Source organism: Salvelinus alpinus, chromosome 28, assembly GCF_045679555.1.
Source record: "Salvelinus alpinus chromosome 28, SLU_Salpinus.1, whole genome shotgun sequence".
NCBI classification, from domain to species: Eukaryota; Metazoa; Chordata; class Actinopteri; order Salmoniformes; family Salmonidae; genus Salvelinus; species Salvelinus alpinus.
In genome coordinates, this window is record NC_092113.1 from 35,912,979 (window position 1) to 35,984,632 (window position 71,654).

General features: G+C 45.3%; 3 protein-coding genes across 5 annotated transcripts; 1 reads left to right on the forward strand and 2 right to left on the reverse strand.

The window, feature by feature from the left end:
- The first annotated feature begins 11,584 nt into the window (after nt 1-11,584).
- Nucleotides 11,585-17,921, forward strand: fance (FA complementation group E). 3 transcript variants are annotated; one of them, XM_071372946.1, is made up of 10 exons: nt 11,601-11,981; nt 12,165-12,792; nt 12,893-12,937; nt 13,026-13,082; nt 13,172-13,315; nt 14,254-14,377; nt 16,097-16,172; nt 16,296-16,362; nt 17,169-17,294; nt 17,505-17,921. In XM_071372946.1, exons 1-10 carry the CDS (start codon nt 11,773-11,775, stop codon nt 17,607-17,609), a joined length of 1,581 nt encoding a protein of 526 aa, XP_071229047.1. In that variant the 5' UTR covers nt 11,601-11,772; the 3' UTR covers nt 17,610-17,921. The 3 variants fall into 3 exon arrangements, 1 of the variants encoding a protein (XP_071229047.1); XR_011671460.1 differs by lacking the exon at nt 17,505-17,921 and having other exon boundaries at nt 11,597-11,981; nt 16,097-16,190; nt 17,169-17,214; XR_011671459.1 differs by lacking the exons at nt 16,296-16,362; nt 17,169-17,294; nt 17,505-17,921 and having other exon boundaries at nt 11,585-11,981; nt 13,172-14,377; nt 16,097-16,121.
- A 971-nt stretch (nt 17,922-18,892) lies between these two features.
- Nucleotides 18,893-46,798, reverse strand: LOC139557771 (innate immunity activator protein-like). The gene is made up of 10 exons (XM_071372945.1): nt 46,508-46,798; nt 31,101-31,188; nt 30,685-30,818; nt 28,401-28,523; nt 27,896-28,136; nt 26,772-26,825; nt 26,377-26,668; nt 26,008-26,169; nt 23,622-24,417; nt 18,893-20,667 (listed from the first exon to the last, which is right to left on the reverse strand). Exons 2-10 carry the CDS (start codon nt 31,153-31,155, stop codon nt 20,572-20,574), a joined length of 1,953 nt encoding a protein of 650 aa, XP_071229046.1. The 5' UTR covers nt 31,156-31,188; nt 46,508-46,798; the 3' UTR covers nt 18,893-20,571.
- A 737-nt stretch (nt 46,799-47,535) lies between these two features.
- Nucleotides 47,536-54,565, reverse strand: LOC139557775 (protein FAM107B-like). The gene is made up of 5 exons (XM_071372947.1): nt 54,357-54,565; nt 51,759-51,798; nt 51,280-51,448; nt 50,447-50,591; nt 47,536-49,941 (listed from the first exon to the last, which is right to left on the reverse strand). The coding sequence occupies exons 1-5, from the start codon at nt 54,381-54,383 to the stop codon at nt 49,837-49,839; spliced, it is 486 nt and encodes a 161-aa protein (XP_071229048.1). The 5' UTR covers nt 54,384-54,565; the 3' UTR covers nt 47,536-49,836.
- Between the last annotated feature and the right edge of the window lie 17,089 nt (nt 54,566-71,654).

Genomic DNA, 71,654 nt, shown 5'->3' on the forward strand with positions numbered 1-71,654 from the left:
TGGTGTTTTGTGGTGGAAAACTGAGCGGGTAGAGCATAATACGTCAATCCTGTTACCCAAAGATGGACAGGCTAGACATGTTTTAACAATTTCATTTTTTTGTGTGAAGCTTTTATTCAATTTCCACTCTGTTGCTCACAACAAGCTTCCATTCCCTGTCACAAAGGGATTTATGGCTGATTTTAAGAAGAAAGACACAAACCCTGTTACTTTTATTTTGTACTTTAATAGGTACTTACTCTAGCCTTTTCTTTTTTTTTTTTACCTTTTGGGATGGGAAAACATGTTTGTTTGTTTTTTATGAAGATGATCATGTGCTCTTTTATAACAATGTTAAAAAACAACAAAATCTGATGTTATTTTTGACCAAGTTACACTTCTCCAAAGGCACTGAATTGGGTGGAACGACCCAGTAACACTAATGGAGACAGGAGAATATTCATATAGAGCTCATCTTCCAAAGTAATGTCATGAATGGGTACTACTGCCCCAAATCAAATTCTGGTTTCACTTCATATTAGGAGTAAAATGGAGAACATGAGTGCATTAGCAGGTTTGCTATTTATCAGGGATTTGCGTCAATTCAAATCTGGTATCAGGACAAAATGCGATTGAGTCACCGAATATACTTTAAGTATTTTTATTAAACTCAAACGATAAATGGTAAATGCAATTTTCATATATACGGGTTCACTGTAACACCTCGCAGGGTAGAACAGGGAACTGGCAGGATGTAAGTAAACCGCTGTTCTTATACTGTGATAGACGTAGTTCCAACCCGTCTGTTGGCCTATCACAGTAGAGGCTGAGCGTGGTTTAAACTTGCTCAGCCTGTCGCCAGCGCTCAGGCTGTTCCCAGCCTCTTGGCGCTCCTTGGTGTCCGGCGCTGTTGCTGTGTAGATTACGCTCCCACACCCTAGAGACTGGGGCCAGACAGCTCTGCAACATTGTTTGAGCTATTTGCACCTGCATAGAAAGCATACTGTTCTCGCTCAAGGTTAACCACAGCTTCTCAGCACACTATCTGGGGCAAAATGTTACTTTCAGCACAGACACCCAGGCGCCCAGGCCAACAGTTGCTAATATTCAATCACGTGATGTAGTATTGGGTTATAGTGCAATAAACACAGATCCTCACATATTAAGGAAATGACTTATGTTAAAGTATTTTTATGTTCTAAAGAGAGAAGATGGAAGTTGCTTAACGACAAATGGTTTGGGTCAAAAGGAAAACGGATGTTGATTTTTATATGGATAGTGTTCATAAAAAAAGAAGTTATTTCTCTAACACATGAGCATATAGTCTACACTTCCTTGGTTGTACTGTATTCAGCTGAATATTGTACTGTTGATTTTCACCTTTAACTCCTACTTCTATCTCAGAATCGTTTCACACACTACCTTTGATCTATTGGTACTGCTAGCAGTAGAGCTATCTAATAATAGTTCATTTTGTGCAATATTTTACTATTCTACCCTATTGTCATTGTTGAGCAGAATCGGTTGAATCTACTTGTCTGACTCATATCATGTAAGCTGTTAATTTGACTCCTTGAGGTGTCTTATAAGCACCCATTTTGTGCTTGTTTTTAAGGGAATGTAAGTGTAGTTCGGGAATGAACCAGTTAGTGAATTAAATTGTTCACAAGAATAATGGTGTTATTTTTGTTACATTGTACAGATGTGTGCTATCCAGTGTACATGTGAGTAGTTGTATTAAGATACCTGGGTACACATGATAAATGTATAGATTATTATGACCACTAATAACACTGACACATTTTTTAGGCTCTCACCATAGAAGTAGAATGAATAGCACGGGCGCCTAACCCTGGCAAGTTGACTGGTAAACTCATGGGTACACTTGCAATGACTGCCCGGTATTGTGATGCAATCATTTCCATGGTATTTTGGAATGTTCTATTACTGATGCTGGATTGCCATGGTAATGTAGAATGTTCATTCAAATTCTATTGAAAAGAGGTCAATGGAACTCAACCAAAACAATGGAAATGTCTTGCAAACCCATGAGGGAAAGATCCCCAAACACCTCATGGCCCCCCAGCAAAATTATCCTACATTTAGGCTATTGTTTATATGTGTATTTCACACTATGTTGAGGAATAAAATCTGAGTATAATGCTTGTATGGATGTCAACCTCAATACATGTTCATGTTATTGTCACCAACTGCATTAGAGTTAAATGACTGACTGGCAGAACCAATTTCTCTATGCTAGCTATGCTACCAGTTAATACAAATGGGAGTTATCATTTAGCTGTCACATTTTGATTTGAAGAAGTATTGGTCACAAAAAAAATTGATTTGAAGAAGTGAACCTGGAAATGGACTTCTTCTAAAACAGCCAAATATATCCAAATCGGACTTTATTAACCACATTGTGGGCGAGTTACAATACATCAATCATTGTTATATCAGTTTTGTTGAATGTGCACTAATCTGCCGTACTTCGATTCCTCCACCGTCTGTGTTCCATTGACTTCTTTACCACATGTGGTTCATGCAATGGAATGTATTTTTTATTTTTTTTGGTAATGTCAGTTGACTCAACAAACAGCACAGATTGAAGGGTACACTTCCTGATGGCATGAGTTCACTCAAAATGGCTGCCAGTCCACCTATTATGCCATCATTGACTTGAATGGAGATGCCCTTTCTATTTCTGTTCTCTCACCTTTTCAGTGATCATTGGTTATGGACAGGTACCATTGTGAAATGTGACTACCCAAGCATGTATTGCCATTTGTTTTGTAAAAATACTGATGGTGAAATCATATTTTCTAGATGAGTTCACTTTGAGAAGTGTGACTCTATTTCTAATTTAGATGAATGGAGAAACAGCAAAGGATCAGTCCTTTAAACCTTAGTGTGAATTGCTTTCATTACTGGTTCATGTAATGTAGTGGTGTCTGCATGGCTTACCATGACTCAGTACAGACAACGGAGCTGCCTTGTGGATGAAAGCAATATCTGGCATAATACATTTGAATGCTGCAGATTTAATATGAAGCCTCTACCAAAATCACAAAGCCTTTGAACTTTACAACCACTTATCAAGGATCGTATGTGATTTGTTAGTTGTTCTTGCTACAATGTAATTGTTCTTTCTAGGTCTGCACTCTTAACTTTACATTATCTGGGGTTGGGACTATATTGCATGGCATATAAAAAGTGTTTATTATGTTGTGGGTCTCAACTACCTCATTCATAGGGCCATGGTAAATTAATTTACTACTTATAACACCTATCAAGGCACTGCACAACTGGAAGTCCATTGGAAATGTAAAGTGAGAAATGTAATATCTTGTAGGTTTTAGAAGTCTGTGTCCTTGTGGGGCCAGGGAAATGTTTCTAGACTATTCTGTTGTTCCCAGTTTATCGCTTGGCCACAATGCTCGACCTGAGCTGCCCTGTTCTCATATGCCTCCCTCTCTCCAGGTAGGCTAGAACATGGACACAGGGATCGGTCAAACTTTGTCTGTCTGTAGTGGCGTAACTAGGCATCCCATGATTTAACTTGTAACATATGGTCTTGAATGCAATTTATTTTAAAGCAATTTGTGTGACAAAATGCATTTCATTTGTGTGCACTACAAGGCCTACAATTTTTATGTTTTCTTCAGAAAATGTCTTACTCCACAGGTCTCTTGACTCATGTTTGCAAACTTGTTACAAGAATGTTGAAAAACATGACCGAAGTTGGACTGACTGATGCTTGAGCATGAGATGCCCTGGTTTGTTCAGACATGGTGGAATGTGCACCAGTAGGTTCACCTCGTGTGCCATTTGAAGTCTGTTCTTGAAAAACATACTTTTTTGACGAACAATAATGGAACGATGTGGGTTTCTGCACGATGACCACTGAATGTTCTTTAATGAAGAGAGGGATTTGCAGGTGGGATAATTTTTTTTTGAACTGGGTGAGGTTTCTTACATTTATATTTGTATATATATATATAGTTCAGTCTTTGATCTGCTGCAATGTTCAACATTTCATCTGGTTGTAGAGCACAAGTTGTTTTGATCAACTTGTGCGACTAAAACAACTGATTTTTGTTATTGATTTAACTTGTAGTTGAAAATTGGTATCACTTAATAACTTCATTCAAACTTTGAATTTGAAATGCCATTGCTATGGAATTTACTGCCTCCAGTTGCTATAGCTAGTGGTAGAGCCGACTCCAAACTAATTGATTCCTCGATTCCCATTCTCCTATGATTCAGTATTTTTGCAACGAAGGAGACTGAGTGGTTGCCGTGGTTACTTTAATTATGCCTATACTGTTCAGCAGCTCAAATCAGCAGGATGGGGAGCGGGGGAATTTCTATTAAGAGGTTTACCATGGATTTCTGAAATAATGATTATAATCACATTTCCTCAATGTAAATATTATGGGGACACCTGTACATTTGGCAGCCAAGCATGAGTTATCAGTGTAGCCTTGTCTAGACATGACTTTGAAAAACTGTATCTTCCCGTCTTTAAAAAAATAAATAATAATAAATAAATCCACTCCAGGCTTCCGTTAATTGAATGAAATATAATTACAGGGCAGTTTGTAAAAACTAAACTTTTGTGAATCGTCCACTGGAATAACGCACATGCTTGGATAATAATTACATAAAAATCTCAAGTAATACTATCCCCATCTGGAAAGGGCTGTGTAACACTGCAAAGGATGGGTTTATCAGCATAGTGCACCGCATAATCCCATGTGATCTGTCAAGGCTGTGCACAGCAGAATTATGACTGAAATATTCTACTTCCTACACACCACCTTCTATATTCATACAAAATAGGCCTTGTTATAAGTTGATAAGCATCATGCTAATGCCAGTTCTCTCTAGAATGCAAAATGTCTTCTTAGTAGACTCTGCAATATTGAGTTGTGTAAGCTATGCGTAGAGGTTTCAGCTTGTTTTGGGAGTCGAGGAAGAATCGACTCCAACCACAGGAGTCTGAGTCGACTCCAAAAAGCATTGAGTCGTTCACACCTAGCTTTAACTAGCTAAAGTGTTAAGTTCAATGTTCGGTTAAAAAAAAGGTTTGAACCCCGGTGACACCACACCCAGACCCATATTTAGTTACGCCAACTTTTAGAATTCTAGACATTCACTGTCACACGACATTGTTTAAATATTCCCCATGTAATGTTAATGAGGTAACATGGCTGCCATAGAATGTTGAGGTGTCATGTACAGGGCTGTGAAAAAGTATTTGCCCTCTTTCAAATTCTCTACTTTTGCATATTTTTGATAGTGAATGTTATCAGATCTTCAACCAAAACCTAATATTAGATAAAGGGAACCTAAGTGAACAAATAACACCAATGACATTTATTTCATAAACAAAGTATACAACACCCAATGCCCCTGTGGTACAAAGTGCCACCTTTAAGCTGCAATGATTCCAACCAAATGCTTCCTGTAGTTGATCAGTCTCATGTCACTATGGAGGAATTTTGACCCTCTCTTCCATGCAGAACTGCTGTAACTCAGCGGCCATTTGTGGGTTTCAAGTATGAACTGCTAATTTCAAGTCCTGCCCCATCTCAGTTGGAATTAGCTCTGGACTTTGACTAGGCCATTCCAAAACTTCAAATGTGTTGCTTTTCAACCATTTTCATGTAGACTTGATTGTGTGTTTTGGATCATTGTCTTGCTGCATGACACAGCTGCGCTTCTCCTTCAGCTCACAGATGGATGGCCTGACATTCTCCTGTAGAATTCTCTGATACAGAGTAGAATTCATGGTTCCTTCTATTAAATCAAGTAGGTCCTAAGGCAACTAAGCACAGCGGTAATTGAGTGTACAGAGTGTACACACTGGGGAATTGGGTGTTGCAAAACTTTGTTAAATAAGTATAAAAATATATATTTGTAAACTCAGGTTCCCTTTATCTAATATTAGGTTTTGGTTGAAGATCTGATAACATTCAGTACCAAAAATAGAGAAAATTAGGAAGGGGGCAATGTAAATGCATGATAATGCAGAAACCTCATTGGCCCAACTCTTTAAATACATGTCTCTGACCAGGAAGGAGACGCGTTCTGTCTCCTAGAGTCGAACGAACTTTGGTGCGGAAAGTGCAAATCGATCCCAGAACAACAGCAAAGGACCTTGTGAAGATGCTGGAGGAAACGGGTACAAAAGTATCAATATCCACAGTAAAACAAGTCTTTTATCGACATAACCTGAAAGGCCGCTCAGCAAGAAAGAAGCCACTGCTCCAAAATCGCCATAAAAAAGCCAGACTACAGTTTGCAACTGCACATGGGGACAAAGATTGTACTTTTTGGAGAAATGTCTTCTGGTCTGATGAAACAAATAGAACTGTTTGGCCATAATGACTATCCTTATGTTTGGAGGAAAAAGGGGGACGCTTGCAAGCCGAAGAACACCATCCGAACTGTGAAGCACGGGGGTGGCAGCATCATGTTGTGGGGGTGCTTTGCTGCAGGAGGGACTGGTGCATTTCACAAAATAGATGGCATCATGAGGGAGGGAAATTATGTGGATATATAGAAGCAACATCTCAAGAAATCAGTCAGGAAGTTAAAGCTTGGTCGCAAATGGTTCTTTTAAATGGACACTGTCCGAAGCACACTTCCAAAGTTGTGGCAAAATGGCTTAAGGACACTAAAGTCAAGGTATTGGAGTGGCCATCACAAAGCCCTGACCTCAATCCTATAGATAATTTGTGGGCAGAACTGAAAAAGCGTGTGCCAGCAAGGAGGCCTACAAACCTTACACCAGCTCTGTCAGGAGGAATGGGCCAAAATTCACCCAACTTATTGTGGGAAGCTTGTGGAAGGCTACCCGAAACGTTTGACTCAAGTTAAACAATTTAAAGGCAATGCTACCAAATACTAATTGAGTGTTTGTAAACTTCTGACCCACTGGGAATGTGATGAAATAAGTAAATCATTCTCTCTACTATTATTCTGACATTTCACATTCTTAAAATAAAGTGGTGATCCTAACTGACCTAAGACAGGGCATTTTTACAAGGATTAAATGTCAGGAATTGTGAAACTGAGTTTAAATGTATTTGTCTAAGGTGTATGTAAACTTCTGACTTCAACTGTACATAAAGTTCATTCTGGAAAGCATTCAGACCACTTTACATTTCCACATTTTGTTACGACAGTCTTATTCTAAAATGTATTAAATAGTATTTTTTCCTCATCAATCTACACACAATACCCCTTAATGACAAAGCAAAAACAGCTTTTGAGAAATGTTTACAAATGTGTTAAAGAAACTAAAATATCATCAATAGTATTCTCTAATGGCACAAGGAAATATTTATTGAGCCTTTTGGGTTTTGTTATGTTCTTTGTGTAACAGAGTCAAAGATTGTCCTGTAAGTTTTCCCAAAAGCTTGACATTTCTCTACTGGCGCTGCCGAATTGGATCTTTTTTGGAGGCGCAGCTGGTTAGTATGTTGTCAAACAGGGTGGTCGCGTGTTGGCGAAGCGGAGGTCGCAATATCAACTACCGTTAAGGATGATGAGTGCGGAAGCAATACTGACTGCTAAGCAGCACTGAAGCCTGTTACATTTGTTCCCAGCAGGAGCCTTCCTCCCAGGAGGCAGCGATGGCGGCGCCAGCAGAGTGTGGTGCCTCCTCTTTCTCCCCTTGCCCTCCAGACAGACCAGGACAATCTTCAACCTGAGTAAAGATGTGACCTGTGGCATCTGCATTGGCATCTGTTTGGAGGAAAAAGGGGGACGCTTGCAAGCCGAAGAACACCATCCGAACTGTGAAGCACGGGGGTGGCAGCATCATGTTGTGGGGGTGCTTTGCTGCAGGAGGGACTGGTGCATTTCACAAAATAGATGGCATCATGAGGGAGGGAAATTATGTGGATATATAGAAGCAACATCTCAAGAAATCAGTCAGGAAGTTAAAGCTTGGTCGCAAATGGTTCTTTTAAATGGACACTGTCCGAAGCACACTTCCAAAGTTGTGGCAAAATGGCTTAAGGACACTAAAGTCAAGGTATTGGAGTGGCCATCACAAAGCCCTGACCTCAATCCTATAGATAATTTGTGGGCAGAACTGAAAAAGCGTGTGCCAGCAAGGAGGCCTACAAACCTTACACCAGCTCTGTCAGGAGGAATGGGCCAAAATTCACCCAACTTATTGTGGGAAGCTTGTGGAAGGCTACCCGAAACGTTTGACTCAAGTTAAACAATTTAAAGGCAATGCTACCAAATACTAATTGAGTGTTTGTAAACTTCTGACCCACTGGGAATGTGATGAAATAAGTAAATCATTCTCTCTACTATTATTCTGACATTTCACATTCTTAAAATAAAGTGGTGATCCTAACTGACCTAAGACAGGGCATTTTTACAAGGATTAAATGTCAGGAATTGTGAAACTGAGTTTAAATGTATTTGTCTAAGGTGTATGTAAACTTCTGACTTCAACTGTACATAAAGTTCATTCTGGAAAGCATTCAGACCACTTTACATTTCCACATTTTGTTACGACAGTCTTATTCTAAAATGTATTAAATAGTATTTTTTCCTCATCAATCTACACACAATACCCCTTAATGACAAAGCAAAAACAGCTTTTGAGAAATGTTTACAAATGTGTTAAAGAAACTAAAATATCATCAATAGTATTCTCTAATGGCACAAGGAAATATTTATTGAGCCTTTTGGGTTTTGTTATGTTCTTTGTGTAACAGAGTCAAAGATTGTCCTGTAAGTTTTCCCAAAAGCTTGACATTTCTCTACTGGCGCTGCCGAATTGGATCTTTTTTGGAGGCGCAGCTGGTTAGTATGTTGTCAAACAGGGTGGTCGCGTGTTGGCGAAGCGGAGGTCGCAATATCAACTACCGTTAAGGATGATGAGTGCGGAAGCAATACTGACTGCTAAGCAGCACTGAAGCCTGTTACATTTGTTCCCAGCAGGAGCCTTCCTCCCAGGAGGCAGCGATGGCGGCGCCAGCAGAGTGTGGTGCCTCCTCTTTCTCCCCTTGCCCTCCAGACAGACCAGGACAATCTTCAACCTGAGTAAAGATGTGACCTGTGGCATCTGCATGAAGACGGTGTACGAGAAGACCAGCGCTGGGGATAGGCGCTTCGGCATCCTGCCAATCCTTCTGCCTGAGCTACAGTGTCACCTGGAGAAAAAATAAACTTCCTGGAAGAAGTTATAAAGTAAGCAAATGGGGAGAAATGTTAGTTTTTTGTGGCTTGTTTTAGTTTTTGATCATCTACTGTCGGCAGTGTCCCATCTTTTTTTTGAGTTGTCGAAGGAACCAACAACTTTGCCTCTCTTCCCAAGGGGTTGACAAAAGTGCAGAGTCAGGTCGGCGTTTTACATCCCCAACAAGTACTGGGTGGAAGGGCAACCAAAGGAAACCCTTATCCGTAACTTTAAAGATAAATGCAGGTCAGCTTTTACCATTCTCTCGACCAGATGTCATTGTGGATTTCTGGGGTTCTGGCGTCCTAGTTTCATTGTGGTAAACCTATGCTCTGTTTCAATTCCAGAAAATAAGATGTAGTTTCTTCATGTGTCATGGATGCTGTCCCTTCTAGATGGAGTGTCTCTGTTGGTATTAGCTGCCTCAAGGCTACAGACCCCATCGGCGCCACGATCATCTTGTGGTATTTCAATGATCATATTAATGTCACACACACACACAGTTCAACATAGATAAATGTAAACTGAAACAGATATTTGTGATATTGTTGTGACCACTCAATGCATTTCTAAATTGTAAAAAGCTTCTTTTTTTTTTGTTCTCACCCAACAGCACCATGCCATGAGTCTGGATGACTTGCACAGCTTCTTGACTATGTCATTGTTCTGACTCTTCTGGATGACTTGGACAGCTTCTTGACTATGTCATTGTTCTGACTCTTCTGGATGACTTGGACAGCTTCTTGACTATGTCATTGTTCTGACTCTTCTGGATGACTTTCTAGATGATGTTCCCGCTGTACCTGAGTATGACCTATTCTAAGCATCGCCACCCTGCCCCATGGGTTTGGACTGCAATGGGTTGAATAGGGCCTTTACTCTGGCCCCGTTTTTAGAAGACTATTTGTTAACTCACTGCCCTTAAATAGTCTCTCTGAACTGTTAGTACCTATAGATGCTGGTACAAATAATCTTTCCTGGTGGGGAAAAACTAATTTGAGGTTATAAGACTAGCACTTGCAGACCTGTTGCTTCAAGATCTGTACCGAAGGCTAGAACGACCACTGACTCCCTTACTACCATCTACTAACCTTTTGATTGGATCCCAGGGGTGTGTTGGTTGTTGCTTGGAGTCATCCTCTTAGACCTGTGATTGGCTGTTCTCTTGCTGTTGATGGGTTTTGGTTCTATGCAAGTTGATGGGTTAATTAATTAGTTGGCTAATTGATGTGATGGGCTCCGACCCATTGGTTTGCCATCTGTTGTTCCATTGGTTGGTCCTGTTGTGCCAATATTGTCATTTGCACCATTTAGTAAATTAGTGAGATTTGAATAATGCTGTGATGTGTAGTGTATATATTTTATGTAAGTCTAGATTGAAATTATATTTTGCATTGCCCTGAGATATGGCTAGACTCCTATAGTGCCATTATAATCTAGCCATGCCTCCTGGCAATACCTTGCCCTGCTATTTTTCACTTGTCTGACATATTTGAGATGCTTATTTAAAAAATATACATTTATATTTTTTAACCTATATTGAACTAGGCAAGTCGGTTAAGAACAAATTCTTATTTTACAATGACGGCCTACCCCGGCCAAACCCTCCCTTAACCCGGACTACGCTGGGCCAATTGTTCGCGCCGCCCTATGGGACTCCCGATCACTGCCGGTTGTGATGCAGCGCCTTAGCCCAGATTCGGCTTCATGCTTACCTTTACTGTTGACAGGGAACTCTTGTCGCGGTGTTGACATGCTGATTGAAGACCTAATGTTAGATTTTATTTATTCTATTATGTTTTCTATTTTCACACAGAAAAGGGAATCAAATATTGTTTGACAGTTTGCTGCTTATTTTTTGTCCTGCTGCAGGCATTGGCGATGTCTAATGTTAGTGAATTCCCACATATGCACAAGTGGTACAGTGCATTCGTAAATTCAGACCCCTTCCCTTTTTCCACATTTTGTTACTTTAGTCTTATTCTAAAATGTATTAAATTTGTTTTTTCTCATCAATCTATGCACAATACCCCATAATGACAAAGCGAAAACAGGTTTTTAGAAATGTTAGCAAATTTATAAATAAAAAAATAACAGAAATACCTTATTTGCCTAAATATTGCGACCCCTGTATGTCTTAGTTGGCTTCAAGTTAAATTTGAGTACTGGTTTGTCTTTGTTGAACCTTTTTATACTGAAGCCAAAACTGTACACAGTGGTTGTGATAAAGACTGCTTGGTATGGATGACTTAAACACACGTTTTCAGTATAGCCCCAAAAAAGTGAAAAACCATTTATTGAAATGTTTTAACGTACTGTATGTCCAGGACTCCAGTCAGCCAACAAGAGCTACGTCACCAGGAACCAGCAGTTATCGATCTTACCACTCCAGCTCAGTAGGCGGCGCCAGACCCTCATGTTACAAGTTCACGTCAGGAAGAGGGAAATCTCAAAGTTTGGTGAAAACGTAAACAAAGCATGACATTTTGTATCGCTGGTTAGTTGGAGGCAAAAACCAGAGGTCCAAATCAACAACATATTACGCTTATTTTAGGCCGTTTCTTGTTAGCCTTAAGACGACCATGGACACAAATACTTTGTTGCTCCGGTTTGATGGACGCTCCCGGTTGCTGCTCCGTTCTTTACTCTCGGGAGCTACCGGTGCCCGTCGAGGTCTGTGGGTGTTCCAGCGGCAGCGACGGTTAGACCCGGACCGCTGCCTACACACCTGTCTCGAGACTCTTTGCCAGCAGGAAATATGCCTGAACAGTGATGCTCAGACCCTGACAACGTGAGAAGATAGTCCAAACTCATTTATTCCACTAAAGTTAAATCCACTAAAGTTAAACAGTTAGGCTTTTTGGCCTCGTTTGACTTCTCTATACTGACCAGACTAGTGATGTGTATTTTAAATGTTAAAAAAAATGCATACAATATACGTTTCTGTTCGATAACACACTGTTCTTTTCCTTAGCAAACCACTCGTGTGCCTGTTTCCAGTTGCCTTCCAACGGAGTCTCGTGTCCTTCCTCCATCTCACCCACCCTTTGCATCCCCGGACCAGTGTCCTTCGCCTGCTAGACTGCCTCAGCCAGGGGGAGCATGCCCCAAACCCCTGGGTGTCTGCCCTGGTCGTACAGCTCCGGAGAGACCTGGGAGCCCCTGGGGGGAAGGAGCCACTAATCACCCCCCAGTGCAGAGAAAGACTAAGGGGACTATGTGAGCGTCTGAGGGGTAGTGGTGGTGGTGATGATAAAGCAACAGGATGGGCCTTGTGTTTAGGTGGACCAATAGAGCCACAACTGTCCTCATCCTCACAGAGTGGGCTAGATGTGGTTCCACAGAGGAAGAGGAAGAGCAGCTGTGTGGATCTGGACTCAGAACCTGAGGACGACGCCGGACAGCAGCGTAAGAGGATGAAGACAAGTCTCTCTCCTGTGGACACTGAGAGGAGTTGTAGCAGTATGGAGTATGTAGTGGGAACGGAGGGTTTGAAAGATGAGGTGGAGACGGACCGGGTGGATTGTGTCATCCCAGAACCAGCTGTGGAACCGCAGCCAGCAGCAGGGAGTCCAAGTGATGCCCTGCCTGAGAATGTAAAGGTGAGACAAATAAAGGACGTGACTTAACTATTCAGTCACATTAGTATTCTGTTGACACCACCGAAGAACTGAAAGTAACTTATGTGTTTTCTTGGTTCAGGCTTCTATCCCTCAAATCAAGGAAATCTTGGAAAGTGAGATGGAGGTAAGATACCTATTTTAATGAAGTGATCATGTCTGAGATGCACTCACTCACATGAAAGTGCCTTAATCCCCTGTTCCTCTTTGTTTAGTGGGACCAGAGCTCAGTGGATGTCTTCAAGGTGCTGAACGACTGTGACCCCTCCCAGGTAGGACTTTTTTTAAATTGACACTAAAACGTTAGCAAAATCAGGTCATTCATGAGCACTACTTCCAATAACAACCATTCTCTCTATAGGTCGAGATCTTATGTAGGATGCTGAGTTTGTCTGAGATGCCAGAACAGACCCTACCTCAGCTCTGTAGCTGCCTGCTGGAACTCTCTCCTGATCTCAGTCACAGCACAGCAGCCACACTCATCAAGAGTCTCCTGCTGGGAAAGGTACTTCACAGTTCATTCATATGTACCCGTTTCACACTACTGACCAACACTGAGCCAAGACAAGCTGCACTGGGCTGGCCTGGTTACCAAGCTGCACTGGGCTGGCCTGGTTACCAAGCTGCACTGGGCTGGCCTGGTTACCAAGCTGCACTGGGCGGGCCTGGTTACCAAGCTGCACTGGGCTGGCCTGGTTACCAAGCTGCACTGGGCTGGCCTGGTTACCAAGATGCACTGGGCGGGCCTGGTTACCAAGCTGCACTGGGCAGGCCTGGTTACCAAGATGCACTGGGCTGGCCTGGTTACCAAGATGCACTGGGCTGGCCTGGTTACCAAGATGCACTGGGCTGGCCTGGTTACCAAGCTGCACTGGGCGGGCCTGGTTACCAAGCTGCACTGGGCTGGCCTGGTTACCAAGATGCACTGGGCTGGCCTGGTTACCAAGATGCACTGGGCGGGCCTGGTTACCAAGCTGCACTGGGCTGGCCTGGTTACCAAGATGCACTGGGCTGGCCTGGTTACCAAGATGCACTGGGCTGGCCTGGTTACCAAGCTGCACTGGGCTGGCCTGGTTACCAAGCTGCACTGGGCTGGCCTGGTTACCAAGCTGCACTGGGCTGGCCTGGTTACCAAGCTGCACTGGGCTGGCCTGGTTACCAAGCTGCACTGGGCTGGCCTGGTTACCAAGCTGCACTGGGCGGGCCTGGTTACCAAGCTGCACTGGGCGGGCCTGGTTACCAAGCTGCACTGGGCGGGCCTGGTTACCAAGATGCACTGGTTACCAATCCATCATAGTTTCTTTGCTGGAAAGGACAATGTGAAAATAAAAATCTGAGCCAGCACAGTACTGTTCAAGTCGGCCGTATAATGTGAATAAGACAATAGCTTGTCAGGCTACCTGTATCTCCGACTTCTTCTCCCGTACTGTTGACCTCTGGCAGGTTCTGTCCCTTTCTGAACCTGCCTCACGCTGTCTAGTCACGGCTGTGACGTCACTATGCAGTCGCTACCCCAGGCCAACCTGCCACGCTCTGATTGGACCAGTCCTGGAGGAAGGGCAGATAGGTGAGTGGGAAATACACATTGATCAATTTTGGACTCCAAAATAGAAGAGGATTAACTGTCAGTCAATATAGTATTCACCACGTATGATGTTCTATTCAGCCACTAATCATCAATTCATCTTTCTATTTATATATCATCTCTTTATTTACCACGTACGGTTCCTTTGGAAAATATTCAGAGCCCTTGACTTTTCCCACATTTTGTAACGTTACAGCCTTATTCTAAAATGTATTGCATTGTTTTTCCCCCCTCAATCTAGACACAATACCCCATAATGACAAAGCAGAAACAGGTTTTTATAAATGCTTGCTAATTTATACAAAATAAAAAAACGGATCACAAAAACAGATTTACATAAGTATTTTGTTGAAGCACCTTTGGCAGCGATTACAGCCTCGAGTCTTCTTGGGTATGACGTTACAAGCTTCACACACACACACCTGTATTTGGGGAGTTTCTTCATTCATCTCTGCAGATCCTCTCAAGCTCTGTCAGGTTGGATGGGGAGCGTTGCTGCACAGCTATTTTCAGGTCTCTCCAGAGATGTTCGATCGGGTTCAAGTTCCTGCTCTGGCTGGGCCACTCAAGAACATTCAGAGACTTGTCCCAAAGCCACTCCTGCGTTGTCTTGGCTGTGTGCTTAAGGTCGTTGTCCTGTTGGAATGTGAACCTTCGCACCAGTCTGAGGTCCTGAGCACTCTGGAGCAGGTTTTCATCAAGGATCTCTCTGTTCATCTTTCCCTCGAACCTGACTAATCACCCATTACCTGCCGCTGAAAAGCATCACAGCATGATACTGCCACCACCATGCTTCACCGTAGGGATGGTGCCAGGTTTCCTCCAGACGTGACGCTTGGCATTCAGGCCAAAGAGTTCAATCTTGGTTTCATCAGACCACAGAATCTTGTTTCTCATGATTTGAAAGTCATTTAGGTGCCTTTTGGTAAACAAAGTTGGCTGTCATGTGCCTTTTTACGGATGAGTGTCTTTTGTCTGGCCACTCTACCATAAAGGCCTAATTGGTGGAGTGCTGCAGAGATGTTTGACCAAGGTCCTTTGCCCCAATTGCTCAGTTTGGCCGGGCGGGCAGCTCTAGGAAGTCTTGGTTGTTCCAAACTTCTTCCCTTTAAGAATGACGGAGGCCACTGTGTTCTTGGGGATCTTCAATGCTGCAGACATTTTTTTTGGTACCCTTCCCCAGATCTGTGCCTCAACACAATCCTGTCTCGGATCTCTACGGACCATTCCTTCGACCTCATGGCTTGGTTGTTGCTCTGACGTGCACTGTCAACTGTGGGACCTTTATATAGACAGGTATATGCCTTTCCAAATCATGTCACCAACTTGTAAGTCGCTCTGGATAAGAGCGTCTGCTAAATGACTTAAATGTAAATGTAAATGTAAATGTCCAATCAATTGAATTTACCACAGGTGGACTTAAATCAAGTTTCAGAAACATCTCAAGGATTGTCAATGGAAACAGTCTCATAGCAAATGGTCTGAATACTTATGTAAATAAGGTATTCGGTTATTTTTAGTACATTTGCAAACATTTCTAAAAACCTTTGTCATTATGGGGTGTTGTGTGTAGATTGCTGAGGAAATGTTTTATTTAATCCATTTTAGAATAAGGTTGTAACGTAACAAAATGTGGAAAAGTCAAGGGGTCTGAATACTTTCCGAAGGCACTGTATATCTAAATCTGGGTTGTATCATCAGGCAGTGCACAGGCTGAGCTGCTCAACAGATTGATAGAAGACTGCTTGGATCCCCACTACAGACTGCTGGTGTTTCAGTAAGACTAACCAACCCAGTGGGTGTAATGGATCTAACAACTAGTGAAGTGTTCTGGCTGTATTGATTACATGCATTTTAATACAACCTCTTATACAGTCTCATAAGCTCTTCTTTTGTCCAGAATGACAATCAAAGGCATTTGGTGTGAAGGACTGCTGTCTGTCATTCATGCCCTGCTGGACAAGAAGGTGAACCATAAATCTACTCTACTCAAATACAAACTAGTCCTCTAATGTACCATACATACCAAACCAGACCAAACTATACTGAACAAAAATATAAATGCAACATGCAACAATTTCAACGATTTTACTGAGTTAAAGTTCATGTAAGGAAATCAGTCAATTTAAAATTTAAAAAAGAGAGAGAGTTTTTCCCCACAAAAGGGCTTCATTATAGACAGAAATACTCCTCAGTTTCATCAGCTGTCCGGGCGGCTGGTCTCGGATGATCCCGCAGGTTAAGAAGCCGGATGTGGAGGTCCTGGTCTGGCGTGGTTAAACGTGTTGCAGTTGTGAGGCTGATTGGACGTGCAACAGCTCTGGTGGACATTCTTGCAGTCAGCATGCAAATTGCACGTGTGGCGTTGTGACATTTTAGTAGCTTTTTATTGTCTCAAGCACAAGGTGCACCTGTGGTAATGATCATGCTGATTAATCAGCTTCTTGATATGACACAGCTGTCAGGTGGATGGATTATCTTGGCAAAGGAGAAATGCTCACTAACAGGGTTGTAAACTAATTTTTGCCAAAAATTGGAGCGAAATAAGCCTTTTGTGAGTATGGAACATTTCTGGGATGTTTTATTTCAGCTAATGAAACATGGAACCAACACTTTACATGTGGCATTTTATATTTTTGTTCAGTATAGTTCTCTAATGTACCATAGCTATCCAAACCAGACCAATTGATTGGATCGCATTGTATGTGAAAACAGAGTATTCATAAAATCCCTAGTCTCTCATTAATTTGAGTCTGTTTGTATCACTTTTCAGCTGGAGCTGAATGAAGAGCTGTTCACACTCTTCACTGACCAGCTAAGCTCCCAGGCACCTCACTTCACCAAGTCCATGAAGTATGCCAAGATGATGCTCACTGTGCTGACCAAGTATAACACGCATGTAGGTTATTTCAATCAATCAAACGTATTTATAAAGCCCTTTTTAAATCAGCAGTTGTCCTAAAGAGCTGTACAGTAACCTGGCCTAGATCCTAAAGAGGAAACAGAGGCACGTTGGCTATGAAAACACCTTAAGTTCAGTCTAAAGGTATAACTGTCACTTAACGTCTGTTTACTGATAGACTGCTATTGTCTGGTTGTATTTGTCCAGGTAACTGTGGCTCACAAACACACACTGTCCTGCTGCTTGTCCTCCAATGAGACATTCTTGAAGAAGTCCCTTCAAGCTGCCCTGAAGAGAATCAAACATTCATGAAATACTGTCTGAATCACAATACTGTTAAACTATTAAATTAATTATAATGCCTGAGTACAGTAAATGGTAGGGTATTTTAAAGTCATTTTACTAAAATGGTATGTCAGCTGTGTTTAAAAAAAAATTACAAGTCGGACGTTTGTTGTTTCATATTGATCTAATGTAAAAATTCTGCAAGAACTTGCATAGCATACATAAGCCTGTATGTATAAACAATGTTGCAAATGTCTGGAATGCGGTTTTAACCAATCAGCATTTAACCAATAAGCATTCAGACCCACTAGTTGTAATAAAAGCCAACATGCACAAAAATATTGGTTACTTTTTGGAGAGTGTAATGTCTGAGTCTTGTATCTTGTATTTTTCTGTCAGAGAGATATATGGTACCACAGCATTCTCTTTAAGTCCCGATCAGATTTTCTTTCGTGGCATGATGGAAAAAATATCGCAATATTTTGCACCCACCAATATGGCTGAACTCCGTGTCCAGTTTATTTTTGCGCAATTTCCGGGTCGACTTCCTTTCCAGCGCAGCTCGAAGAAGGAGAAGCCGAGAATAGTGAGGTCAGTAAAAAATTATTTTATAATAAATTTTTGGGACAATTATTAAGGAATGTATTTCTGTAAATCAGCACTTCAACAATTGCTCGTTGGATGGATTTACATACTCCCTGAAGGAGACAGACCGGCACAGCCCTTCCTGGTTCGGACCCCCAACACGAACACTCCCTGAAGGAGACAGACCGGAACAGCCCTTCCTGGTTTTGACCCCCAACACGAACACTCCCTGAAGGAGACAGACCGGAACAGCCCTTCCTGGTTCTGACCCCCAACACGAACACTCCCTGAAGGAGACAGACCGAACACTCCCTGAAGGAGACAGACCGGCACAGCCCTTCCTGGTTCTGACCCCCAACACGAACACTCCCTGAAGGAGACAGACCGGAACAGCCCTTCCTGGTTCTGACCCCCAACACGAACACTCCCTGAAGGAGACAGACCGAACACTCCCTGAAGGAGACAGACCGGCACAGCCCTTCCTGGTTCTGACCCCCAACACGAACACTCCCTGAAGGAGACAGACCGGAACAGCCCTTCCTGGTTCGGGCCCCTTGCATGTAGTGGCAGAAGTAACATGCTGTTGTTATCTTCTATTGTAAACTGTCACATGGTGCATGTCTGACTTTTAAAATATGTTAATAATATTGTTATGAAGTTATTTTATACTGACTAGAAACAAAAACCTGCAAATGAATCTCTCAAAAAATAAATGCCACTTGACGGTCAGTCATATCAAGCCTTTTAATTATAAATATAGAAACGATATCAAAACGTAGACAATAAACTGGTTAGTACCACAACAAAACCGCAATGCAGTGAAAACCTCCAACACAATTATGCTTCAAACAAACCAATTAGAAACAAATGCATCTTCGCTTAATATAACTTAAAAGTTTAACAGGTTAATGTTCAGCTTATTTCATGTTATTGTACTTCAGCTTACAGAGAAACAGACACTTTCTATTTTCTAAATGATGTTAAGAATAATATAATTATATTAAGGATTTACTGACAGTTGTGCCTATACTGCCAAAGGATCCCTTAAGTTAATGGATAGAGAAAACAAAGATAATGTAGACATTCAATTAAATAAATACATAATTATATTAGGAATGTTACAGCTTTATTACTCCCAATGTAATAGATAAAGAAAACAAATATATAGAAATTAAATAAAGAAATAATTTATATTAAGAATGGCGTAACTTCATTTGGAAACTACGAGAACCTTGTTGTGCAAATATGTGTGCCAGACACGTAACTTCTACAGTAAGCTATCTTGATATGTGTTATAGTCATTAACAAATTTATGAAACCTGTTACAAAAACATATCATATTTAACCTGAAGAAAATAATCTAATTGACTCACCTGAAATAATAATTACTTAATTTTTTAAATAAAATAAATTAACTGGCAACGTGCCTTTTATATAGAAATGTCAAACTTGCTTTGCATAAAGCATTAGATAAAATAGTGGACAAGCTAGATACATATCATGGTACCCGACTACCCATGGAGCCAAGGTCTTCTTCATTTTGTCGAGGACAGTTGTCCCTCACCAGGGACATATCATCTCACAGAGAGTCCATTGACTCAAAAAATACAGACATACTCAATAGTCTCAAGAAAGTCCTTCCCTCCTTGTGTGTAGCATAGCATACTGCAGTAGGGCAACTCCCCCTGGTTACAGCCAGAGACATATACTGCAGTAGGGCAACTCCCCCTGGTTACAACCAGAGACATATACTGCAGTAGGGCAACTCCCCCTGGTTACAACCAGAGACATATACTGCAGTAGGGCAACTCCCCCTGGTTACAGCCAGATACATATACTGCAGTAGGGCAACTCCCCCTGGTTACAGCCAGATACATATACTGCAGTAGGGCAACTCCCCCTGGTTACAACCAGAGACACATACTGCAGTAGGGCAACTCCCCCTGGTTACAACCAGAGACATATACTGCAGTAGGGCAACTCCCCCTGGTTACAACCAGAGACATATACTGCAGTAGGGCAACTCCCCCTGGTTACAACCAGAGACACATACTGCAGTAGGGCAACTCCCCCTGGTTACAACCAGAGACATATACTGCAGTAGGGCAACTCCCCCTGGTTACAGCCAGAGACATATACTGCAGTAGGGCAACTCCCCCTGGTTACAACCAGAGACATATACTGCAGTAGGGCAACTCCCCCTGGTTACAACCAGAGACATATACTGCAGTAGGGCAACTCCCCCTGGTTACAACCAGAGACATATACTGCAGTAGGGCAACTCCCCCTGGTTACAACCAGAGACATATACTGCAGTAGGGCAACTCCCCCTGGTTACAACCAGAGACATATACTGCATAGATATAGATATATATTGTGTACGGTATACAGTATATGGCTGTGGTTACACCTGGCTGACGATCTCCGAGTCCTCTTCAACAAACCACTGTACAGGAGTTCCATCTGCAGCCCTCTGAAGGATCCGCTTCTGGTGGGGACCCTGAAACACAACAACACATTTCATTCCTGTTCATTATATTTAAATGTATACTTTAAATTTGAGTCATTTAGCAGACACTCTTATCCAGAGTGACTTACAGGAGCAATTAGGGTTAAGTGCCTTGCTCAAGGGCACATTGACAGATTTTTCACCTAGTCAGCTTGGAGATTCAAACCAGCAACCTTTCGGTTACTGGCCCAACGTTCTTAACCGCTAGGCTACCTGCCGCCCTACATTACATTACACTCTTAACCGCTAGGCTACCTGCCGCCCTACATTACATTACACTCTTAACCGCTAGGCTACCTGCCGCCCTACATTACATTACACTCTTAACCGCTAGGCTACCTGCCGCCCTACATTACATTACACTCTTAACCGCTAGGTTACCTGCCGCCCTACATTACATTACACTCTTAACCGCTAGGTTACCTGCCGCCCTACATTACATTACACTCTTAACCGCTAGGCTACCTGCCGCCCTACATTACATTACACTCTTAACCGCTAGGCTACCTGCCGCCCTACATTATATTACACTCTTAACCGCTAGGTTACCTGTCACCCTACATTACATTACACTCTTAACCGCTAGGCTACCTGCCGCCCTACATTACACTCTTAACCGCTATGCTACCTGCCGCCCTACATTACATTACACTCTTAACCGCTAGGTTACCTGTCGCCCTACATTACATTACACTCTTAACCGCTAGGCTACCTGCCGCCCTACATTACATTACACTCTTAACCGCTAGGTTACCTGCCGCCCTACATTACATTACACTCTTAACCGCTAGGCTACCTGCCGCCCTACATTACACTCTTAACCGCTAGGCTACCTGCCGCCCTACATTACATTACACTCTTAACCGCTAGGCTACCTGCCGCCCTACATTATATTACACTCTTAACCGCTAGGTTACCTGTCACCCTACATTACATTACACTCTTAACCGCTAGGCTACCTGCCGCCCTACATTACACTCTTAACCGCTAGGCTACCTGCCGCCCTACATTACATTACACTCTTAACCGCTAGGTTACCTGTCGCCATACATTACATTACACTCTTAACCGCTAGGCTACCTGCCGCCCTACATTACATTACACTCTTAACCGCTAGGTTACCTGCCGCCCTACATTACATTACACTCTTAACCGCTAGGCTACCTGCCGCCCTACATTACACTCTTAACCGCTAGGCTACCTGCCACCCTACATTACATTACACTCTTAACCGCTAGGCTACCTGTCACCCTACATTACATTACACTCTTAACCGCTAGGCTACCTGTCGCTCTACATTACATTACACTCTTAACCGCTAGGCTACCTGCCGCCCTACATTACATTACACTCTTAACCGCTAGGCTACCTGCCGCCCTACATTACATTACACTCTTAACCGCTAGGTTACCTGCCGCCCTACATTACATTACACTCTTAACCGCTAGGCTACCTGCCGCCCTACATTACATTACACTCTTAACCGCTAGGTTACCTGCCGCCCTACATTACATTACACTCTTAACCGCTAGGCTACCTGCCGCCCTACATTACACTCTTAACCGCTAGGCTACCTGCCGCCCTACATTACATTACACTCTTAACCGCTAGGCTACCTGCCGCCCTACATTACACTCTTAACCGCTAGGCTACCTGCCGCCCTACATTACATTACACTCTTAACCGCTAGGCTACCTGCCGCCCTACATTACACTCTTAACCGCTAGGCTACCTGACGCCCTACATTACATTACACTCTTAACCGCTAGGCTACCTGCCGCCCTACATTACACTCTTAACCGCTAGGCTACCTGCCGCCCTACATTACATTACACTCTTAACCGCTAGGCTACCTGCGCCCTACATTACATTACACTCTTAACCGCTAGGTTACCTGCCGCCCTACATTACATTACACTCTTAACCGCTAGGTTACCTGCCGCCCTACATTACATTACACTCTTAACCGCTAGGCTACCTGTCGCCCTACATTACATTACACTCTTAACCGCTAGGTTACCTGCCGCCCTACATTACATTACACTCTTAACCGCTAGGCTACCTGTCACCCTACATTACATTACACTCTTAACCGCTAGGCTACCTGCCATCCTACATTACATTACACTCTTAACCGCTAGGCTACCTGCCGCCCTACATTACACTCTTAACCGCTAGGCTACCTGCCGCACTACATTACATTACACTCTTAACCGCTAGGCTACCTGTCGCTCTACATTACATTACACTCTTAACCGCTAGGCTACCTGCCGCCCTACATTACACTCTTAACCGCTAGGCTACCTGCCGCCCTACATTACACTCTTAACCGCTAGGCTACCTGTCGCTCTACATTACATTACACTCTTAACCGCTAGGCTACCTGTCGCTCTACATTACATTACACTCTTAACCGCTAGGCTACCTGCCGCCCTACATTACACTCTTAACCGCTAGGCTACCTGCCACCCTACATTACATTACACTCTTAACCGCTAGGCTACCTGTCGCTCTACATTACATTACACTCTTAACCGCTAGGCTACCTGCCGCCCTACATTACATTACACTCTTAACCGCTAGGCTACCTGTCGCTCTACATTACATTACACTCTTAACCGCTAGGTTACCTGCCGCCCTACATTACATTACACTCTTAACCGCTAGGTTACCTGCCGCCCTACATTACATTACACTCTTAACCGCTAGGCTACCTGCCGCATTACATTACACTCTTAACCGCTAGGCTACCTGTCGCTCTACATTACATTACACTCTTAACCGCTAGGCTACCTGTCGCTCTACATTACATTACACTCTTAACCGCTAGGCTACCTGTCGCTCTCCATTACATTCCCATTCCTTTATCTCCACATCTATCTGTTCTAATATCAATAGGAGATGTTAGTAATGCAATGGTGGTGAGTGTTAGGGGGCATCCTCACCTGCAGGTAGGGCGGGAGGGGAGGGGACGTGGGGCTCTTCACTCTGAACGACCCCTGGCGCTCCAGGGAACTCGGGCGTGACTTCTGGAACTGGTTCCAGGACTTGAGCTCGTCTGACGACATCTCCCTGGGCAACACCCGGGCAGGTTGGTTGGGGTACTCCCTCAGTGACGGGGTACGTACCAGGCGAGTGTAAGGGGGTGGAGGCTTCAGAACTCTCCTGGGGGATGACGGTGGGGGCCCCTGCTGCCAGTGTCTGTGCTGCTGCTGTGGCTGGGGGGGGCGGGAGGGGGACAGGTAAAGACCCTTCCCCAGGGGACTGCCCAGGTCCTGTGGGGAAAGAGGGGAACAGGTGCCTTCCTCTGCCATTCTTCTTCTCAAGCTGGGAGAGGACTGGTGCTGGTGCTGGTTGTTTTTCTTGTGAAAGCTGGAGCCATTTAACGCAGGGCTGGTGGGACTTTGGGCTCCGTAGTGGAAGCCATAGGGAGGAGGGCAGAGCTTGGGGATCTCGGGAGATGCAGGGCCCTCCCTGTCTTTGTGATTATCTCTGTCCGTGTCCCGGCTGGGGGTGCTGGTGTAGGAGGGGACAGAGTGTTCAGAGCTGCTGTCCTCAGAGCTGGACTGGTACAGCCGCTGGGGGCTGGTGTAGGAGGGGACAGAGTGTTCAGAGCTGGACTGGTACAGACGCTGGGGGGCGTACTGTGGAGACCGAACCAGGAACTCTGGCCGTCGGCGTGGCAACCTGGCTCTCCCACATCCCTCACCCAGATCATGAGTGGGCTTACTTCTGGGAAGCCTGAGAAGAGGAAAAAAGACAGGGGAGAGAAGTGAGCTACTGTGATGCACTCTGTGTATGTCTGTCTCCCTATACTGTGCAATTAATACTGCAACTTCATTATTAAATGCAATCTAATCTAGTCAATGTATTTTATCAGTATAATTTATGTAACTTATTACCCACCCACAACAATAGACACACAAGAAGACACAATAAAGGTAATCAACACCTTTATCTGTGTTATGGTGTTGGCGTTCTGTGATATGGTGTTGACGTTCTGTGTTCTGGTGGTTACGTTCTGTGTTATGGTGTCGTCAGTCTGTGTTCTGGTGGTTACGTTCTGTGTTATGGTGTCGTCAGTCTGTGTTCTGGTGGTTACGTTCTGTGTTATGGTGTTTACGTTCTGTGTTATGGTGTTTACGTTCTGTGTTATGGTGTTGACGTTCTGTGTTATGGTGTTGACGTTCTGTGTTATGGTGTCGACGTTCTCTGTTATGGTGTTGTCAGTCTGTGTTATGGTGTTGACGTTCTGTGTTCTGGTGGTTACGTTCTGTGCTATGGTGTCGTCAGTCTGTGTTCTGGTGGTTACGTTCTGTGTTCTGGTGGTTACGTTCTGTGTTATGGTGTCGTCAGTCTGTGTTCTGGTGTTTACGTTCTGTGTTATGGTGTTGATGTTCTGTGTTATGGTGTTGATGTTCTGTGTTATGGTGTTGATGTTCTGTGTTATGGTGTTTACGTTCTGTGTTATGGTGTTGACGTTCTGTGTTATGGTGTTTACGTTCTGTGTTATGGCGTCAACGTTCTGTGTTATGGTGGTTACGTTCTGTGTTATGGTGTCAACGTTCTGTGTTATGGTGTCGACAGTCTGTGTTATGGTGGTTACGTTCTGTGTTATGGTGTTGGCAGTCTGTGTTATGGTGGTTACGTTCTGTGTTATGGTGTTGGCAGTCTGTGTTATGGTGTTGACAGTCTGTTATGGTGTTGACAGTCTGTTATGGTGTTGACAGTCTGTTATGGTGTCAACGTTCTGTGTTATGGTGTCGTCAGTCTGTGTTCTGGTGATTACGTTCTGTGTTCTGGTGGTTACGTTCTGTGTTATGGTGTCGTCAGTCTGTGTTATGGTGGTTACGTTCTGTGTTATGGTGTTGGCAGTCTGTGTTATGGTGTTGACAGTCTGTTATGGTGTTGACAGTCTGTTATGGTGTTGACAGTCTGTTATGGTGTCAACGTTCTGTGTTGCGGTGGTTACGTTCTGTGTTATGGTGTCGTCAGTCTGTGTTCTGGTGGTTACGTTCTGTGTTATGGTGTTGACAGTCTGTGTTACGGTGGTTACGTTCTGTGTTATAGTGTCAACGTTCTGTGTTATGGTGTCGACGTTCTGTGTTATGGTGGTTACGTTCTGTGTTATGGTGTTGACAGTCTGTGTTATGGTGTCAACGTTCTGTGTTATGGTGGTTACGTTCTGTGTTATGGTGTCGACAGTCTGTGTTATGGGGTCAATGTTCTGTGTTATGGTGTTGACGTTCTGTGTTATGGTGGTTACGTTCTGTGTTATGGTGTCGACGTTCTGTGTAACGGTGGTGACGTTGTGAAGCGTTGGTTGGTTACCTGAAGGACAGGGAGTACTGTCTGTGTACGTGCAGCTCTGGAGTAGAGGGGGCGCTGGAGGAGTTGATCTGTCCATGTCTCAGAGCCAGGTTCTTAATGGAGGGGAAGTGGGAGGGCAGGACTCTGCTGTCTGCAGGGAACACTGGGGTCCCTACTGGACTTCTGCTCAGAAAGAGTGGGCAGGGCAGGATTTAGACAACTGCTAGTTTAAAAGTTAGAGGATGTAGTTTATGTAGTCAAAAGCAAAACCCTTTTTATGGGGTTCTGGGCAGAATAAATATTTGAGTAGCGAAGTAGGACCTGCACACTCAGTTGCTCCACCTTCATTGGTTAACAGCGTTCCGATCCAAAAAGGATATGGACTCTTACCTGGGCCTGCTGCTGCAGACAGAGAGAGGTGTGTCATGTTTCAGATAGTGCTGGTCAAGATTAGACTCTCTCCAGGGGGAGTTCTGGATGGGGGAGCGCTCAGGAAACTCCACACTGCAGCTGGAGCCCATACTGGAGGTCTGGGTCTGCTCCACACCGCAACTGCAGCCGAGGCTCTGGCTATGGGCTGAGGTGTGATGGAGACTGCCCTGGGAGGAGGAGGACTGGAGGGACAGGGAGCCCACAGAGGACTGTATGAGTGGGTCTACAGATGATGAGGAAGAGAGAGAGTCTATGGATAGACAGAGGAGACACAATAGAAAGGGTCAGACATGATGACATTTTGGAATAGTTGAATTGTATTGGCATTTCTACTGTGTTAGTTGATAACTCACCATCGTCCAGGGCCACTGCATCAGACAGGGAGCTGTCGTCAGACATGCACAGATCTGGGGACAGAAATAAAAGAAGGCTTTATTTAAGACTTCATTCAATTAGGGGAAAGGGTTGTGGAAATGATCAACATTGTAGTGTAATTCATCTGACATGTACTGCTTATGTGATTCAATAACTAAACAATTGTGAATAAAAAACCTCCATCGGACTGAGTAGGAATATAACCAAAGACAGTACAGTATGAAAATAGGCATAGCCTTAATGGCCATGTACTCTTAGAATCTTCCTAGGTTCCAGCCTTTCTAGGGAGTTTTTCCTAGCCACCGTTCTAATACATCTGCATTGCTTTTAGGCTGGGTTTCTGTATAAGAACTTTGTGACATCTGCTTACGTAAAAAGGGCTTTATAAATATATTTCATTGATAGGCAGAAACTGCCTATCAATCAATGTCATGGCGACCTTGGCTAGCTAAGCTCATGCGTAGAAACATGTCATCGGGTCTTAACTGTCCAATAAAAATAGTATCTGAAATACTTCTTCAGTATATCCTGTCCACAGGGGGCTGCTGAGGGGAGGACGGTTCATAATAATGGCTGGAATGGAGTGAATGGAATGGTATTAAACACCTGGAAACTGTGTGTTTGATGTGTCCGATACCATTCCATTTATTCCGTTCCAACCATTACTATGAGCCGGCCTCCTGTGATCCCGTTGCTATCATCCGTAAAATATCTGTATAAATGAATTGGTCCCAATTTAAGTATGAACAACAGTATAACTATAAAACTCAAAGGCACTCCGATATAAATTTGTTTTTGAGAAAAATGAAAACGTGTCAGTTCGTCACTTTCACAAGGTTGGAGTTATAACATGTTCAACTACTGAAGAAATGGGATACAATCTAGGTTGTGCCTTTGGATTTAGAGAAAATGAACAACTAAGGAACCATTTTTCATTTCTCTCATCGACTTCTCAAGCTCCATCCTGGTCTGCTTGGTTTGCTTCGCAAGCGTTCCCGGGAGTCTCACAATGTTTAGAAACTGTGATTCTTTATAACTAAGCTCCCTGCAGACTGCAGAGCCCAATGTGGCCAGATGGGAGTAGCACAGCCACAGCATTCACCTCTGTGTTTGGCTGTGTTGTTGTTCTTGTTGGTCGCTGGAGAGGAGCACTCGTTTCTGATCCTGTGCTGAAACACAGCTTCCTGGAGATCCTTGACTTTCCTATCTTCCCTCTTACACTGCTGCAGCCTGCTCTTCTTCTGTGGTTTGGACAGGTGCTCCTCCACTGAGAGTCTACGAGCCGCTTCAACGATCTGGAGCTGCAAGGCCAGGTCTGCCTCTAAGGAATGAAGCTCTGAATCCTGAGTGAGAGAGAGTTTTTATTTTTATTTAGTTTAGATGAATAACAATGAACTATCAATTTAATAGACTTCTTGATTGGGCTGGGTTTAAGGAAATAAATACTGTATTCAGTGTTCAAATCTCTATCTGATATGCACTTTGCCTTTGCTCATAAGCTTTACAACATATTGTTAGGAAAGACCCCTGACCTTACCTATTACCAATACTGTGTAATATAGGAAGTGTAAAGGATGACCGTGGGAAGGGTTCATATTGGTCTGTACCTCTCCATCCTGGTGGATGAGACTGTCATCCAGTTTGAAGGTAGCTCCTATCCTCCTTCGGACACGAGGGGGCTTCTCATCAGCAAGTAGGGGGTAGTCTGAAGACAACTTACCTGTCAGCTCCTGTAAAATAAATACAATCCAAAATCAACTGAAGTCATTTCTAAACATACCCCTAAGAGATTACATCTGAAAGAGCAGTCTGTAACTCTTCTATGAACCATCGGTTTGTAATATGAGACTCAGTCTTGTGACGAACAGGAGACCTATGTTAGCCCTATGTTAGACACTCACAGCCTCCCTGACGCAAAATATATAAATATATATATATATTTATTATTATTTTATTTTTTATTAGGGGGTAGGTCAGCTTTAATATTGCAGATAGATTGTAGCTTCCATCAATGTAATTGTCTGCATCACCCATATTGTCACGTGTGCTCCCTCTCTGGCCACTAGGTCACCAGGCTGCTCGTTAGGGCGCACACCTGTCACCAGCGGTACACACATAATGACACTCACCTGGACTCCATCACCTCCTTGACTACCTGCCCTTTATATGTCACTCCCTTTGGTTTCTTCCCCCGTCGTCATTGTTGCTGTTTCATGTCGGTGCGCTGTTTGTGTTTCTTGTTTTGTTCATTTAATTATTAAAGGTATTCACTCCCTGAACTTGCTTCCTGACTCTCAGTGTATATCATTAAACATATATTTTTTTGCAAATATATATACAGTACCAGTCAAAAGTTTGGATACACCTACTCATTCAAGGGTTTTTCTTTATTTTTAACATTTTCTACGTTGTACAATAATAGTGAAGACATCAAAACGATTAAATAACACCATATGGATATATTTTATATTTGAGATTCTTCAAAGTAGCCACCCTTTGCCTTGATGACAGCTTTGCACACTCTTGGCATTCATGAGGTAGTCACCTGAATGCATTTCAATTAACAGGTGTGCCTTGTTAAAAGTTGTGGAATTTCTTTCCTTAATGCGTTTGAGTCAATCACTTGTGTTGTGACAATTTTGAGGTGGTATACAGATGATAGCTCTATTTGGTAAAAGACCAAGTCCATATTATGGCAAGAACAGCTTAAATAAGCAAAGTGAAACGACAGTACATCATTACTTTAAGACATGAAGGTCAGTCAATGCGGAAAGTTTCAAGAACTTTGAAAGTTTCTTCAAGTGCAGTTGCAAAAACCATCAAGAGCTATGATGAAACTGGCTCTCAAGAGGACACCACTTAAAAGGAAGACCCAGAGTTACCTCTGATGCAGAGGATAAGTTCATTAAAGTTACCAGCTTCAGAAATTGCAGCCCAAATAAATGCGTCACAGAGTTCAAGTAACAGACACGTCTCAACATCAATTCTTCAGAGGAGACTGCATGAATCAGGCCTTCGTGGTCGAATTGCTGCAAAGAAACCACTACTAAAAGACACCAATAAGAAGAGACTTGCTTGGGCAAGGAAACATGAGCAATGGACATTAGACCAGTGGAAATCTGTCCTTTGGTCTGATGAGTCCAAACGTGAGATTTTTGGTTCCAACCACCATTGTGAGACGAAGAGTAGGTGACCGGATGATCTCTGCATATGTGGTTCCCTCCATGAAGCATTGAGGAGGAGGTGTGATGGTGCTTTGCTGATGACACTGTCAGTGATTTATTTAGAATTCAAGGCACACTTAACCAGCATGGCTACCACAGCATTCTGCAGCAATACGCCATCCCATCTGGTTTGCGCTTAGTGGGACTATCAATTGTTTTTCTACAGGACAATGACCCAAAACACATCTCCAGGCTGTGTCAGGGCTATTTGAACAAGAAGGAGAGTGACGGAGTGCAACATCAGATGACCTGGCTTTCACAATCACTCGACCTCAACCCAATTGAGATGGTTTGTGATGAGTTGGACCGCAGAGTGAAGGAAAGGCAGCCAACAACTGCTCAACATATGTGGGAACTCCTTCAAGACTGTTGGAAAAGCATTCCTCGTGAAGCTGGTTGAGAGAATGCCAAGAGTGTGCAAAGCTGTCATCAAGGCAAAGGGTGGCTATTTTGAAGAATCTAAAATATATTTTGATTTGTTTAACACTTTTTTTGGTTACTACATGATTCCATATGTGTTATTTCATAGTTTGATGTCTTCACTATTAATCTACAATGTAGAAAACCCCTGGAATGAGTAGGTGTGTCCAAACTTTTGACTGGTACTGTACATATATATCTCAACACCGGTATAGATATGCATAAATACAATAGTGTGAATACTCACAGCCTCTCTAACGCAGAGCTTCTTGAGGTCCAGTAGACACAGCTCCAGCCTGTTCTCCAGAGCCTGGTGCTTCAGCCTCATGGCCCGGGTGTGAGTGGTCAGGTCCTTGACTGGCAACGTGGGGCTGTCGGGACCTGAGATGATGTTAATGGAGATTTTTCCACAGAGCACAGGCCTCATGCAGGCATCACATGGTGCCACATTTGATGCTTTTATCACAGAATTAACGATTGTTATAGATTATAGACATTTCAGCTAGCTTACCAACTATCAATACACTTTATCTCCTGAATTTATTTAGGTCTCAGCATTAATAATGCGCTCAGTGCTTTCTGTAAAGATTTATATCTGAACCTAGAATGGATCTAAAGCTTTCACATTTAGGGTTCAGCATTGTTGATGTGTTAAGCTCTTACCAGAGTTGAGAATGATCCCACTGTCAGTGTCACTGATCTCCTCTTTATCCATCATGGCTGTTGGAAGGTATTTCCACACTGTTAAAACCTGTTGGAAAATAGTTAAATATTTCAATCAGATTTATTAAATCATCCTTATTCACCAAAAAACATATCCAGCGTTATGATCACTCAGGACAGGGGAAAATTGCTTCACATAAAAATATAAGTTTCCTTTCCTGATGCCGAATGTCTCTTTTTATTCTGATCCACTAGCTCTCTCCTTCCTCTTCTCTCTCTTCTTCTCCTTCCTCCCCCTTCTCCCTCCTCCCCTTCTCCCTCCTCCCCTTCTCCCTCCCTCCTGCCCTGTTCTCCCTCCCTCCTGCCCTGTTCTCCCTCCCTTCTGCCCTGTTCTCCCTCCCTCCTGCCCTGTTCTCCCTCCCTTCTGCCCTGTTCTCCCTCCATCCTGCCCTGTTCTCCCTCCCTTCTGCCCTGTTCTCCCTCCCTCCTGCCCTGTTCTCCCTCCCTCCTGCCCTGTTCTCCCTCCCTCCTGCCCTGTTCTCCCCCCTCCTGCCCTGTTCTCCCTCCCTCCCTCCTGCCCTGTTCTCCCTCCCTCCTGCCCTGTTCTCCCTCCCTTCTGCCCTGTTCTCCCTCGCTCCCTCCTGCCCTGTTCTCCCTTCACAATAGGCAGCAGCCCCCATGCTTGACTCGGCACATGTGCGAGGGGACCAGGGGTTAATCCGAAACCGGACACTATGGCAACGGTCACAGGGCGCACCGCTGTTCTCCGAGGGGAGTGTGTGTGTGTTGCCATACGGAATGTCAGAGGGCGTTTAAAAGGGACGCACCGTCGCACCCCAAAAAAGAGAACAGGAAAGCAGATGGCTGCAGGGCAAGGGAATTATCCCTCTCATGGACTGCACCTGTTCCCCCTCCCAGAGTCACACACACACACAGACTCACACACACACCAACAGCGCTCCATTCAACCAGTGTCCAGAGAAACAACCCTCGAGGGGCTTTTGAAGTGGAACAATGTCTCAATGCTGAGCCTGTCTCTGTAGCATCAGCCAGCTCACATAAAGACACTGAAGATTCATGATATAGCACATCTAGAATTTCACTTATACATTCTCACACTGTTGAACACATAAACAATGTTTATGATCCATTATATTGGATGCGTGGGTGCGTGCATGTGTGCACTAGGGTTGAATGGCGGGAACCCGGTTACTGAGATTTACCACCCAAAACCACTCCCTTTCCCCGGGATAAATAACGCAGAGAAACCGGTAAATTATAATAAATTATTTATATGAACAGCATGGTGTGAAATGGAACTTTTTAATGATATGCCATGTCTAAATACGGCTTCTCTACGGTCTCGGCGTGATGAATCAACGCTCAGTGTGGGGACAGACCATCTCAGTATGGAGAGTAGTTCCCAATGAATGTACTGTAGACCTATGTATCATCTCACCATGGTAACTTTTTGTCTTGTGACAGGTAGGCCTACATTTGCAGCAGCACAACCTATGCTACAGTAATATAAAGCCTGAATGTGTGTCTAATTTACCCATCTCCATCTGGCTTTCAGGGGTCACCTTGTTATTGTTTTAATTCCAGATGCGGAGTTTTAAAACAGCCTGTCACTCAAATATCGTTGCTTTAAATCAGTGTACACGCAAGCACTCTCTGTCCATCAACTCTCTCTCCATCAACATCCAAGATAGATAATCCTGTTCTAGATTTTCTAGATAGATTGAACAGGTCAGCGTAGACCAAGTGTGTGTCTGAAATGGCACCCTACTCCCTATATAGTGCCCATAGCTCTGCTCAAAGGTTGTGCACTATATAGGGAATATGATGCAATTTTGGGCCCATCCCAAGACCACTACACTGCTGGAATAACTTCCTTTAGACTGGGCAGCTATTTGAGCTGTTGACATGAATCTTCTGTATCTATGTCTAAAAACAAAACTTCAGTATGTCAACAGACGGAAGGAACTCATGTAGCTCACGTCTCTACACATTCAGGTCATGTTGCCTTAGCCGCTGTGGGTTACCAAGTCCAAATAATCCACTGGTCCTATCTAGAGCAGTGATGTTTAGAGATGGGTATCAGGCCTGTTCCTGTAGAGATGCGGAGGACTCATCACCCTGGGAGAGTCCCAAATGGAACCCTATTCCCTTTAAAGTGCACTACTTTTGACCAGGGCCCATGTCTTCTATATAGAGAATAGGCTCAATGGCACAGACAGATTTTTCACCTAGTCGGCTCAGGGATTCGCACCAGCGACCTCTCGGTTACCGGCCCAACGCCTTAACCACTAGGCTACCTGTATCCACCAGTCTGGATAATCTGCTGTGGGTTCAATAACTGCTGATCCAGTCGAGGAGGAGCGCTGGTTGGTTGTGCCAACACAGAGACAACAGAGCAGGAGGAAAGGAACAGGGCTGAGTGGCTGAGGTAGGGGCCTACAGTGAGACAGTGGGAGGAAGGGGGCTGAGGTAGGGGCCTACAGTGAGACAGTGGAAGGAAGAGGACTGAGGTAGGGGCCTACAGTGAGACAGTGGGAGGAAGAGGGCTGAGGTAGGGGCCTACAGTGAGACAGTGGGAGGAAGAGGGCTGAGGTAGGGGACTACAGTGAGACAGTGGAAGGAAGAGGGCTGAGGTAGGGGCCTACAGTGAGACAGTGGAAAGAAGGGGGCTGAGGTAGGGGCCTACAGTGAGACAGTGGAAGGAAGAGGACTGAGGTAGGGGCCTACAGTGAGACAGTGGGAGGAAGAGGGCTGAGGTAGGGGCCTACAGTGAGACAGTGGAAGGAAGAGGGCTGAGGTAGGGGCCTACAGTGAGACAGTGGAAGGAAGGGGGCTGAGGTAGGGGCCTACAGTGAGACAGTGGAAGGAAGGGGGCTGAGGTAGGGGCCTACAGTGAGACAGTGGAAGGAAGGGGGCTGAGGTAGGGGCCTACAGTGAGACAGTGGAAGGAAGAGGACTGAGGTAGGGGCCTACAGTGAGACAGTGGGAGGAAGGGGGCTGAGGTAGGGGCCTACAGTGAGACAGTGGAAGGAAGAGGGCTGAGGTAGGGGCCTACAGTGTGACAGTGGAAAGGAAGAGGAACTCTAACCTTGAATACAAACTGATATGAGCAGAAACAGCATATTCAGACAGAGAGAGGGGGAAAACAGGGCTAGGTCTGAGTGGGTGAAGTGGAGTGAGGTAGAGACAGTGGTGGGCCGTCAGGGCCTGCAAGGCCTTCTCTGCTGGCCTAAACATCATCAGAATATAATTTTTTTTTAAATATATTTTCCCACAAATATGTATTAAATTATTCCCCAGAGTAAGAGTTATACTCTTCATTTCATAGCTTTCCTCTTGGTTGCACTGCTTCCAGCCCCAGGTTGAGATTTGGAGGGCTGGTCTTTACGTTAGATCTTTTATCCAATCATATTCAGCCATCATGTGTTGCCAGGGGTCTAAAATCTGCCCTCAGGCCTTCAGAATCAACAGTGCGGGCGCTTGTAGCTTAAAGTGAATGGAAATTAAAATTTTGTGTCAACCAATCAGCTTTAGAGTTGGCTATTGTACGCCTGCTGGCTGGCTCCAGTGTTACACAGGAGCCAGCTAGCAGGCGTAGGGCGTCCACGTCTTTTGATTGGATTACCAATATTGAGAGGCAGGTCCTATGGGCAGGTCTATGCAGATCTAGGAAACTAAATTTGATAAACGAATTAATTCGCGTTCTACTGTTTTTTGAACCCACAATGGCGGAAGGAGGAGAAGATATCGATTTGGTCGAGGATATAATTATAACGCCATTCTCAAGACGAACTTTTCAAGAAAAGTTAGACATTGTAAGGAGAGGTCGCCCGACGCCACAAAGCCTGTCACAGGCGGGAAAGGGGTTCGTTCGTTCGCCACTTTCAAAGTTTCAACTATGAGCGCTGTCAATGGCTCACAGGCTCCTTACAAGCAATGGTGCTTTTGAAAACGTTTGGGGACACCAGAGTGGAGCTACAGCTCTCACTCGTCCTGCGTTATGTGACGGACACGGGAGTCAAGGAGCGATTTATCCGGTTTGAAGATGTGACAAGCGGCAAGCGAGCTGATGACATTGCCGCTCTTATTTTCCGTTTCTTGGAGGAAAATGAATGTAGTCTGGATAAAGTTGTGGCACAGTGTTTTGATGGCGCAGCAGTCATGGCATCTGGACTCAATGGGGTGCAGGCTAAAGTTAAGGAGAGGGCACCGATGGCCTTATTCATTCACTGCTATGCACATCGACTAAATTTAGTACTGACTCAAGGAGCCTCAAAGCTTAAAGAATGCAAGGTCTTCTTTGCCAACCTCAATGGCCTTGCAGCATTTTTCTCACGATCCCCTAAGCGCACGCAACTGTCTAATAATCAGTCTTTGGTGAGTAGGCATACAATGCATGTTATTTTTTATTAAATGTGTATGTATGTTTCGCATTTTATTTCGTTAATATTAAATAGCCTATATATTAACAAAATAAAATGGCAAATAGCCTATGTTGCAAATTATTTGTTTTCTTTTATTTTCAGTGAATAGTTATGTGTCTTTATCATCACGGTGAAACTGCTTTGGGTGCGACAATGCGCTGTTTAGTGAACACACTGTATTTATTTTTTGGGGGACTTAAAGCTCAAAGTTTGTGGACCAGAAATGGATAGAAGAAGAATATTAATATAACTCTGTTGCACTCGACTATGTTCTTGCCTATTAGTTGAACTGTACTGTATTGTACTCTTCCCCTGCAATTCTCTGAAAAAAATGTCAATTTCAAGGTGACGCAACGCCTGGTTATACTGCGTTTCTGTCTAAATGTATAGTGTCTAGAGCCATGGCATCTAAATGATGGTAATAACAGGTGGATTAATTCGGGTGGGACTGTGTAGGACCTCACTGAAGGCCCAGGCGCCAGGCCCACGGCACGCTACTGGGTAGAGACATACATAGGGGGAACTCCCTGACTCAGACACTGACTGTAATAAAAAACAGACATCAATAGGAACTCAGGAACTGGGTAATCAGACAGAGGCAAGCAGAGGCAGGGTAATGTGGTGTTTCGCCCACTTACACCCCATAACTCTCCTAAGACTTTCACAATGGCTGTGGTTGCCTGAGGCCTAGGTCTACTGAGTGGTTGGATTGGGGTACAACATTATTCAGGACCTTTCTATAAGTTGTAAACCTATGCCAAGACAAAACATAATTTGCCATAAAGTCTCCCTCTGTAGTATCTTGCGGTCGGAGGCCGAGCAGTTGTCATTCCAGGCAGTGATGAAACCAGTCAGGATGCTCTCGATGGTGCAGCTGTAGAACCTTTTGAGGATCTAAGGACCCATGCCAAATCTTTTCAGTCTCCTGAGGGGGAATAGGTTTTGTCGTGCCCGCTTCACGACTGTCTTAGTGTGCTTGGACCATGTTAGTTTGTTGGTGAGATGGACACCAAGGAACTTGAAGCTCTCAACCTGCTCCACTGCAGCCCCGTCGATGAGAATGGGGGCGTGCTCGGTCCTCTTTTTCCTGTAGTCCACAATCATCTCCTTTGTCTTGATCACGTTGAGGGAGAGGTTGTTGTCCTGGCACCACACGGCCAGGTCTCTGACCTCCTCCCTATAGGCTGTCTCGTTGTTGTCGGTGATCAGGCCTACCACTGTTGTGTCATCGGCAAACTTAATGATGGTGTTGGAGTTGTGCCTGGCCATGCAGTCATGAGTGAATAGGGAGTACAGGAGGGTGCTGAGCACACACCCCTGAGGGGCCCCTGTGTTGAGGATCAGCGTGGCGGATGTGGTGTTACCTACCCTTACCACCTGAGGGCGACCCGTCAGGAAGTCCAGGATCCTGTTGCAGAGGGAGGTGTTAAGTCCCAAGGTCCTTAGCTTATTGATGAGCTTTGAGGGCACTATGGTGTTGAACGCTGAGCTGTAGTCAATGAATAGCATTCTCACATAGGTATTCCTTTTTGTCCAGGTGGGAAAGGGCAGTGTGGAGTGCAATAGAGATTGCATCATCTGTGGATCTGTTGGGGTGGTCTGCAAATTGGAGTGGGTCTAGGGTTTCTTGGATGATGGTGTTGATGTGAGCCATGACCAGCCTTTCAAAGCACTTCATGGCTACAGCCATGAGTGTTACGGGTCATTTAGGCAGGTTACCTTACGTGTTCTTGGGCACAGGCACTATGGTGGTCTGCTTAAAACATGTTGGTATTACAGACTCGGACAGGGAGAGGTTGAAAATGTCAGTGAAGACACTTGCTAGTTGGTCAGCGCATGCTTGCAGTACACATCCTGGTAATCCGTCTGGCCCTGTGGCCTTGTGAATGTTGACCTGTCTAAAGGTCTTACTCACATCGACTGCGGAGAGCGTGATCACACAGTCTTCCGGTACAGCTGGTGCTCTCATGCATGTTTCAGTGTTATTTGCCTTGAAGCGAGCATAGAAGTAGTTTAGCTCGTCTTGTAGGCTTGTGTCACTGGGCAGCTCTCGGCTGTGCTTCCCTTTGTATTCTGTAATGGCTTGCAAGCCCTGCCACATCCGACGAACGTCAGAGCCGGTGTAGTACCATTCGATCTTAGTCCTGTATTGATGCTTTGTCTGTTTGATTGTTCGTCAGAGGGCATAGCGGGATTTCTTATAAGCTTCCGGGTTAGAGTCCCGCTCCTTGAAATCAGCAGCTCTAGCCTTTAGCTCAGTGCGGATGCTGCCTGTAATCCATGGCTTCTGGTTGGGGTATGTACGTACGGTCACTGTGGGGACGATGTCATCGATGCACTTATTGATGAAGCACTCGGCGGTTCCGTTCTCTTAGCTTGTGTGGCCTACCACTTTGCAGCTTACAGTTGACCATGGCAGCTCTAGCAGGCCAGAAATTTGATGAACTGAGTTGTTGGAAAGGTGGCATACTATGACGATGCCACGTTGAAAGTCACTGAGCTCTTCAGTAAGGCCATTCTACTGCCAATGTTTGTCTATGGAGATTGCATGGCTGTGTGCTCGATTTTCTTGGTCGACCAACAGCCTATCGACCAAACAATCGACCAGTCGACTAATTCGGGTCAGCTCCACTCCATTGGGTCAAGAGTAGCCAAATATCTCAGCATTTCCTGTAGTATTACTGTTACCTTATGCTCCACCTTACAGTAGACCATTGCTTCATTGCTGTTGTCATAACAAGCTAACTTCCCCAAAGCCCTGTGATGATCAGTGATCACAGCAATCTAAGGATGGCTTGTCAGGATCACTGCTTCTGTTACTCCCATCCTCATTCCCCTCTGCTCGCCGGACCGTGAAAACTAAACATCTAACGGGAAATGGTTTGTTAACAGGAGATGAGTGTGTGTGTGTGTGTGTGTGTGTGTGTGTGTGTGTGTGTGTGTGTGTGTGTGTGTGTGTGTGTGTGTGTGTGTGTGTGTGTGTGTGTGTGTGTGTGTGTGTGTGTGTGTGTGTGTGTGTGTGTGTGTGTGTGTTTGTTTGTATATGTGTGTGTGTGTTCAAATGAAACCAAACCAAGGCCTATGTGAAGCCTGTAATTAAGATTCTCTAGTGAATGCTTATACTATGGAAGAAACTACATTACTTTACAGCATGTCTGATTTCAGCGGCTGGTCAATAGCAAAATGGATCCATTCTGTTCTGTCTGTATATACACAACATGGTCTGCTGGAGTGGAGGAAAGGGATTCCATTTTTTATTTAACCTTTATTTAACTAGGCAAGTCAGTTTAGAACAAATTCTTATTTACAATGTTAGCCTGCCCCGGACGAAGCTGGGCCAATTGTGCTCCACCCTATGGAACTAGTGAGTGAGTGAGTGAGTGAGTGAGTGAGTGAGTGAGTGAGTGAGTGAGTGAGTGAGTGAGTGAGTGAATGAGTGAGTGAGTGAGTGAGTGAGGGGGTGAGTGAGTGAGTGAGTGATTTCAGATGAGTTTTATACACACTCTCTTTCTTTGATCATCTTATCTAGACCAACAGTACTGTAAAGTCAAAATATTTATCCATCAACATAGTGGTAAAACAATGGTCAGAGATGGGAGAAAAGAACATCTGAAATTCCACAACCATAGAATTAGAATGAATAGAATGTGCATTCTAAAGTCATTCATTCTAATTCTATCACCACACCAGCATGGAGAGAATGAACCTCCCTCCCACACACACACACAGTTGCCTGATCCCTAGCAGTGGAGGCCATATGCTAGGCAGACACAGCAGCTCTGCTACAGACCAAGAACAGCATTAATACAGAGACCATAGAGGACAGCATTAATACAGAGATCATAGAGGACAGCATTAACACAGAGACCATAGAGGACAGCATTAATACAGAGACCATAGAGGACAGCATTAATACAGAGACCAGCATTAATACAGAGACCATAATACAGAGACCATAGAGGACAGCATTAATACAGAGACCATAGAGGACAGCATTAATACAGAGATCATAGAGGACAGCATTAACACAGAGACCATAGAGGACAGCATTAATACAGAGACCATAGAGGACAGCATTAATACAAATCAAATCAAATCAAATCAAATTTTATTAGTCACATACACATGGTTAGCAGATGTTAATGCGAGTGTAGCGAAATGCTTGTGCTTCTAGTTCCGACAATGCAGTAATAACCAACAGTAATCTAACCTAACAATTCCACAACTACTACCTTACACACACACACAAGTGTAAAGGGATAAAGAATATGTACATAAAGATATATGAATGAGTGGTGGTACAGAACGGCATGGCAGATGCAGTAGATGGTATAGAGTACGGTATATACGTATGAGATGAGTACTGTAGGGTATGTAAACATAAAGTGGCATAGTTTAAAGTGGCTAGTGGTACATGTATTGCATAAAGATGGCAAGATGCAGTAGATGATATAGAGTACAGTATATACATATGAGATGGGTAATGTAGGGTATGTAAACATTGTATTAAGTGGCATTGCTTAAAGTGGCTAGTGGTACATTTTTACATAATTTCCATCAATTCCCATTTTTAAAGTGGCTGGAGTTGAGTCAGTATGTTGGCAGCGGCCGCTAAATGTTAGTGGTGGCTGTTTAACAGTCTGATGGCCTTGAGATAGAAGCTGTTTTTCAGTCTCTCGGTCCCTGCTTTGATGCACCTGTACTGACCTCGCCTTCTGGATGATAGCGGGGTGAACAGGCAGTGGCTTGGGTGGTTGTTGTCCTTGATGATCTTTATGGCCTTCCTGTGACATCGGGTGGTGTAGGTGTCCTGGAGGGCAGGTAGTTTGCCCCTGGTGATGCGTTCTGCAGACCTCACTACCCTCTGGAGAGCCTTACGGTTGTGGGCGGAGCAGTTGCCGTACCAGGCGGTGATACAGCCCGACAGGATGCTCTCGATTGTGCATCTGTAGAAGTTTGTGAGTGCTTTTGGTGACAAGCCGAATTTCTTCAGCCTCCTGAGGTTGAAGAGGCGCTGCTGCGCCTTCTTCACAACGCTGTCTGTGTGGGTGGACCAATTCAGTTTGTCCGTGATGTGTACACCGAGGAACTTAAAACTTTCCACCTTCTCCACTACTGACCCGTCGATGTGGATAGGGGGGTGCTCCCTCTGCTGTTTCCTGAAGTCCACAATCATCTCCTTTGTTTTGTTGACGTTGAGTGTGAGGTTATTTTCCTGACACCACACTCCGAGGGCCCTCACCTCCTCCCTGTAGGCCGTCTCGTCGTTGTTGGTAATCAAGCCTACCACTGTAGTGTCATCCGCAAACTTGATGATTGAGTTGGAGGCGTGCATGGCCACGCAGTCGTGGGTGAACAGGGAGTACAGGAGAGGGCTCAGAACGCACCCTTGTGGGGCCCCAGTGTTGAGGATCAGCGGGGTGGAGATGTTGTTACCTACCCTCACCACCTGGGGGCGGCCCGTCAGGAAGTCCAGGACCCAGTTGCACAGGGCGGGGTCGAGACCCAGGGTCTCGAGCTTGATGACGAGTTTGGAGGGTACTATGGTGTTAAATGCTGAGCTGTAATCGATGAACAGCATTCTCACATGGGTATTCCTCTTGTCCAGATGGGTTAGGGCAGTGTGCAGTGTGGTTGCGATTGCGTCGTCTGTGGACCTATTGGGTCGGTAAGCAAATTGGAGTGGGTCTAGGGTGTCCGGTAGGGTGGAGGTGATATGGTCCTTGACTAGTCTCTCAAAGCACTTCATGATGACGGAAGTGAGTGCTACGGGGCGGTAGTCGTTTAGCTCAGTTACCTTAGCTTTCTTGGGAACAGGAACAATGGTGGCCCTCTTGAAGCATGTGGGAACAGCAGACTGGGATAAGGATTGATTGAATATGTCCGTAAACACACCAGCCAGCTGGTCTGCGCATGCTCTGAGGACGCGGCTGGGAATGCCGTCTGGGCCTGCAGCCTTGCGAGGGTTAACACGTTTAAATGTTTTACTCACCACGGCTGCAGTGAAGGAGAGCCCGCAGGTTTTGGTAGGGGGCCGTGTCAGTGGCACTGTATTGTCCTCAAAGCGGGCAAAAAAGTTGTTTAGCCTGTCTGGGAGCAAGACATCCTGGTCCGCGACGGGGCTGGTTTTCTTTTTGTAATCCGTGATTGACTGTAGACTCTACAGAGACCAGCATTAATACAGAGACCATAATACAGAGACCATAGAGGACAGCATTAATACAGAGACCATAGAGGACAGCATTAATACAGAGACCATAGAGGACAGCATTAATACAGAGACCATAGAGCACAGCATTAATACAGAGACCATAGAGGACAGCATTAATACAGAGACCAGCATTAATACAGAGACCATAATACAGAGATCATAGAGGACAGCATTAATACAGAGACCATAGAGGACAGCATTAATACAGAGACCATAGAGGACAGCATTAATACAGAGACCATAGAGGACAGCATTAACACAGAGACCATAGAGGACAGCATTAATACAGAGACCATAGAGGACAGCATTAATACAGAGACCATAGAGGACAGCATTAATACAGAGACCATAGAGGACAGCATTAACACAGAGACCATAGAGGACAGCATTAATACAGAGACCATAGAGGACAGCATTAACACAGAGACCATAGAGGACAGCATTAATACAGAGACCATAGAGGACAGCATTAATACAGAGACCATAGAGGACAGCATTAATACAGAGACCATAGAGGACAGCATTAATACAGAGACCATAGAGGACAGCATTAATACAGAGACCATAGAGGACAGCATTAATACAGAGACCAGCATGAATACAGAGACCATAATACAGAGATCATAGAGGACAGCATTAACACAGAGATCATAGAGGACAGCATTAATACAGAGACCATAGAGGACAGCATTAATACAGAGACCATAGAGGACAGCAGTAATACAGAGACCAGCATTAATACAGAGACCATAATACAGAGATCATAGAGGACAGCATTAACACAGAGATCATAGAGGACAGCATTAATACAGAGACCATAGAGGACAGCATTCAATACAGAGACCATAGAGGACAGCATTAATACAGAGACCATAGAGGACAGCATTAACACAGAGACCTTAGAGGACAGCATTAATACAGAGACCTTAGAGGACAGCATTAATACAGAGACCATAATACAGAGACCTTAGAGGACAGCATTAATACAGAGACCATAGAGGACAGCATTAATACAGAGACCATAGAGGACAGCATTAATACAGTGACCATAATACAGAGATCATAGAGGACAGCATTAATACAGAGACCATAATACAGAGATCATAGAGGACAGCATTAACACAGAGATCATAGAGGACAGCATTAATACAGAGACCATAGAGGACAGCATTCAATACAGAGACCTTAGAGGACAGCATTAATACAGAGACCATAGAGGACAGCATTAATACAGAGACCATAGAGGACAGCATTAATACAGTGACCATAATACAGAGATCATAGAGGACAGCATTAATACAGAGACCATAGATGACAGCATTAATACAGAGACCATAATACAGAGATCATAGAGGACAGCATTAATACAGAGACCATAGAGGACAGCATTAATACAGAGACCATAGATGACAGCATTAATACAGAGACCATAATACAGAGATCATAGAGGACAGCATTAATACAGAGACCATAGAGGACAGCATTAATACAGAGACCATAGAGGACAGCATTAATACAGAGACCATAATACAGAGATCATAGAGGACAGCATTAACACAGAGACCATAATTCAGAGGTCATAGAGGACAGCATTAATACAGAGATCATAGAGGACAACATTAACACAGAGATCATAGAGGACAACATTAATACAGAGATCATAGAAGACAACATTAACACAGAGATCATAGAGGAGATAACCCATTGTTCTCCAAGATCAAGACACATGGCTCTCTTTGACCCTCCGGTCCTCAACGTGACTTAATAGTGGTCAACCCCTGTAAATTATGGTAACAGGATGTGTGACTCTGACAGATTTAGCTTCTTCTCCTATTTATAGCCTCTCTGTTAGGCTTTACCCTATTTAATCAACCCATGTAACATGTAACATAGTAACACATTCAGCTTGACAAAAGTAACACATTCAGTTTGACAATAGTAACACATTCAGTTTTACAAAAGTAACACACTCAGTTTGAAAATAGTAGCACATTCAGTTTGACAATAGTAACACAATCAGCTTTGCATATACTGTTTGAAGTAGAAGTAACACTGAGGTGTTTGACTGTAGGTCAGTGGGAGTTGTTTGTCAACAATTTCAAAAACGTAAATTGTTTAGTGTCAATGGATGCAAACAACCGTTTTTTTATACAAAGACAGAAAAGGCTTGTTATGTGCAATATGGAGACCGTTAGGTCCTTTTGACTTGTCTTCCTGTGTTAAAGTGCCTTCAACATGTCTATTTTACCTCTTGGTGATGTCATTCGGAAACATAATGTTAACTTTCACTGCTATGCGGACGATGCACAGCTGTACATTTCGATGAAACATGGTGAAGCCCCAAAATTGCCCTCCCTAGAAGCCTGTGTTTCAGACATAAGGAAGTGGATGGCGGCAAATGTTCTACTTTTAAACTCGGACAAAACAGAGATGCTAGTTCTAGGTCCCAAGAAACAAAGAGATCTTCTGTTGAATCTGACAATTAATCTTGATGGTTGTACAGTCATCTCAAACAAAACTGTGAAGGACCTTGGCGTCACTCTGGACCCTGATCTCTCTTTTGACGAACATATCAAGACTGTTTCAAGGACAGCTTTTTTCCATCTACGTAACATTGCAAAATCAGAAACTTTCTGTCCAGAAATGATGCAGAAAAATTTATCCATGCTTTTGACACTTCTAGATTAGACTACTGCAATGCTCTACTTTCCGGCTACCCGGATAAAGCACTAAATAAACGTACGTTTGTGCTAAACACGTCTGCTAGAATCTTGACAAAAAATGTTATCATATTACTCCAGTGCTAGCCTGTCTACACTGGCTTCCTGTTAAGGCTACGGCTGATTTCAAGGTTTTACTACTAACCTACAAAGCATTACATGGGCTTGCTCCTACTTATCTTTCCGATTTGGTCCTGCTGTACATTTTACCTTTATTTAACTAGGCAAGGCCTCCTTATTGTCCCTATAATTTCTAAGCAAAGAGCTGGAGGCTGGGCTTCCTCCTATAGAGCTCCTTTTTTATGGAATGATCTTCCTATCCATGTGAGAGACACAGACTCAGTTTCCACCTTTGTCTTTATTGAAGACTCAACTCTTCAGTAGGTCCTATGATTGAGTGTAGTCTGGCCCAGGGGTGTGAAGGTGAACGGAAAGGTACTGGAACGACGAACCGCTCTTGCTGTCTCTGCCTAGCCGGTTCCCCTCTCTCCCTATTAACCCTATTACAGGGGCTGAGTCACTGGCTTACTGGTGCTCTTCCATGCCGTCCCTAGGAAGGGTGCGTCACTTGAGTGGGTTGAGTCACTGACGTGATCTTCCTGTCCGGGTTGGCGCCCCCCTCAGGTTCGTGCCGTGGGGAGATCTTCGTGGGCTTTACTCGGCCTTGTCTCAGGGTAGTATGTTGGTGGTTTGAAGATATCCCTCTAGTGGTGTGGGGGCTGTGCTTTGGCAAAGTGGGTGGGGTTATATCCTGCCTGGTTTGCCCTGTCCGGACGGGGCAACAGTGTCTCCCGACCCTTCCTGTCTCAGCCTCCAGTATTTATGCTGCAATAGTTTATGTGTCGGGGGGCTAGGGTCAGTCTGTTATATCTGGAGTATTTCTCATGTCTTATCTGGTGTCCTGTGTGAATTTAAGTATGCTCCCTCTAATTCTCTGCTCTCTCCCTCTCTCTTTCTCTCATAGGACCTGAGCCCTAGGACTGCCTGGCCTGATGACTCCTTGCTGTCGCCAGTCCACCTGGTCGTGCTGCTGCTCCAGTTTCAACTGTTCTGCCTGCGGCTATGGAACCCTGACCTGTTCACCAGATGTGCTACCTGTCCCAGACCTGCTGTTTTCGTCTCTCTCTCTACCGCACCTGCTGTCTCTAACTCTGAATGATCGACTATGAAAGGCCAAATGACATTTACTCCTGAGGTGCTGACCTGTTGCACCCTCTACAACCACTGTGATTATTATTATTTGACCCTGCTGGTCATCTATGAACATTTGAACAACTTGGCCATGTACTGTTATAATCCCCTCCGAGCCTGGTTCCTCTCTAGGTTTCTTCCTAAGTTCCTGCCTTTCTAGGGAGTTTTTCCTAGCCACCGTGCTTCTACATCTGCATTGCTTGCTGTTTGGGGTTTTAGGCTGGATTTCTGTGTAGCACTTTGTGACATCAGCTGATGTAAAAAGGGCTTTATAAATACATTTGATTGATTGACCCTGCTGGTCATAAATACATTTGATTTGATTGATTGACAGGATCTACTGGTGATTGTATCATTAAGATAACTAGTGTGGTGTATAAACAACACACTCTCAATTAGTAATATGTTAGGACTATTGCAGCTTTAATTCTGGGTCTAAGCTCATATGACTCACCGTTCTTCAGACAAATAATAACCATGTAAAATAACAGGATGGCTGAGAGTTGCTCATCTAATGTCTATAAAAATATTTTATGTCTGAGTCAAAGAGTACTTTTCAGATAAATCTGAGTTGAAAAAGTCATCCTCATAGTCAGTCACAACTCACACAGATAAAATGCATTCTGAAGAATCGCTGCCAAACTCATCGATTGAAACGTTGTATCAGTTGTCCTGTTGGAACGTCTATACATCATCTGATAATGATACAATAACTTTGCATAGTTTTAAACTGTCTACATTGTTACATTGTTACAACCTGACTGTACACCCAGTTACTGTTACTGTATTCTCACTGTGCCATATAACAATACGTTTATAAAATGTGATCATTATTTTTACCTTTTAAAAGCGTTGGTCCAACAATCCTGAGGACTTCACCACAGCACCTCGTTGAAGAAATGTGCGGAGTCTTTCTCGGGTCACATGTGTGACGGGTATTGGGGCGTTTCGTTCTATGGTGGGACGTCTGTCCTCGGATCAATCCGTTCTCTAGAAAGAGAGAGGAGCGTGCTGCGAAGTTTTAGAATTTTAACAGATTTTTTGTCTTTGACTGGGTATAGTTTCTGGACGAGTTTTTGAAAGAATAACAAAGTAAACTCTAACTTCGTTTTGGATAATTCCTCCTTACGTTTTCACTTTTTTGTTTGTTTGTCCAGACACGCTCTGCCCCATTGACACAGACAGGACTCTCGGAGGAGGGGAAGGGGTATTATACGACTGAAAGGGGACCTCGAGAAGAATAGCCGGAGGAAAGAAAAGTTTATGGGAGGGGCAGAGACCGGTGGACAGCTGGCTGGTAGGACTGGCTGGTAGGACTGTGTGATGGAGCATGCTCTTGAATAATACAATGACATACAACTCAAATGCGTGACATGCATCCACAATTACATCACATTTTTTCTCATGCTATTTTGACTAGTTCTAATATATATATATATATATGTATATATACATATAAACGTATTTAAATTCAATGAAGGAGGAGGATGGATTGTAGAATACATTAAAATCAATTAAAAAAACCAACCCCCAGAGCACACAAATGCCCCACGGAGCATCTTGACCAGATCAGACCCGCGAGCATCCCTTCACTTGCCTGGTCGGGGCGGAGAGGGAGAGCAAGCCTGTCGCTATAGCTACCATGCCCTCCCCCCGCCTCATCACTCCAGATGGCCAGCTTTCTTCTCTCGTCCCGTGATGGAATGAAAAGATCGGCTAATTAAACAAAGTCCCATATCCCTGTGAAAGACCGAAGAGCCCTTGGGGAACAGTTGAGCGCAGGAGAGCTGGCCAGGCCAAGTATTGATTCTCACAGTTGTTGTCCCCTAGATTCTACAACACTAGGGTTATTTAAACGAGAATGTTTGTAATCGTTGAAATCTTTATTGCTAAAAAAAAAAAAGGAACAACTACAACAACAACAGACAAACAAACAATTGAATTAAACGAATAGGACTAATACACATAACATCTGCCATTATGGGGGTTTAGCTATATGAGTAACAACTAAAAATAGAAAATAACTGCATTACATACAGAGAATTCACAGTTTCAGTCATTGGCCTGTGTCCAATAGTGGAGTAACTTAACATATGGCCTTTGAAAGAAATTAACAAATTAAAATGAACACACACACCACATTTTGACGCCATGCTGCTGTAAACCAATTGCGTGTGTTGAATACAGACTTCAAAACTAAAAGTGAATAATTTTTCTAGTAATATTATTTTAAAAAACGTAGAAAAAGAAAAACATCTATTCATAAATAAAATAAGATATTTGTCCTTAACATACACATTGTTTACAGTAGACCGAAACTCAGCAAAAAAAAGAAACAGCCCTTTAGCAGGACCCTGTCTTTCAAAGATAATAAGTAAAAATCCAAATAACTTCACAGATCTTCATTGTAAAGGGTTTAAACACTGTTTCCCATGCTTGTTCAATGAACAATAAACAATTAATGAACATGCACCTGTGGAACGGTTGTTAAGACACTAACAGCTTACAGACAGTAGGCAATTAAGGTCACAGTTATGAAAACATAGGACACTAAAGAGGCCTTTCAACTGACTCTGAAAAACACCAAAAGAAAGATGCCCAGGGTCCCTGCCCATCTGTGTGAACGTGCCTTAGGCATGCTGCAAGGAGGACTGCAGATGTGGCCAGGGCAATAAATTGCAATGTCCGTCCTGTGAGATGCCTAAGACAGCGCTACAGGGAGACAGGACAGGACAGCTGATCGTCCTCGCAGTGGCAGACCACGTGTAACAACACCTGCACAGGATCGGTACATCCGAACATTACACCTGCGGGACAGGTACAGGATGGCAACAACAACTGTCCGAGTTACACCAGGAACGCACAATCCCTCCATCAGTGCTCAGACTGTCCGCAATAGGCTGAGAGAGGCTGGACTGAGGGCTTGTAGGCCTGTTGTAAGGCAGGTCCTCACTAGACATCACCGGCAACAACGTCGCCTATGGGCACAAACCCACCGTTGCTGGACCAGACAGGACTGCCAAAAAGTGCTCTTCACTGACGAGTCGCGGTTTTGTCTCACCAGGGGTGATGGTCGGATTCGCGTTTATCGTCGAAAGAATGAGAGTTACACTGAGGCCTGTACTCTGGAGCGGGATCGATTTGGAGGTGGAGGGTCCGTCATGGTCTGGGGCGGTGTGTCACAGCATCATTGGACTGAGCTTGTTGTCATTGCAGGCAATCTCAACACTGCGTTACAGGGAAGACATCCTCCTCCCTCATGTGGTACCCTTCCTGCAGGCTCATCCTGACATGATCCTCCAGGATGACAATGCCACCAGCCATACTGCTCGTTCTGTGCGTGATTTCCTGCAAGATGGGAATGTCATTGTTCTGCCATGGCCAGCGAAGAGCCCGGATCTCAATCCCATTGAGTACGTCTGGGACCTGCTGGATCGGAGGGTGAGTGCTAGGGCCATTCCCTCCAGAAATGTCCGGGAACTTGCAGGTGCCTTGGTGGAAGAGTGGGGTAACATCTCACAGCAAGAACTGGCAAATCTGGTGCAGTCCATGAGGAGGAGATGCACTGCAGTACTTAATGCAGCTGGTGGCCACACCAGATACTGACTGTTACTTTTGATTTTGACAACCCTTTGTTCAGGGACACATATTCCATTTCTGTTAGTCACATGTCTGTGGAACTTGTTCAGTTTATGCCTCAGTTGTTGAATCTTGTTATGCTCATACAAATATTTACACATGTTAAGTTTGCTGTAAATAAACGCAGTTGACAGTGAGAGGATGTTTCTTTTTTTGCTGAGTTTATGTATTTTCACTCACATTCTTTATATGAAACCTACTGACTAGTTTTCCTACATTGCTTATTTGCCTTTTTCCACACAGTATAACAGTCCAGCAAGAGATGCATATCAGTCCTAGGAGTAGTCTTTTCAATAACTTGCTGCAGTGAAGTTGGTCCTCATCATATAGCTGTAGGATATGGATCGCAGTGGAGGCTGGTGGAGGGAGAAACAGGAGGATGGATTCATTGCAATGGCAGAACCATTGTGGTGAGGGAGGTGAACAAGTGCACTCTTTGGACTCTTGGGTGAAGAAACTGGCCGCAGCCAGGGCCTCCGTGGTGAGAGGCTGCGGGGGCTGATGGGAAGGGACGGAACGTCAAGTGGTCGTCACTGCCCAGACATCTGTGTGCGCCTCAGGTTGTCCTTCACGCGTACAAACTCAGGGACTTCTCTCTCCTGCTCCTCCCGGCGCCTGATCTCCTCCTGCTCATACTGAAACATGACAGTAGATTAATTTCAAACATGGTCATAACTCTCTGCTGTTTTTGTAAATAGTAAATACACAATTTGTTTTTCTCCCGCTTATTGGTGTTTTATTACATAGTGTGTGGATGTGTGTTTGGCGTGTGTGTGTGCCTGGTGTGTGTGTTTGGAGTGTGTGTCTGGTGTGTGTGTGTCTGGTGTGTGGCGTGTGTGTGTGTGTGTCTGGTGTGTGTGTGTGTCTGGTGTGTGTGTGTGTGTGTGTGTGTCTGGTGTGTGTGTGTGTCTGGTGTGTGTGTGTGTGTGTGTCTGGTGTGTGTGTGTGTGCGTCTGGTGTGTGTGTGTGTGCGTCTGGTGTGTGTGTGTGTGTGTGTGTCTGGTGTGTGTGTGTGGTGTGTGTGTGTGGTGTGTGGTGTGTGTGTGTGTGTGTCTGGTGTGTGTGTGTGGTGTGTGTGTGTGTGTGTCTGGTGTGTGTGTGGTGTGTGTGTGTCTGGTGTGTGTGTCTGGTGTGTGTTACCTCCAGCAGTATCTGCTGTCTCTTGCGTAACTCAGTCTCCAGTTCCAGAGGAGGCTGTAGAGCCAGTTCCTGCTCTCTGTGCTGCTCCAGCCTCCTCTGTTCCAGGACTCGCTTCAGCTCAGGCTTCTCTCCTGGCAACAGACCTCTAAGTGGGCACAACAGACAACATATTCAGACATATTTACACTACTGCGCCAAGCTGGCCTGGATCCATCATAGTTGCTGGAAAGGACAATGTGAAACTAAATATCTAAGCCAGAAGAACGGTTCAGGTTGGCATGATTTAGGTGAAAAGAGTATTACATGCAGGGGGCTCAGTATCTCTCTCTCTCTCTCACACACACACACACACACACACACACACACACACACACACACACACACACACACACACACACACACACACACACACACACACACACACACACACACACACACACACACACACACACACACACACACACACACACACACACAATATGTCTATAGCGTCATCTACAGTACTCAGTGTAAATCCTGGCATGCCATTACACTATGTACTGCATGTGTACAGAGGCACAAAAAAAGTTCAAATTAACACACACACACACACACACACACACACACACACACAAACACTACCACTCGGTCTGTCCTTGTGGTGCTGGGAATAAAGGCAGCATAGTTTAATAATACTAGACCTACACTCAGACACTGTTATCTCTGCACCTTTCATTTAGTCTATGCTTCAGCAGATGAGATCTTTCTTAAAACTTTGGAGACGTATAATAGAGCCTTTTGTTGATTTCTGTGTATATTGTAAGTTGTATGCAAGTGTTTTATTTCAACCCCACCGTTTGGTGCTGACCAACAGTTCGCGGTGCAGGTCGTGGTGACTGGGTGTCTCCACCGTGGAGCCGTTCAGCTTCACCCTGGGCTGCTGCAGCTGGGACTGGCTCACTTCCTGGACCTCACTACACTCTGTAGACTGCCGGGACAGGACGTCGCGGCACACATAGTTCTCTACAGGAGAGAAAAGGGTAAAATATATATATCTGAGAATTTGGCAAGTTGAGCGTTTTTCCAGATCTGTTTATGCGCTTGCCAACTCCAACGCTGTCATTGTCAGATACTTCCACAAGTTGTCAAGAGAGCAAAAAAACAGACAAATCAAATCTAATTTTATTTGTCACATGCGTCGAACATCCTAGACCTTACAGTGAAGGGTCCAGCTTACTTACAACTCAGGCTACCACAAGTCAACTTGTACCATCAAATCTGAGATCACATCATTTCTGAATTGAATCAGTCTTAGCTGTTACTATAGATGTACCTTTTCTATGGTGCCGAAATCCTGGCCGCTGAGGAAGCACCTGAAAGGTGAGAGAGAAAAGAAAGGAAATCGGCCATTAATTAACTCCAGCAGAGTATAACAAACATTGTACTGCATGGAGTCTAGTAATATGATACAGTAGGGAACCACACATCCGCACCACACAGTACCAAGGGCATGGTGTAAAACATCAGAGAGCTAACGGAGAAATAAGTATTGAACCACTGACAATGAACCACATAGGTGCATTTTGTGGAGTGGAGTCTGAACATCCTTTCTGATCACCAACTCAAGCATCTGCTCAGAAACACTGGATGTCTGGGTAATAGTTTCCTATAGTGTAAAACATCTTCCGTCACAGCACATTTTAATCAAACAATGTGCTATGTAATCATGTCTTCCCCGTGTTAATCAAGCTGCTTGTTGATTCACCCCGTGGGATCTAGGTTGTGTAATAAGGGATAGAAGAAGAGCAATCCCCGGCTAGGCTGCCTGCTGTGTTACTAACGCTGAAGAAGAAGAGCAATCCCCGGCTAGGCTGCCTGCTGTGTTACTAACGCTGAAGAAGAAGAGCCATCCCCGGCTAGGCTGCCTGCTGTGTTACTAACGCGTGAAGAAGAAGAGCCATCCCCGGCTAGGCTGCCTGCTAGGTTACTAACGCGTGAAGAAGAAGAGCAATCCCTGGCTAGGCTGCCTGCTGTGTTACTAACGCGTGAAGAAGAAGAGCCATCCCCGGCTAGGCTGCCTGCTGTGTTACTAATGCATGCCGTCTCTATTTAGTCAAAGTGCTGTCACACGGAGGGAGCTCCTGTCAGAGCGCCAGGTCTTATTAACGGTTTGGCTCTAGACTCAAGGTTACCAAGCTTTCCCAGTCCCGTCCATTCTCAAGCTCATCATCATCATCATCACAGGAGCTTCAACTAAGGAGCTTCAATGTCATCATGATAATAATGCCATGGCAACCATCTGATGACAAAATCAACAAATATAAGGAGAAATCGTAGTATGCATGTGAAAACAAGCACCAAACTATTCGAACTGAACCACGTAACAGCCATGTAACAGCCTAATTATAAAACCTTTATGAAAGGGGACTTTATTGTAAAGTGTAACTATTGGAAGTATATAAATAGCTACCACAGCTGGTAGAGAGAATCAACTCATCACAAGACTGTCCCTACTAGTCCCGACACACAGCAGATTCCACTGTCAGCCACACCCAGTAGTTGAAATCAGATAACCCTACTCTCAGATATATAGTCACACTCTCCTTTGGAAGCAGGTCTCATGAACAGTATCATATTAACCAGAGGACAGATGGCAGACTGCAGTTGTCGTGACTGTTCTGTGACTGGCCTTTGACTCACAGACAGGCAAAGTAAAAGACAAAAACTAGCATCTTGCTCCAGGCCACAAACACTATGAACCCTGCAGGTCTACTACAGGTCTCTAGATAGTTTTTCGTGCTGGACTGATTATACTGCACCCATAATGTGTTGGGAAAAGACCGCTATTGGTCCTCCAGCCTATCAACTACCCAGCATGCTCTGTGCTGTGCCACGCTGTGCATGTATGTCTGTTTAGAACACGTCACTCTAAAGACTGTCAGGGACTATCTGCTATCTCTGGAACCAGTGTTATAAGCTGTACTGTCCTATTGCCCCCTCCCTCCCTCCCTGACCCATTTTAAAACCCACTTGGCTACCTCGTGGCCACCAGTGGATAACATCCGTGGTCGGACCTGAAGTGATTTTGATCATGGTCTGTAGGCTATAATTAACTCAAAGCCCATTGCTTGGTTATGACAGAAGGATAGACAACACACAAGTGATATAACATAGATAAATCCAAAGTAAAATTGGATTAAACAATGTAAAATTCTCCTAACTCAAAATGAAACATGTTATATAAACTTGATTATATTGAGTGATTATCCCTCATAGCCTGGTTCCTCTCTAGGTTTCTTCCTAGGTTCTGGCCTTTCTAAGGAGTTTTTCCTAGCCACCGTACTTCTACACCTGCATTGCTTGCTGTTTGGGGTTTTAGGCTGGGTTTCTGTATAGCACTTTGTGACATCAGCTGACGTAAGAAGGGCTTTATAAATACATTTGATTGATTGATTGATCTCTTATCCTTTGCCAAAAAAACACCAACATACACCTCCAGTCTACTGCAAAGAAATCCACATATGTCTGTCTGAAATCTTTTAGATTGCTCAAATCTTTTGATTGTTTGGATCAATCCACAAACTGTCTGTAATGCTGTACTACTGATTAAGTATAGGCACAGTAGAGTTGTTTCTCTACAATATAACCCCATAACATTTTGACTATGCAGAAAGAAGCAACAGCATCCATAGCATCAATGCACAGTCAGCTTAGGTATCCATTCCTAGAAGGTCACAGATCAGTTTCTCTAATGTGTTGATCAGAATCACCTGTCACTGTCAGTCAACACCATAGAATTGAATATAACACTAATTTAATGTATCTCTATGGCCAGCACCCACCACCTATGACAGATGTCCAACAGAAAACCAGGCGTGACAGTTGAGCCACCAATTCAGAAAGGAGTTCAGACGATAATAAACAGACTCACTTTCTTTGCGTTGTATGACCCTTCCATGGCACGGTCGCTACGGTCCCCCGTTTCTATCACGCTACAAGGTCTCTCCCCTCTCTCTCTCTCTTATTCAATAGTCCATTGTCAAATGCCACACCCCTCTACACAGACAGGCGTCTGCTTCTTTGCAGCTCCTAAATCCAACATACTAGTGCTGTCGCTGAGGAGAAGACTGTACTGTTACAGTTGAATGATTTAAACTACCAGTCGTTGACACACAGTGGCAGTAGACAACCCCGATAATCCCATTATGCCATTCAAGATTAAGGTTACATCCCAAATGGAACCCTATTTCTTATATAGAACACTATGTTTAACCAGAGCACTGGTCAAAAGTAATCTACTACATAGAGACTAGGGTGCCATTTGGGATTCACTCCCCCCTAGATAAGGACGTGGGATTAGCTAATTGCCTTGGACATCAATGCTGCTTTTAACCACTACAAATTACAAAGGTAACGTAATGCAAAATGAACGAGTAGAGTTGCTATGCTGCTTTTATTAAACCAAAATAACATGGCATTGATGGCAGTCCCCTTGGCAGCTTTGGGAGTCTACCCCTTGACGGCTGAGCCCTTTACTGCTGTCAAGTAAATAAGACAACATGGTCTAAGGACAAAGGCCTTTATCAGTGGAGGCTGCTGAGGGGAGGACGGGTCATAATAATGGCTGGAACGGAGTGAATAGAATGGCGCCAAAACACATGGAAACCATGGAAACCACGTGTTTGATGTATTTGATACCATTCCGCTTAATCCGCTCCAGCCATTACCACGAGCCCGTCCTCCCAATTGTATTTATTTTTTATTTAACCTTTATTTAAGCAGGCAAGTCAGTCAAGAACAAATGATTATTTTACAATGACGGCCTACCCCGGCCAAACCCTCTCCTACCCCGGCCAAACCCTCTCCTACCCCGGCCAAACCCTCTCCTAACCTGGCCAAACCCTCTCCTACCCCGGCCAAACCCTCTCCTAACCCGGACAATGTGGGCCAACTGTGCACCGCCCTATGGATTCCCTGATCACGGCCAGTTGTGATACAGCTCGGGATCGAACCAGGGCCTGTAGTGACGCTTCTAACACTGAGATGCAGTGCCTTAGACCGCTGGAGTCAAAAGGTGCCACCAACCTCCTGTGGCCTGTATGCTTTCAAGTAAATCAATACATACACTACCGTTCAAAAGTTTGGGGTCACATAGAAATGTCCTTGGTTTTTGAAAGAAAAGCAAATTCTCCATCCATTAAAATAACATAAAATTAATCAGAAATACAGTGTAGACATTTTTAATGTTGTAAATGATCAACAGTGAAGAGGCGACTCCAGGATGCTGGCCTTCTTGGCAGAGTTCCTCTGTCCAGTGTCTGTGTTCTTTTGCCCGTCAGTCTATTCTGGGGGCCCTCCCACTCCTCTTTCTATTCTGGTTAGAGCCAGTTTGCGCTGTTCTATGAAGGGATTAGTACACAGCGTTGTATCAAATATTCAGTTCCTTGACAATTTCTCGGATGGAATAGCCTTCATTTCTCAGAACAAGAATAGACTGACAAGTTTCAGAAAAAAATACTTTGTTTCTGGCCATTTTGAGCCTGTAATCGAACTCACAAATGCTGATGCTCCAGATACTCAACTAGTCTGAAGAAGGCCAGTTTAATTGCTTCTTTAATCAGCCCACCAGTTTTCAGCTGTGCTAACATTGTCAGGACCCGGTGCGAGAAACAGTCACTTAATAATTGGCAGAACCCAGAAGATGAGGCAGACACAGCAGTACTAGAGATGGTGGTTTAATGAAAAATGGATATCCTCCAAAATACAACGAAAAATCCACAAAGTGGTAAAAAACAGCAGGGAAAAAACAAACCTCAAAAGACTACTCAAATAATAAACAAGAACAAAACCAGAGAACCTCTGGAAAATCCAACAAGAGAAAAGTCTATATAAAACAAGGCTTGGGCTGGGGCTGGGTGCTAACTTACAGGTGCAAACAATAATTGGAGCAAGAAAAACAAAAGGTACAAAAAAGGTGCAAGGGGGACATCTAGTGAACAAAACCTAAACAGTCCTGGCCAAAACCTGACAGAATCCCCCCCCTAGGAACGGCTCCTGACGTTCCTACCAGCCTTCTCAGGGTGGAGGACCCTGAACTGACGAATGAGGTCAGGGTCCAGTATGTCCTTGGCAGGAACCCAGGAGCGCTCCTCGGGACCGTAGCCTTCCCAGTCCACCAGATACTGCCAGGACCGCTGCACCCGGCGGGAATCCAGTATCCGGTGGACGGTATAAGCCGACTGGCCTCCGATGACACGGGGCGGAGGGGGAGGTCTGCCTGCCGGGATAAGGGGAGAAAAAACAACAGGTTTTAATAAGGAAATGTGAAATGTGGGATTGATCTTAAGGGATCTGGGTAAGTACAGGCGAAAAGTAACGGGATTGACTCTCCTGGCAATCTTAAAGGGACCGATGAATCTCTGGGACAGCTTGCGAGACTCCACCCTTAGCGGTAAGTCCTTTGTTGAGAGCCATACTCTCTGGCCGGGGTACAGGGTAGGACCGGGACGGCGACGTCTGTTGGCTTGTCGCTGGTACTGCTGTGAGGAACGCAGAAGATTAAGACGGGCCTTCTTCCACGTAAGCCGACAGCGTCTGATGAACCTCGAGGCTGAAGGCACTCTGACTTCTGCCTCCTGGTCCGGGAACAATAGCGGAGCATAGCCAAACTGACACTCATGCGGAGACATACCAGTGGAGGAGGAGCACAAGGTGTTGTGCGCGTACTCGGCCCAAACAATGAAGGATGACCATGTGGACGGGTTGTTGGAAACCATACATCTGAGGGTGGTTTCCAGCTCCTGATTCATCCTCTCAGTTTGGCCGTTGGACTCCGGATGGTACCCTGAAGATAAACTGGCCGTGGCCCCTATGAGTTGGCAGAAGGCCTTCCAAAACCTTGAGGCGAACTGGGGACCTCTGTCGGAAACCATATCTTGCGGGATACCAAAGACTCGGAACACATGGTTAATCACCAACTCAGCTGTTTCCTTGGCAGAAGGTAATTTGGTCAAGGGAACAAACCTGGCCGCCTTAGAAAACCTGTCGATGATGACTAGGATAGTAGTATTACCATGGGACGGAGGAAGGCCAGTAATAAAGTCCAACGAGATATGGGACCAGGGTCGGTGGGGAATAGATAAAGGGTGAAGGAGTCCTTGAGGGCGGAGGTGAGAAGATTTGCCCTGGCAGCACACGGGACAGGCCTTGACGAAAGTGGCAACGTCTTCTTTTATGGTGGGCCACCAGAACTTACGCTGAATGAACTCCAAGGTGCGACCTACGCCCGGGTGACAGGTGAGGCGAGAGGAGTGCCCCCACAGAAGGACTTGGGATCTTGCTGCCTTGGGAACAAACAACCGATTAGCAGGACCTCCTCCAGGGCCCGGTTCGATGGCTTGAGCTTGTTTCACGGTATCCTCCACTTGCCACGAGATCGGAGCCACGATCTTAGCGGCCGGAAGGACAGTCATGTCAGTATCTTCTCGAATGGCAGGAGAGTAGATTCGTGACAAGGCGTCCGGTTTTAGATTCTTCGACCCGGGTCTATAGGTGAGGATAAACTGAAATCGGCTGAAGAAAAGAGACCATCGAGCTTGTCTGGAGTTCAACCGCTTCGCCTGCTGGATATACTCCAGATTTTTGTGGTCCGTAAGCACTTGAAACGGTTGAGAAGCCCCCTCGAGCCAGTGTCTCCATTCCTTCAATGCCATCTTAACTGCTAGGAGTTCACGATCCCCCACATCGTAATTCCTCTCGGCCGGGGTAAGCCGGTGAGAGAAGAAGGCGCAAGGATGAAGCTTCTTGTCTTCACCCCTCTGAGACAGGACAGCTCCAACCCCAACCTCTGATGCGTCTACCTCCACCACAAAAGGTTCATCCGCCGTTGGTAGTGTCAGGATGGGAGCAGAGAGGATGCGCTGCTTGAGTCCTTGGAAGGCCGTCTCAGCTTCTCTTACCCACAGAAACCTTGTGTTGCCACCCTTGGTTACAGCTGAGAGAGGGGCTGCCACCGAGCTGAAGTTCTTGATGAACTTGCGGTAAAAGTTGGTGAAGCCCAGGAAACGCTGAACTTCCTTAACGGACTTGGGGGTGGGCCAATCCGCTACCGCCCCTACCTTCTTGGGGTCCATCTGGACTCGACCGGGTTCCACTATAAATCCCAGGAATTGTACTCGAGAGGAATGGAATTCACACTTTTCCGGCTTAACGTACAAATGGCTGTCTAGGAGGCGTTTGAGCACTTGTCTGACATGCTTGGTGTGTTCTTGAAGGGAGCTCGAAAAGATGAGGATGTCATCCAAGTAAACAAACACGAAAATGTTAAGCATATCCCTAAGCACATCGTTTATGAGCGCTTGGAACACAGCCGGGGCGTTGGTCAGGCCGAAGGGCATCACCAAGTATTCGTAGTGACCAGTAGGCGTGTTGAAAGCGGTCTTCCACTCGTCACCGGGTTTGATCCGCACAAGATGGTATGCGTTCCGCAGGTCAAGCTTAGTGAAGACCACTGCTTCCTGGAGCAGCTCAAAGGCTGTGGCCATAAGGGGTAGCGGGTAGCGGTTACGGACGGTTATGGCATTAAGTCCCCGGTAGTCGATGCAAGGACGTAATCCCCCGTCTTTTTTGGCCACAAAGAAAAACCCTGCTCCCGCTGGCGAGGTGGATGGACGCATGAGGCCTGCTGCCAGAGAGTCCTTGATGTAGGTATCCATAGCAGCTCGTTCGGGAGGAGATAGGGAAAAGATCCGACCCCTGGGGGGGCAGGTGCCCGGAAACAGGTCGATGGGGCAATCGTAAGGTCTATGGGGTGGTAGTTTGGTGGCCCTCTGTTTGCTAAATACCGGTTTGAGGTCATGGTAACACTCGGGAACTCGGGACAGGTCGATGGATTCTAAAGACTCGGGAGGGGAACTCGGGGAACTTGGGAAGATACAAGTGGCTTGGCACGTAGGACCCCACTGCTTGATAGTGCCCACAGACCAGTCGATGTGAGGGTTATGGCTGTGAAGCCAGGGGTATCCAAGGACGAGAGGGAACTCGGAACACGAGGTCAGATGAAAGTTCATCACTTCCTGGTGTTGGGAAACTGAAAGTCGCAAGGGGGTAGTGACACGAGTGACAAGCCAGATCCCAAAGGGCTTCCATCCAACGTAGTAACCCTTATGGGGTCACTTAGAGGTTCAGAGGGAACGCCATTCTCCTTCGCCCAGACACCATCCATGAAGTTACCTGCGGCTCCAGAGTCTACCAAGGCTTGAAGGGGAAGCTCGTGGTTGTCCCAGGAAAGGGTAACTGGAATGAGCAGGCGGGAGTTGGATGGATGGGAGGAGGTTATGTTTCCCATTACAGTCCTCCCAGGCCTGCACGGGAGAGTGCATTTTCCCTGGAGCCCGGAACACGTGGAGAGGAAATGGCCCGGTTTGCCGCAATATAGACAGCATCGCTCCCTCATCCGGCGGTCTCTCTCAGCCTGGGAGATGCGTCCAACCTGCATGGGTTCCGGTGGAGTCAGCGAGGATAAAAGTGGAGACTCGGAGCTGGAACCGATAGGAGCTAGGGTGAGAGATCTACGGTTGAGCTCTCTCTCTCTCAGACGCTGGTCTATGCGTGAAGCCAACTTGATCAGGGACTCGAGGTTGTCTGGTGGTTCCCGAGTGGCCAGTTCATCTTGGATGGTGTCGGAAAGACCCTTCAAAAAGCACACTGTGAGCGCCTCGTCGTTCCAGCCACTCGCTGCTGCCACCGTGTGGAACTGGATGGCATAGTCCGTCACGCTGCGCCGACCTTGGCGGAGAGTCAGGAGCTGTTTGGCTGAGTCAGGACCGCTGGTAGGACCTTGAAACACTCGCTTGAATTCTTCAGCAAAGGTAGAGTAGCTGGCACAGCAGGGACTTTGGGCATCCCACACAGCAGTAGCCCAGGCTAGGGCTTTTTCCGACAGCAGGGTGATGATATATGCTATCTTGGACCGGTCGGTGGGAAACGACGAGGGTTGCAGCTCGAAGGAGAGAGAACATTGGGTGAAAAACCCCTTACAAACACTCGGATCACCTGAGAACCGTTGGGGAGGCGGCAGACGAGGTTCAGCCAGGGGGTTAACTGCCACGGGCACTTGAATCTGATGAACTGGAGCAGAAGCGGTTGCAGGAGAAAGTTGATCAGAAATCTGCTTTATGGAAGTCATCATCTCCGACAGAAGTTGAGAATGTCCAGCCAGTAAGGCCTCTTGCTGAACCAGAGCAGCTTCGTGACGTTGGACAGTCCCCTCGTGGTGGGACAGCATGGGAAAAAAGTCCTGGGTACTGGCTGCCTCTGGGTTCATATTAATGGCTCAGTGTTTCTGTCAGGACCCGGTGCGAGAAACAGTCACTTAATAATTGGCAGAACCCAGAAGATGAGGCAGACACAGCAGTACTAGAGATGGTGGTTTAATGAAAAATGGATATCCTCCAAAATACAACGAAAAATCCACAAAGTGGTAAAAAACAGCAGGGAAAAAAACAAACCTCAAAAGACTACTCAAATAATAAACAAGAACAAAACCAGAGAACCTCTGGAAAATCCAACAAGAGAAAAGTCTATATAAAACAAGGCTTGGGCTGGGGCTGGGTGCTAACTTACAGGTGCAAACAATAATTGGAGCAAGAAAAACAAAAGGTACAAAAAAGGTGCAAGGGGGACATCTAGTGAACAAAACCTAAACAGTCCTGGCCAAAACCTGACAAACATAATTGCAAAAGTGTTTTCTAATGATCAATTAGCCTTTTAAAATGATAAACTTGGATTAGCTAACACAACGTGCCATTGTACAATGTGCCATTTTATGGTCACCATAGCTGCACCCACCCGTAGCACGCGTTCCAGCAGGTATATCTCACTTGTCACCCCCAAAGCCAATTCCACCTTTGGCCGCCTCTCCTTCCAGTTCTCTGCTGCCAATGACTGGAACGAACTACAAAAATCTCTGAAACTGGAAACACTTACAGTGGGGAGAACACTGCCGATTTTGCAGGTTTTCCTACTTACAAAGCATGTAGAGGTCTGTAATTTTTAGCATAGGTACACTTCAACTGTGAGAGACGGAATCTAAAACAAAAATGCAGAAAATCACATTGTATGATTTTTAAGTAATTAATTTTCATTTTATTGCATGACATAAGTATTTGATCACCTACCAACCAGTAGGAATTCTGGCTCTCACAGACCTGTTAGTTTTTCTTTAAGAAGCCCTCCTGTTCTCCACTCATTACCTGTATTAACTGCGCCTGTTTGAACTCGTTACCTGTATAAAAGACACCTGTCCACACACTCAATCAGACAGACTCCAACCTCTCCACAATGGCCAAGACCAGAGAGCTGTGTAAGGACATCAGGGATAAAATTGTATACCTGCACAAGGCTGGGATGGGCTACAGGACAATAGGCAAGCAGCTTGGTGAGAAGGCAACAACTGTTGGCGCAATTATTCGAAAATGGAAGAAGTTCAAGATGACGGTCAATCACCCTCGGTCTGGGGCTCCATGCAAGATCTCACCTCGTGGGGCATCAATGATCATGAGAAAGGTGAGGGATCAGCCCAGAACTACACGGCGGGACCTGGTCAATGACCTGAAGAGAGCTGGGACCACAGTCTCAAAGAAAACCATTAGTAACACACTACGCCGTCATGGATTAAAATCCTGCAGCGCACGCAAGGTCCCCCTGCTCAAGCCAGCGCATGCCCAGGCCCATCTGAAGTTTGCCAATGACCATCTGGATGATCCAGAGGAGGAATGGGAGAAGGTCATGTTGTCTGATGAGACAAAAATAGAGCTTTTTGGTCTAAACTCTACTCGCCGTGTTTGGAGGAAGAAGAAGGATGAGTACAACCCCAAGAACACCATCCCAACCGTGAAGCATGGAGGTGGAAACATCATTCTTTGGGGATGCTTTTCTGCAAAGGGGACAGGACGACTGCACCGTATTGAGGGGAGGATGGATGGGGCCATGTATCGCGAGATCTTGACCAACAACCTCCTTCCCTCAGTAAGAGCATTGAAGATGGGTCGTGGCTGGGTCTTCCAGCATGACAACGACCCGAAACACACAGCCACGGCAACTAAGGAGTGGCTCCGTAAGAAGCATCTCAAGGTCCTGGAGTGGCCTAGCCAGTCTCCAGACCTGAACCCAATAGAAAATCTTTGGAGGGAGCTGAAAGTCCGTATTGCCCAGCGACAGCCCCGAAACCTGAAGGATCTGGAGAAGGTCTGTATGGAGGAGTGGGCCAAAATCCCTGCTGCAGTGTGTGCAAACCTGGCCAAGAACTACAGGAAACGTATGATCTCTGTAATTGCAAACAAAGGTTTCTGTACCAAATATTAAGTTCTGCTTTTCTGATGTATCAAATACTTATGTCATGCAATAAAATGCAAATGAATTACTTAAAAATCATACAATGTGATTTTCTGGATTTTTTAAAGTAGGAAAACCTGCAAAATCGGCAGTGTATCAAATACTTGTTCTCCCCACTGTATCTCCCTCACTAGCTTTAAGCACCAGCTGTCAGAGCAGCTCATAGATCACTGCACCTGTACATAGCCCATCTATAATTAGCCCAAACAACTACCTCTTCCCCTACTGTATTTATTTATTTATGTTGCTCCTTTGCACCCCAGTATTTCTACTTTGCACACTCATCTCCTGTCAAATCTACCATTCCAGTGTTTTAATTGCTATATTGTATTTACTTCGCCACCATGGCCTATTTATTGCCTTTACCTCCCTTATCTCACCTCATTTGCTCACATTGTATATAGACTTATTTTTCTACTGTATTATTGACTGTATGTTTGTTTTACTTCATGTGTAACTCTGTGTTGTTATATGTGTCGAACTGCTTTGCTTTATCTTGGCCAGGTAGCAGTTGTAAATGAGAACTTGTTCTCAACTTGCCTACCTGGTTAAATAAAGGTGAAATAAAAAAAATGAAAAAAATTGAACACAGGAGTGATGGTTGCTGATAATGGGCCTCTGTACGCCTATGTAGATATTCCATAAAAAAATCTGCTGTTTCCAGCTACAATAGTCATTTACAACATTAACAATGTCTACACTGTATTTCTGATCAATTTCATGTTATTTTAATTGACTATTTTGTTTGCTTTTCTTTCAAAAACAAGGACATTTCTAAGTGACACCAAACTTTTGAACAGTAGTGAGTGTGTATATATATATATATACATATGTGTGTATATATATATATATATAAATATATATACATACATACTGTACATACATACAGTTGAAGTCAGAAGTTTACTTACACTTTAGCCAAATGCATTTAAACTCAATTTTTCACAATTCCTGACATTTAATCCTAGTAAAAATTCCCTTTCTTAGGTCAGTTAGGATCACCACTTTATTTTAAGAATGTGAAATGTCAGAATAATAGTAGAGAGAATGATTTATTTCAGCTTTTATTTCTTTCATCACATTCCCAGTGGGTCAGAAGTTTACATACTGTCACGATCGCTGTCGTCGTGGAAATGACCGGACCAAGGTGCAGCAAGGTGAGCGTACATTTCTTTTATTAATAAATGTCGCCAACAAAACAAAGAAACGACAGTGAAGCCTACTTAGGCTATAATGCCACTAACAAAGACAACTACCCACAAATACCAAAGGAAAAAAGGCTGCCTAAGTATGATTCCCAATCAGAGACAACAATAGACAGCTGTCCCTGATTGAGAACCATACCCAGCCAAAACATAGAAACAAAGAACATAGAGTTTCCCACCCGAGTCACACCCTGACCAACCAAACATAGAGAATAAAAAGATCTCTACGGTCAGGGCGTGACAGTACCTCCCCCCCCCAAAGGTGCGGACTCTGGCCGCAAACCTGACACTATATGGGGGGTTACGGGTGGGCATCTACTTCGGTGGCGGCTCCGGTGCGGGACGCAGACCCCGCTCCACCTTTGGCTCCCCCCACTTTGGTGGCGCCTCTGGTGCGGGGACCCTCGTCGCCGACCCCGGACTGGGGACCCTGGTTACAGGCCCCGGACTGGGGACCGTCGCTGGAGGCACCGGACTGGGGACCGTCGCTGGAGGGTCGCTGGAGGCACCGGACTCGGGACCGTCGCTGGAGGCTCCGGACTGGGGACTGTCGCTGGAGGTTCCGGACTGTGGCCCGTCGTTGGAGGTTCCGGACTGTGGCCCGTCGTTGGAGGCTCCGGACTGTGGCCCGTCGTTGGAGGTTCCGGACTGTGAAACGTCGCCGGAAGCTCTGGACTGGGAACTGTCGCCGGAAGCTCTGGACTGGGAACAGTCGCCGGAAGCTCTGGACTGGGAACTGTCGCCGGAAGCTCTGGACTGGGAACTGTCGCCGGAAGCTCTGGACTGGGAACTGTCGCTGGAAGCTCTGGACTGGGAACTGTCGCCGGAAGCTCTGGACTGTGGAGACGCACTGACCCAACTCCTCGTGCTTACCGTAGGGAGTGTGGTACTGGTCAGGCACCGTGTTATGTGGTGGAGCGCACGGTGTCTCCAGTGCGCGTTCACAGCCCGGTGCGCTACATTCCAGCTCCCCGCATCGGCCGGGCTAGAGTGGGCATCCAGCCAGGACGGATGGTGCCGGCTCAGCGTATCTGGCCGCCAGTGCGTCTCTACGGCCCAGGATATCCTGCGCCGGCTCTGCGCACTGTGTCTCCGGTGCGTCTGCACAGCCCAGTGCGTCCGCCTTTGCCGGGCGAAGGTAACCATCCAGCCAGGACGGGTTGTGCAGGCTCTACGCTCGAGACCTCCAGTGCGCCTCCACGGCCCAGTGTATCCGGTGCCTGCTCCAAGAACCAGGCCTCCAGTATGTCTCCCCAGCTGGGTGAGTCCTGTGCCTGCTCCCAGAACCAGACCTCCTGTATGTCTCCCCAGCTGGGTGATGATCCATGGCACGAAGCCTCCAGTGGTGATCCATAGCACGAAGCCTCCAGTGATGATCCATGGCACGAAGCCTCCAGTGATGATCCATGGCAAGAAGCCTCCAGTGATGGTCCATGGCACGAAGCCTCCAGTGATGATTCATGGCACGAAGGCTCCAGTGATGGTCCATGGCCCGGAGCCTGCAATGAGGATCCATGGCACAAAGCCTCCAACATTGATCTGCGGTCCGGAGCCTGCAGCGACGGTCTCCAGTCCGGAGCCTCCAACGACGGTCTCCAGTCCGGAGCCTCCAGCGACGGTCTCCAGTCCGGAGCCTCCAGCGACGGCCTCCAGTCCGGAGCCTCCAGCGACGGTCCCCAGTCCGGAGCCTCCAGTGATGATCCATGGCACGAAGCCTCCAGTGATGATCCATGGCAAGAAGCCTCCAGTGATGATTCATGGCACGAAGGCTCCAGTGATGGTCCATGGCCCGGAGCCTGCAATGAGGATCCATGGCACGAAGCCTCCAGCATTGATCTGCGGTCCGGAGCCTCCAACGACGGTCTCCAGTCCGGAGCCTCCAGCGACGGTCCCCAGTCCGGAGCCGCCAGCGAGGGTCCCCAGTCCGGGGCCTGCAGCGAGGGTCCCCAGTCCGGGGCCTGCAGCGAAGATCCCCAGTCCGGGGCCTGCAACGAGGGCCCCCAGTCCGGGGCTTGCAACGAGGGTCCCCAGCCCGGGGCCTGCAGCGAGGGTCCCCAGTCCGGGGTCTGCAGCGAGGGTCCCCAGTCCGGGGCCTGCAGCGAGGGTCCCCAGTCCAGAGGCGCCACCAAAGTGCGGGGAGCCAGAGGTGTAGCGGGGTCTACGTCCTGCACCGGAGCCGCCACCAAAGTGCGGGGAGCCAGAGGTGTAGCGGGGTCTGCGTCCTGCACCGGAGCCACCACCAAAGTAGATGCCCACCCGGACCCTCCCCTATAGAGTCAGGTTTTGCGGCCGGAGTCTGCGCCTTTGGGGGGGGGGGGGGGTACTGTCACGTGACTAGGGTGGGCTAGGGTGGGCATTCTAGTTTCTTTATTTCTATGTTTTCTGTTTCTATGTTTTGGCCTGGTATGGTTCTCAATCAGGGACAGCTGTCTATCGTTGTCTCTGATTGGGAATCATACTTAGGCAGCCTGTTTTTCCACCTTAGTTGTGGGTAGTCTGTGTTAGTGGCCTGTATAGCCCTAGTCAGCTTCACGTTCGTTTGGTTGTTTCTTGTTTTTTGTTGGCGACATTCATAAATAAAAAGAAATGTACGCTTACCACGCTGCACCTTGGTCCATTCCATACAACGATCATGACAGGTAGGGGTAAAGTGACTATGCATAGATACATGGACACCTAAATTCATTTGGTGTGCTTTCTGGAATAAAAGCAAGCGTATAGCGTGGTAGAAAAGGGCAATAGATGATCAAATTTGTTTCATTCTCTATTTCTTCAAGGTCACAATAGTTTTTCCTCTTCCATTTCAATACAATACCTGTTTCAATACGCAGAGACAATATCCCTGATCTTACCGGTTTCAATACGCAGAGACAATATCCCCGATCTTACCTGTTTCAATACGCAGAGACAATATCCCCGATCTTACCTGTTTCAATATGCAGAGGCAATATTCCTGGCAGAGGCAATATCCCTGATCTTACCTGTTTCAATACATTGAGGCAATATCCCTGATCTTACCTGTTTCAATACGCAGAGGCAATATCCCCGATCTTACCTGTTTCAATACGCAGAGGCAATATCCCCGACCTTACCTGTTTCAATACGCAGAGGCAATATCCCTGATCTTACCTGTTTCAATACGCAGAGGCAATATCCCCGATCTTACCTGTTTCAATACGCAGAGGCAATATCCCCGATCTTACCTGTTTCAATACATAGAGGCAATATCCCTGATCTTACCTGTTTCAATACGCAGAGGCAATATCCCCGATCTTACCTGTTTCAATACACAGAGACAATATCCCCGATCTTACCTGTGCAAATCTTTACCAGCTATTCTGTCTCACCTCACAGGGTTCCCAGCCCATGTCCCCAGTTATTGCAAGAATAGGTGCAAACTTGTGGACACCTAAAAAGTAACATGCTGCTCTGTTATGGGCATGTTCATTTTTATTAAGATACCTCTTAGCACCCCACACTCCTGTTGAATAGTCCAGAACAGGACACACGCATGTCTGACACAGTTTGGAATACGTAGCAAAACCAAGATGTTCCAGTGCTTTTGTTTTTCCTTTAACTTCACCAAGAGCTCTACTTCCTGAGTCGCCTATAGAGCAGATGTTCCGTACAGAAAGGTCATAAGTTCATAAATAAAAATACCCAACTATTTATAATTGCTAGTCAACTCAAGAATATCATCACCAAAACAAAAAGTGAAAATCACTTCTCTCAAATCTCATACATATATTTAGAAGATGTCATGTGTAGGTGTAGCAAAATGCTTGTGTTCCTAGCTCCAACGTTGCATTAGTACCTAACAATTCACAACAATACACAAATCTAAAAGTAAAAGAATGGAATTAATAAATATATAAATATTAGGACGAGCAATGTCGGAGTGGCATTGACTAAATACAGTAGAATAGAATACAGTATATACTGTACATATGAGATGAGTAAAGCAGTATGTAAACATTATTCAAGTGACTAGTGTTCCATTATTAAAGCGGCCAGTGATTCCATGTCTACGTATATAGGGCGGCAGCCTCTAAGGTGCAGGGTTGAGTAACCGGGTGGTAGGCTGCTAGCGATGGCTATTTAACAGTCTGATGGCCTTGAGATAGAAGCTGTTTTTCAGTCTCTCTGTCCCGGCTTTGATGCACCTGTACTGACCTCGCCTTCTGGATGACAGTGGGGTGAACAGGCCGTGGCTCGCGTGGTTGATGTCCTTGATGATCTTTTTAGCCTTCCTGTGACATCGGGTGGTGTAGGTGTCTTGGAGGGCAGGCAGGGTGCTCCCAGTGATGTGTTGAGCAGACCGTACCACCCTCTGGAGAGCTCTGCGGTTGCGTGCGATGCAGTTGCCGTACCAGGCGGTGATACACCCCGACAGGATGCTCTCAATTGCGCATCTGTAAATGTTTCTGAGGGTCTTAGGGTCCAAGCCGAATTTCTTCAGCCTCCTGCGGTTGAAGAGGGGCTGTTGCGCCGTCTTCACTACACTGTCTGTGTGGGTGGACCATTTCAGATCGCCAGTGATGTGTACGCAAAGGATCTTGAAACTTTCCACCTTCTCCACTGCGGTCCCGTTGATGTGGATAGGGGCGTGCTCCCTCTGCTGTTTCCTGAAGTCCACGATCAGCTCCTTCATTTTGTTGACGTTGATGGAGAGGTTATTTTTCTGGCACCACTCCGCCAGGGCCCGTCATTGTTGGTAATCAGGCCTACTACTGTTGTGTCCTCTGCAAACGTGATGATTGAGTTGGAGGTGTGCGTGGCCGCGCAGTCATGGCTGAACAGGAAGTACAGAAGGGGGCTCAGCACGCACCCTTGTGATGAGGATCAGCGAAGTGGAGGTGTTGTTTCCTACCTTAACCACCTGGAGGCGGCCCTTCAGGAAGTCCAGGACCCAGTTGCGGGGCGGGGTTCAGACCCAGGGCCCCGAGCTTAATGATGAGCTTGGAGGGTACTATGGTGTTGAATGCTGAGCTATAGTCAATGAACAGCATTCTGACGAAGGTATTCCTCTTGTTCAGTTGGGTTAGGGCAGTGTGCAGTGCGATGGCGATTGCATCATCTGTAGATCTATTGGGGCGGTAAGCAAATTGAAGTGGGTCTAGGGTGTCAGGTAAGGTAGAGTTGATATGATCCTTAACTAGCCTCTCAAAGCACTTCCTGATGACAGAAGTGAGTGCTACGGGGCGATAGTCATTTAGTCCAATTACCTTTGCTGTCTTGGGAACAGGAACAATGGTGGACATCTTGAAGCATGTGGAGACAGCAGACTGGGATAGGGAGAGGTTGAATATGTCCGTAAACACTCCAGCCAGCTGGTCTGCGCACGCTCTGAGGACGCGGCTAGGGATGCCGTCTGGACCGGCAGCCTTGCGAGGGTTAACATGCTTAAATGTCTTACTCACGTTGGCCACGGAGAATGAGAGCCCACAGTCCTTGGGAGCGGGCCGCGTTGGTGGCACTGTGTTATCCTCAAAGCGGGCAAAGAAGGTGTTTAGCTCGTCTGGGAGCAAGACGTCGGTGTCCGCAACATGGCTGGTTTTCCCTTTGTAATCCGTGATTGTCTGGAGACACTGCCACATACGTCTGGTGTCTGAGCCGTTGAATTGCGACTCCACTTTGTCTCTGTACTGATGTTTAGCCTGTTTGATTGCCTTAGGGAAGGAATAACTACACTGTTTCCATTGGACCATATTCCAAGTCACCTTGCCATGGTTAAATGCGGTGGTTTTCTAAAATGCGTTATCTGTGTTTTTGTCTGGTTGATCATGAGTCTCCATCTTTTACCCTAATTGACTGCACATAACATGTTCTGTAGGTCATGTCACGTTTCTTTCATCAAAATAACATCATCAGCATATAAAATGATACTTAGCATTTCATCATCTTACTCCAATATTTAACTGTTTAATTTATTTTGCCAAATAATTTATAAACATAGCAAACAAAGTCAGTGATAAGGCATCTCCTTGTTTTACACCCAAAAGTGTGGGAAACCAATCTGTATGATATTCATTAAATCTAGGACTTGGTTTCCTCTATCGTAATCACTCCTCTTTCACCCCAGCTGCCAAATTAACCCTAATTCAGATGACCATCCTACCCATGCTAGATTACGGAGACATAATTTATAGATCGGCAGGTAAGGGTGCATCTCTGTATACTCGTTGCAAGACCCACTGGTTGATGTTTATTTATCAAACCCTCTTAGGCCTCACTCCCCCCTATCTGAGATACCTACTGCAGCCCTCATCCTCCACATACAACACCCGTTCTGCCAGTCAAATTCTGTTAAAGGTCCCCAAAGCACACACATCCCTGGGTCGCTCCTCTTTTCAGTTTGCTACTGGAACGAGCTGCAGAAAACACTTAAACTGGACCTTTTTATCTCCATCTCTTCATTCAAAGACTCAATCATGGATACGCTTACTGACAGTTGTGGTTGCTTTGCGTGATGCATTTTTGTCTCTACCTTCTTGCCCTTTGTGCTGTTGTCTGTGCCCAGTTGTGTGTACAATGCTTTGTGCTGCTGCCATGTTGTGTTGCTACCTTGTTGTTGTCATGTTGTGTTGCTACCATGCTGTGTTTTCATATGTTGCTGCCATGCTATGTTGTTGTCTTAGGTATCTCTTGATGTAGTGCTGTGGTGTCTCTCTTGTCATTATGTGTGTTTTGTCCTATACTTTTGTTTTATTTTTAATCCCAGCCCCCGTCCCCACAGGCAGCCTTTTGCCTTTTGGTAGGTCGTCATTGTAAATAAGAATTTGTTCTTAACTGGCTTGCCTAGATTAAATAAAGGTTCAATAAAAATGTATTAAGAACTAACACACACACAAGCAATTGATACTTTGTAAAGAGACTGGATTGCGTGATAAAATTTCCCATCAACCATTGTCTTTAACATTTCAATAGTCTAACGTGGGTTTCTCTCATAGTCTCCTTTCAAAACAGATCGGTTAAGATCAGCTTGGTCCAGTTTAGCTCAGTGCAGAATACAAATGTAGGGATTAAGTAAGTTAAAAAGAAAAATATTTCACTAAGAGATGCACCCTCATTGGTTTCACTAAGAGATGCACCCTCATTGGTTTCACTAAGAGATGCACCCTCATTGACTTCACTAAGAGATGCACCCTCATTGATTTCACTAAGAGATGCACCCTCATTGATTTCACAAAGAGATGCACCTTCATTGACCTCACTAAGAGATGGACCCTCATTGATTTCACTAAGAGATGCACCCTCATTGATTTCACTAAGTGATGCACCCTCATCGATCTCACTAAGAGATGGACCCTCATTTATTTCACTAAGAGACGCACCCTCATTGTACCAGATATGGACTAGAAGTGATCTTGCAACTGGTTTACGTTGCCCTTCTACTGCGATACATTAACCATAACATGTTTTTCCGGTCAAACAAATGTAAATAGAGTAGCAGCATGACTTTGCTTTGAGAATGCGACGCTTATTTCTGTATCGTTATAAAAGTGTTTAAGTATAGTTGCTTATTAGCTAGCAAGCTAACGTTAGCCACCAGCAAGTTTTCAGGTGTCGTTCGCCATCTCGCCAGCAGGTAATTTTGCTAGCTAATGTGAAGACGTGGCTCTGACTCAGTC

Bases quoted from the DNA above. Each gene is read 5' to 3' on its own strand.
- LOC139557775 (XM_071372947.1), bottom strand. From the start codon at position 54,383: ATGGAAGGGTCATACAACGCAAAGAAA. The intron at 50,592-51,279 runs GTGGGGTTGAAA...GTGCCCACTTAG, and splicing joins CTGTTGGTCAGCACCAAACG to AGGTCTGTTGCCAGGAGAGA. The intron at 49,942-50,446 runs GTAACACACACC...GTCATGTTTCAG, and splicing joins GACAGCAGATACTGCTGGAG to TATGAGCAGGAGGAGATCAG.
- fance (XM_071372946.1), top strand. From the start codon at position 11,773: ATGGACACAAATACTTTGTTGCTCCGGTTTGATGGACGCTCCCGGTTG. The intron at 13,083-13,171 runs GTAGGACTTTTT...TTCTCTCTATAG, and splicing joins ACGACTGTGACCCCTCCCAG to GTCGAGATCTTATGTAGGAT. The intron at 16,173-16,295 runs GTAAGACTAACC...TCTTTTGTCCAG, and splicing joins TACAGACTGCTGGTGTTTCA to AATGACAATCAAAGGCATTT.
- LOC139557771 (XM_071372945.1), bottom strand. From the start codon at position 31,155: ATGATGGATAAAGAGGAGATCAGTGACACTGACAGTGGGATCATTCTC. The intron at 26,826-27,895 runs GTGAATGCTGTG...TTCTGTCCCCAG, and splicing joins CAACACAGCCAAACACAGAG to ATCTGTGCATGTCTGACGAC. The intron at 20,668-23,621 runs GTGAGGATGCCC...GTTGTGTTTCAG, and splicing joins CCCTCCCGCCCTACCTGCAG to GGTCCCCACCAGAAGCGGAT.